Source organism: Hipposideros armiger, unplaced genomic scaffold (assembly GCF_001890085.2).
Source record: "Hipposideros armiger isolate ML-2016 unplaced genomic scaffold, ASM189008v1 scaffold_103, whole genome shotgun sequence".
In the NCBI taxonomy this organism is placed as follows: domain Eukaryota; kingdom Metazoa; phylum Chordata; class Mammalia; order Chiroptera; family Hipposideridae; genus Hipposideros; species Hipposideros armiger.
The window spans coordinates 1,997,841-2,069,929 of record NW_017731453.1 but is presented as its reverse complement, the minus strand read 5'-3'; positions in this window follow the sequence as shown (position 1 = coordinate 2,069,929).

The following is a 72,089-nucleotide window of genomic DNA, read 5'->3' as shown; positions in this document are numbered from 1 at the left end:
GGTTAAGAGTTAGCTTAAGAGTGCAAGCTCTGAGCAACAGGGCTGCTGGTTCAATTCCCACATGGACCAGTGATGCTGTGCCTGGGCTGAGCTGCCGCTGAGCTTCCAACAGGTGGCAGGATGGCTTAGGTGGTGAGAGCATGTGCTCCTAACAACAAGATTGCCTGTTCGATGGTGGGCTACGCCTGCCCGCAACTAAGATTGAACTTTGCACCTTGAGCTGAGCTGCCGCCTGGATAGCTCAGGGGATAGAGCACGCGCTCTTAACAACAAGGCTGCTGGTTTGACTCCCACATGGGATGGTGACTACGCCCACCCACAACTAAGATTGTAACACAGCACCTTGAGCTTAGAGGCCATGAGCTGCCAACAGGCGGCCAGATGACAAATGGCGCCCTCCACAACTAAGACTGAAGAACAACAACTTGGCTAGTCCCCCTCTCCAATTCCCCAACACTGTTCCCTTCCCCCAATTCCCCAATTAAAATAAATAAATAGAAAAAAATAACAGTAAAACAGAAAATAATAAATTAAAGAGGAAGAATTTAATGAGATTTTAAAATGAGATATTTTATATTGAAGTATACTCATAGCCCACAATGAATAGCTTGCCTGTTCTGAAACTTCACACACAAATAACACAGCATCAAATTTTATAGATCAAACTCTGAGGAATAATGTGTTGAGAAGTGGAAATATAATTATAGACAATTAACTCATGTGTTTTAGTTCATGACAAATCAAGTAGGCAGAAAATAAATAAGAAAGCAGAGAATTATGTTAAATAGCTAATAAGGTTAAATATTTAGATATAACCACTAATGTACTGTATAACTGGAGAATAAACTTTTGTTTTTTTCTTAAAGATTTTTATTGGGGAATTGAGGGAGGGAACAGCGTTGGGGAATCGGGGAAGGGGAACAGACAAGTTGCTGCCCTTTTGTTCTTCAGTCTAGTTGTGGAGGACGTGGATTCACTGGCCCATGTTGGTATTATCATTGTGCTCATCCTGGCTGAGGCAGATTGGTCGCCAGCCACTGGACGGCTGTTTACGGTAGCTTATGGCAGCCCCCTGCAGCCCCACTGCAGCCTACGCTGTTGCCAGTGATTCACGGCAGCCCAGCTCCAGCTCAAGCTGTTGTTCACCATCTTAGCTGTAGAGGGCGCAGTGTCACTGGCCCATGTGGGATCCAAACCGGCGGCCCTGCTGCTCAGAGCTTGTGCTCCCAAGCCAACTCTTAACCAATGAGCCACTCGGCCGGCCCTAAACTCTCTTTTTAGTACCACGTACTCCATATTAAAATTGCAGAACATCTGGAAAATGGAGATAATAAAAAGAATAGGTATCACAGGATTTGACCAAATCACTAGCTAACATAACTGGCAAAGAATTGAGAAATCCCAAATATAGAAAATTATACGGGCAAAATAATTTTAGACAGAAATAATGCTTTAAGTATAACAGAATAATTTGCACAAATTTTAGGCAAATAAACTTACAAATCTGGTTTAAATGACTTCCTAGAAAATTTTTAATTACCAAAATCGATTCATGACGATAAATAAAACCTATGCAATCCTTAATCGGTATCCATGGGAGAAACTGAAAATCTTTTATAAAGAGCAAATCTTCCCCATCATTTCCCACACCTATAATTTCACAGATGAGTTTGGGAAAATGGAGAACAAACAGATAATTCCATTGCTATTTAATCAGCTTCAGAATACAGAAAAAGCACTTAAGCTTCCATGTTTTTAATAAAGCCAGCATTACACATGTAGCAAAATTTGACAAACAACACAATGAAAACTACAGAATGATTTCATTGTGTATTATTGATGCCAAAAGATTAAGTAAAATATTGGTCAGACCTTTCTGTAGCATGTTAAGAGGATAATATCAACTACTTTATTCCTGTATCCTCACCTAAACAATGGGAAAGTTAAACAACTTCACAGGGATTTTGTGATAGTCAAATGAGGCAATTCATGTAAAGGGCCTGGGGAGTTGCTCCTGGTTCACAGTAAATGGATGGATGGATGGATGGATGGATGGATGGATGGATGAACGGATGGATAGATAAATAAATAGATAAATAGATACAAAGATAGGAAGATAGAGATACACATTTAGATTTAGATTTAAAGTTTACATACACATGTCATACCATGTTAAGTGTCCCCTATATTCCTATGTTTCCATCCAAAGAGATGTTACTATTAAAAGAACACAGATTTCAATAAAAAAATGATTTAATGCAAACAAGTGTTTTATTTGTATGTCTGAAAAATTTTGCTAAAGACAGAGTCCCCAGAAATGCTTTTTTTTTAAATTGTATTGGGGAACAACCATGGTCATTGGTTACACATTGCTTTTATGGCATAGCTGATTCTTTTAAGGAGGGCACAGCTCACAGTGGCCCATGTGGGAATCGAACTGACAACCTTAGTGTTATCAGCACCATGCTCTAACCAACTGAGCTAACTGGTCACCTCCTAGAAATACTTCTTCAAATCCTTTTTCTTTCCTTTGCTTATCCATTTCCCTCATATTTGAAAGCTATTTTCATGACTATGACCTCAGAAAACCCTACAACGTGAACAGAGTTCATCAGTTTTTTTAATGTTGCCTCCTTATCACCACCCCAACTCACTGCTTTCATGTTGGCTTAATCAATTGCATTTAAAGCCCTTCCCTCCTCCTCTAGCCTCTCCAACTATGTTTCTCTTCACATTCTTAAATTTAAACCTCAAAAGCCTAAAACATCCCCTTGCTAAATAGATCCTTTCTCATAGGTCCAGGGAAGGTAAGAAAGTCTAGGGTTAGAACCTGAATTTTCTTAACTCAGCAGAAAGAGAGCAAACACTGAGAACACTCAAGCAATAATAGCTTTTATCCTATTGTATCCACTTGAATGCACTTATATGCATTTGAATGCACTTGTATGCATGCACATGCGCATACATGGTCCATACATGCTGTAATAGAGCTAGGGAGCATTCCATATTAGTGTAAGCAGAATCACCTCCTTCTTTTTAAAAGGATATACCAGGGGTGTCAAAGAATGTATACGCATTTTAAGAGATGGTAACACTTTGGTCAATGTTGCTCAAGCAGTAGTTCGCCGTAATCAGAAGTGTCTGGACACTGATGGGAACAACTTTGAGCACTTCTTGTAATTGCAGAAGTCAAATGAGACTTGTATTCATCTTTTGTTATCGGTATATATTAAAACAGTTTTTCCTTTCTTAAAATGTGTATACACAGGGCTGGCCGAGTGGCGCGTTGGTTAAGAGTTGGCTTGGGATGCCAGAGGGCCCCAGTTCGGATCCCACATATGAGGGCCAGTGACACTGCCCTCTATAGCTAAGATGCTGAACAACAGCTCAACCTGGAGCTGGGCTGCGGTGAGTCACTGGCGACAGCTAGGCTGCAGCCCCTGCTACAGTGGGTTGCCATGGGCAACCGTGTGTGGACAGCAGCCGCTGTGAGCATCTGTCCAGAAGCTGGCGACTGATCTGCCTCGCCAGTGACGAGCACAATGATGGTGCCAACTTGGGCCAGTGAAGCAACATCCTCCACAAGTAGACTGAAGAACAAAAGGACAGGAACTTGTCTGTTCCCCATCTCCCAACTCCCCAATAAAAATCTTTAAAAAAAAATGTGTATACACATTTTGGAAGCTTCTGTATAATATTTTGTTGTTTGGATGGAGCATTATTTAATTGCTCTCATACTAATGAATATTTAAGTTGTTTATAGTATATATATATATATATATATATATATATATATATATATATATTTTTTTTTTTTTTTTTTGAGCCATCCTGCCACCTGTTGGCAGCTTAGCGGCAGCTCAGCTCGGGCCGGGCATTGAACCGCTGTTGCTCAGAGCTTGCACTATTGAGCAAGCTCTTAACCAACTGAGCCACTCGGCCGGCCCTTTTTTGAATATTCTTAAACAAATACCTTAAAATAATTTTATCTTTAAAGGTCATATTTTTGTCTAGATATTTCTGTTTTTCTTCTCCTTTATAATTTTTTAGGCAATGTTTTCCTAGTTAGCCCATTGTCCCAACACCATTCTTTTTTTTTTAAAAAAAGAAAAGCTCTCTGCAGATTTGAAATGCCAAATTTATGATATGTCCCACATATGTTTGGGTCTATGTCTTTTTTTTCTAAAAATTGTATTGGGGAACAGCCATGGTCATTGGTTACACACGGATGCTACGATGGCATAGTTGACTCTTCGAAGGAGGGTGCAGCTCACAGTGGCCCGTGTGGACATGGAACTGGCAATCTTGATGTTATCAGCACCACACTCTAACCAACTGAGCTAACTGGTCACCCTTGGGTCTATTTCTTGATCTCCAATTCTGTTGTTACTTCCTGCACTACTATAAAGCTCTATCAATTACTAAAAATGTATAAGATGTAGACATATACACTTCTCATTAATCTGTTCCATAGTTTTCTAGTCCCACCCCCTCCAGCTCCTGCCACTTTTTTCCTCTACTTCCTCACATTTCCTCTCTTCCAGTGCATTCTTGAACCCAATGGCTTCTGATGACTCTAAAATTCATTTCACAAACTGAAATCTCTTCTCCAAGTTCCTGCATAATGTATATAGCAAGATCCCATTTGGGTGCCTGCATGAACAGGATAGGATAAATGTGATTCGTGTGTGAATGCAGGGCCAACCATTGGTTCCTCGAGTGTCTAGCACTGATGTGTATTTACTTCTTTATATATTCACTGTCTGTGTTACTTTCTATAATGCAAGATCCATAAACCAAGGACCTCATCTTGCCCCATGTTGCATCTTCATTCCTAAAGGATATTTTCACTGGGTACGGGATGGAGTTACTTCTTCTGCTTATAAAATCATTGGCTTCCTGTGAACAGGAATTCCATAAACCAGCTGGTAAAGAAACAAACTTTCGTCTTGGTATTAGCTCCAGCAGATCTGAACATGACAGCTGCCCACTTCTCTTTGAAACTCGGGATCGCTTTAGTTTAAGAAGAATCTCATACACGAGAACCACATCCTCTGGGGCGGAGTGGGGGGTTTAGCTTATTTGGCAAGTATGACACCATTTCCCTAGATTGCTGCTAGGGCTACTTGAGGGTGGAAAAATTAGTATATTCTGCAAGCCATTCTTAACCCAGGCCCTTTAATCGAGTACTACAGGGTACTCAAGTACTATTTTCTTACCTGACAGGACCTAACCCACTTTCTCAGAGCCAAATTTGCTGGGTTAATAAATGTCCTCCTGAGAGTGTATGTGCTTCATTGAAATCCATTGGAGCCACTCATCAGAGGACTTAATTGCTTGTCCCTATGAGGCTGTCAGCCATAAGAACCGTGTCACTGATTTTAAAGGCAGAAAGTGAGTGTCTGAAGTTGTTTCATTCTTAATGGATGGGGTGGATATGTCATCAGTGACATTACTAAAAGTCATGCCTGTGTAGGGAGCAGCGTGCCCTACTTACAAATATAGAACTTCATTAGGACATGCAATCACTGCTATCTCACTTTTCTTTTCAAAAAGCTTTCTGCTGTTTGTCATAATCAGTTCTATAGGGTCTGACTTTGGCAAGTCTAAGCTATCTGCAGGGTAGATTAAGCTTCAGAAGCAAAAAGTCAATCAAGACAACATCATAGTGAACAGACACCTTTAAGATCACCTACTCCACTTGCCACATTTTGCAGATAAAGAAGGCGAGCCTGGAATGGAGATGCCGCCATTTTCCCAGCATGCCACCACATGTTCATGCCAATCTGAAGTGAATTTATGTGGATAATAACATAAAATGAAGATGTATCCAATAATGGGGTGCAGCTGAATGATACCCAAGGAGCCCCCTTTATGAAGGATGTGTCACATGTAAAATATCAGGAGAACTCCCGATTGGAAATGGCATCTAAAATACAATCAATTTGGGCCGGCCGGGTGGTGCGATGGTTAAGAACTGGCTTGGGACACAAGAGGCCCCAGTTCGGATCCCACATATGAGGGCCAGCGACACTGCCCTCTACAGCTAGGATGCTGAACAGCGGCTCAACCTGGAGCTGGGCTGCCATGAGTCGCCGGCAAGGCGTAGGCTGCAGCACCTGTGGCAGTGGGTTGCCATGGGCTACCATGTGTAGCCAGCAGCCAGCGTGAGCGGGTAGCAGCCGCAGTGAGCAGCGGTCCAGAGGCCAGCGACTGATCTGCCTCGCCCGGAAAGAACACAATGATGGTGCCAACTTGGGCCAGTGAAGCAATGTCCTCCACAACTAGACTGAAGAACAAAAAGGACAGCAACTTGACTGTCCCCCTTCCCCCAATTCCCCAGCACTGTTCCCATCCCCCCAATTCCCCAATTAAAGAAAGAAAGAAAGAAAGAAAGAATCAATTCTAGAATGGCAGAGTAAAAAATTCCAAAAATCTATTCTTCCAGTTAAGCAAGGAAAATACTAGAAAATTTGTCTAAATCACCTCTTTCAGAATTACAGAAATTAACAAAATACTGGCAACAATCCAAAGAGTTTATTGGGGGAAAAAAATGGCTGAATCTCAGTAAGAACAGAAAGCTTGATGGTGTTTTAGTTGTCCTAGTTGCATTCCTCTCCCTGCCCAAAGTTCCACAGTAGACTTGAAGACTAGCAGCCTTACAAGCATAACAGTTCCTAAGATCATCAACCCAGCAGTTAGCGCAAGGCACAGAATGTGTTTGTAACTCCCCATATCACCAAATTCCAAAAGAATTGTTACTATCTAACCTGTTTGGCAGGTCCCTGGAAAAGCCCCGTGAGCAGTGCTTGCATTTATTTGACCTGATTCAGAGTACTTTCAGGTTGGAAAATCCTATCTTCAGGGTGTTTGTCAAAAACCACCAGTAGCAATTGTTTAATACTGCAGCTCTATGAAGCAGTGATATCGTTTGGGACAAATTAGAGAGAAGTAAAAAACTATAACAAATAGTTAGGGGATGATATATCCATAGAGGGCTCTAAATGTTTTCTGAGCATCTAGAAGTTAATACACATGTGCAGGGTTATGTGAGTGACCCGAGAATACCTGAAAGGACTCAAAGCATTCACCTCAGACTGATCTTAGGGTTCTACACAAGTAGAAAGTGAAAGCTAAGACAGAATTATCAACTGCCTACCTGAGAGTTAAAGACATGCCTACACACACATACAGACATGCTTGAAAAAAATCAGGGAGAAATATTGGCTCAGGCATTTCAGGAAACCTCTATTCAATCATTATCTGTCTACTCCATTCACTTGGATTGTCAGAGAACCAAACTGTGAAGGAAAGGGAAACATATTATGATCAGTCAGCATAGTAGACATGCCCTTAATGAAAGTTGCCGAGACCAGGAATCAGATTGAGATCCGTGTGCATAGATCATGTTTTGACATATGGCATTTCATTTTTTATTGAGGTAACATTGGTTAATAAGTCACTGAAGGTGGCTTATATTGCTATTGGATGTCGTTCTCCTCAGTCACCAGGATGTCATGGGTCAGTAGAAAACAGGAATGTGAATACCTCCAGAGAGGGCAAACTACACAATGGCCAACACCAAGGGAGTGCTAAGCTGCCCCTTTCAGCGGTCTCAGATTTTTCTAGAGTTCCATTTGCCATAGGAATCACCATGGAAGCCAAAACACTACCACAAAACTGAAAGCAGCAGTTGAGCCTTATGCTTGGCTCAATTTGCTGCAACTGCCATTTTTTGTTGAATCTCCCTTCCATCAAAATGGACCTAACCCTATCCTAACAGTTTTCAAGCCCATAGGTAAAGAGGAGGATCACAGAGGGCCGGCCGAGTGGCTCAGTTGGTTAAGAGTTTGCTCAAGAGTTTGAGCTCTGAGCAACAGCGGTTCGATTCCCAGCCCGAGCTGAGTAGCCGCTGAGCTGCCAACAAGTGGCAGGATGGCTCAGCTTAAAAAAAAAAAGAGGAGGATCACATGGCTTCATCAGCATGCCAAATGCAAGCATCTGCTCAATTAAATTGATCTTTTATACCTCCTCCGAGAACAGTAACAGGTACACAATGAAGGGCCTGGAGCTTTAATTTCTCAGAACAAAGGGGGGTTTTCTTTAATAGTAACTCTTTTATCCATGAAGGAAAAGAAAATCACTAGAAACTTTTACAAGACAGCTCACCACATTAAAACTTAAGAAAAAAATTTTAAATGAAGAAAAGAAATACCACCTATATGCGTTTCATTATGTTAATGTACTCACAACATTCTCATCTCTCTCTCTCTCTCTCTCTCTCTCACACACACACATGCTTGACTAACCTTCAAGAACTATAAGATTAGTAGAAAGCTACTTTGTATTCCAGGACTCTTACCTTTACCTATGGAAAATACTCCCCCAAATCCCATCCACCTCCATTTATACCACAAGGTCCTAGTGAAACCTTCTCTTTTCATATCCCTCTCTCCTTGGTCATGGTTGATTGGTTTTGCACCAGTTGACCAAAGGAGGGCAAATCTTAGTACCCCAACTCCACAACTACATGTCGTTGATCCAAAGTGGGAATGTAAGCGTGAAACTCAGTAGATCAATGATATAATTAAACTTAGCTATTATAGTTTGCAGTTTGATCCATCCTGATATTCAGCTGTTTCCTCTTTGTTTCTCCTCCCAATGATTAACTGGAGAACTCTGTTCCCTTTGTCTAGGCTACCCATAGCTTGTTAATTAACAAACATCTTAACCTGAAAAGAGCAGCTTCTTGGGACTGGCAGAGTGGCATGTTGGTTAAGAGTTGGCTTGGGACGCCAGCTCTGAGCATCAGGGCCCTGGTTCAGATACCACATGAGGGCCAGTGATGCTGCGCCCTCTACAGCTAAGATGGTGAACAACAGCTCAACCTGGAGCTGGGCTGCCGTGAGTTGCCAGTGACGGCATAGGCTGCAGTGGGGCTGCCGTGAGCTAACATGAGTGGCTGCCAGACAGCGTGAGTGGCCGTGAACCGCCATGAGCGGCCATCCAATGGCCGGCGACCAACCTGCCTCACCCGGGAAGAGCGAAATGATAATACCAACATGGGCCAGTGAAGCTACATCCTCCACAATTAGACTGAAGAACAAAAAGACAGCAACTTGCCTGTTCCCCTCCCCCAATTCCCCAATAAAATCTTTAAAACAAAAAAAAGAGCAGCTTCTTTAATCCTGACACCCAGACGTCCGGGACCCAAGATCATGACTCCCTAGCAGTTTTTAAGCAGATGGCTCTGGACAATAAGATTTAAGATAACACTGAGGCAGACCTGAGGCCACAGAAGACCCCAGGAGATGACTTCTCAACTATTAGCCCTGAGACCTGCTTTCTTTTGTTCTTTCCCATCTACCTGCCTAAAACCGATTACTCATTTTGGCTCTGGGAAGGGGGTTTTTTAGACACGAGTCTGCCATCTTCCCTAGCTGCTGGCATCTAGAATAAAGGATGCTTTTCTCCTCACCAACCCTTATCACTCGAGTTTTGTTGGACTCTTCGGGCAGCAAGCGTCACCGAACCTGAATTTGGTAACAGGAACATAATTGAAGATTTGACAGACAGAATCCTAACTTGATTTTTTTTTTAATGCAGCCAAGGAAAAGTGATACAGTCCCCTTCTGGGCATGGTACAGCAATTTGATGCATAAGAACTGCGGGTAGGTGTGTTTTCTACATTGTGGAGAAAATCAGGTTGAGTGAATAAAACCAATACAGAAAGAGATGAGAGACATACAGAGAATCCAGGTGATATTGGAGTTCATTGTTCCAGTTGTCCTTGAGGCCATTTGAACCACTGCCATTTCCATGGTTACATGAGCTTTAGAATAAATCTTTCTGTTTATTTCAGCTAGTTAGGAATAAGGTTCTGTCATTAGAGACCAAAAAATTCCTAATACGGAAAGAAATTTAACCATAGCCAAACTAGACACAGAACAGGAAAATATTAGGTAAAGAGGAGTTTAGAAGACAATATGCTACGTGGATTTTAAAGGTAAGTAGACCAGGAGAAAGGAAAATAGTACTATAGTCAGAATGACATCAATAGCCAAGCGAGATGGAAACAGGACCAGGTTTGCTCAGTTTTGTGGGACATACAGGCAGAGAAGTCCAGAATAAAATTCAAGTACTTTTCAGGAGGGAAAACTGGCCTGTGGATAGGATTCTGATAGTTAAAATGTCTAGTTGTTATTTGAAGCCATGAGAGAGCAGGGTACATCTGAGGAGAGAGTGAACGATGATAAAGAGAGGCTTCAGACAGAACCCTGAGGAACACTGCATCTAATGGATGAGGAGACTGAAGGGAGCTGACAAAGGAGCTAAGAAATAAAAATAAAAAAACGGTAGGCTAGGGCCTGCCAAGTGGCTCATTGGTTAAGAGTTGGCTTGAGAGCACAAACTCTGAGCAGCAGGGCCCCAGTTTGGATTCCACATGGGCCAGTGACGCTGCACCCTCTACAGCTAAGGTAGTGAACAACAGCTCAACTTGGAGTTGGGCTGCCGTGAGTCGCCGGCGATGGCGTAGGCTGCAGTGGGGCTGCAGTGGGCTGCTGTGAGCTACCGTGAGCTACCGTGAGTGGCTGGCAGCCAGAGTGAGCGGCCAAGACGGCTGGCGAGTGACTGCCTCACCCGGGAAGAGCGCAATGATAATACCAACATGGGCCAGTGAAGTGACGTCCTCCACAACTAGACTGAAGAACAAAACAGCAATGTGTCTACCTGTCTGTTCCCCTTCCCCAATTCCTCAACGTTGTTCCCTTCCCTAATTTCCCAACAACAACAAAAATCTAAAAAAAAAAAAATGGTAGACTAACCAAAGGAGAATGGTATCTCAGAAGCCAAGGGAGAAAAAAGCACTATAGGTGCTATAAGACATAGAACAAATTAACATAGAAAATCAATGATGAAGGCAGGGAGATGTTAGAAGACTACTGTGCTGGTCTAGGCAACATAAATTAAGGACAGTGGTTGTATGTACATATATAGTAGGCAGGCAATATTATGTCAGTATTTACAAGTTATTATTGTCAGGACGTAGCGATTACTTGGACGTAAGGGGTCAAAAAGGTAAAGTCATGGATGTTGCCCAGATTTCTGACTAGTGATATTGGCTATATACCTAGTACCATTCACTGAGCCGAGAAATATAGATGAAGTAGCTGTTTGGTAGAGACTTGTAATAAGAAGTTCAATTTTGGATATGTTAATTTTAAGTGCCTGTTCGATATTCAAGTATACATGTCAAGCAGACAGTTGAATATACGGTTTTGGAGCCCACAGTAAAGACCTGTGCTAGAGAGATACAATATTGTGAATCATCTGCTCATAATTGAACTCAGGAAGCATATGAGATGGCCAAAGGCAATAGTGAGAAGCAAAGAGGGACAAGGAGCGCCCTGAGGAACTCCAACATTGAAGGGCCAGCTAAAAGATAATGAGTCTGCAAAGGAGAATTGAAAAAGAGCAGCCATAGAGATAGGAGGAGAACCAGAAAATAGGCGCTTTTTCCGAATCCAAAAAAAGTGTTCATGACAGAGCAGTCCATTCTATCATACATAATAGAGCTGTCTAATGAAAGGAAGACTAAAACTATTAACTGGACAACGATGGAAGTAATTGCGAACCACAGAGTAAGACATTTGGTGGAAACATTAATGGAGAAATTGGAGCAGACTGGAGTGCTTTAATAAGTGAATAGATCATGAGGTAATGAAGAGAGCAAACACAGGCGAGTCTTCAGAAGATTGTCTTAAACAGGAAGGAGAAACATACAGAATTAGTTGAAGAGGGAAGCCTCAATGTAATTGTGAAAGTGTATATGTATTTTTTTAAAGGAGGGCGCAGCTCACAGTGGCCCACGTGGGGATTGAACCGGCAACCTTGGTATTATCAGCACCACTCTCTAACCAACTGAGGTAACCGGCTGCCCCGTATATGTATTTTTTAATACACCTTCTTTTTAATACCAGCGTGAGGCGGGGGCCAGATCCTGAAGTGCCTTAAATGCCATCCTAAGGAGTTTGGATTTTTTTTCGTGTGGGCAATGTGGGACCATTGAAGTGGCATGAACAGACCTAGATTTTGTGAGAATAAGAGGGTTTTTAAGGGTAAGATTAACAAAGAGACAAACTTGGTGACTATGATAACAGTTCAGGTGAGATATAATAACTGTCTAAAATAAGGCAGTAATAGTGTATTTAGGGATATTAGTAAGATGTAATTAACAGGGTATGGATGTAAAACCAAGGAAAATACTAAGGATGACTCATATATATTAATCTTAAGTGAATGGCTCAATGGTGGTGTCACATACAGAACTGGAAACACAGGAGGGATGAGGTTATGGGTAAGGAAACGGTTGGATTTAACTATATTGTCCTTGTGAAATATCCACCCAAGTGGAAATGTGTAGTAAATGTATGGGAGATGGGGAGAGAGGATTCAGTGAAAAACAAACAAACAAACAAACAAACATATTTAAGGTGTTTCACTGCATAGAAGTCTGGTATAAACTCTCAAATAAGGGAATGGTGTTTTTGCTTTGTTTGTTTGAAGCTGTATTTATGTTTTCATTTTCCTAGATTGAATATATATCATCATAAAATGTACAGTTTCATCACTTGAAAAGGTTTTTTATCTCTAGGAAACTGTGTATGTTGAGTTCTATAAACTAGTTGTATGCTTCAATAAAATCCCAGAGGATACTTCAAGGGAGAAATAACTACTAACGAAACCAATACATTTGGACTGACAACTGTAATTGATATAATTTTGTTTTCACTGAAAACTAAACAACTATTTGGCTTGGTTTATTATTAATGTCTCTCTCATATATGCTTGAAAATTACTCACCAAGATACATAATCATGTTGAATATGCAGTGCCCTGTGTTTATCTGGATGGGGTGAGGTTGGTCACCTTTATGGAGCACTGGAACGTGCAAGCCTTTCACATCAACTTCAGCTCATTTTTATTTATAAGGGGGAGCTTGTTAACACTTTAAATGAAAGTTGGAGAAAATAAAATATTGCATTTGTTTACTAAGTCAAAGTGGCATATAAGTGTATATATACATTTTATTCTAACTTGCGTCTCCAAAGTCCAGGGACTGCAACTTGGGAACTTTATTCTTTGTATGCACCCTGCAAGATTTTGACACTTGGCACAGACACAGTTTAATGTGTATCCATTTTCCCATTGATATGGTAGGTGTGGAACTTACCTCAGCTTACAAATAAGGTAGTTTTCAAGTTTGTGAGTTATTGTACTCTAAAGATATTTGCTCTTAAATATATTTCACTATAGAAAGATTCTGCTGTAGTTGTGGTTGATTAACTCCAGGTGTGAGAAGACCAATAACATTCAATAGGGTCAATTGAGACTGACTGGAAATGCAAGTCTGACAATGAAGTCTGTGAACTTTGTTGCAACGATGTTGCTAACCTTTTTATGATATCAGAGGGATCATTCATTATGAATTTGTACCAACTGGACAAACAGTTGACCAAGTTTACTATTTGAAAGTGCTGAAGAGGCTGCGTGAAAAAGTTAGACGACCTGAATTTTTCGCCAACAATTCATGGCTCTTGCGTCAAAACAATGCACCAGCTCACATGGCACTGTGAGGGAGTTTTTAGCCAGTCAACAAATAACTGCATGGGAACACCCTCCATACTCACCTTTTCTGACCCTCCAATGACTTCTTTCTTTACCCAAAGATAAAGGAAATATTAAAAGGAAGACATTTTGATGACATTCAGGACATGAAGGGTAATACGACAACAGATCTGATGGCCATTCCAGAAAAAGAGTTCCAAAATTGCTTTGAAGGGTGGATTAGGCACTGGCATCGGTGCATAGTTTCCCAAGGGGAGTACTTCAGAGTGACTGTAGTGATATTCAGCAATGAGGTATGTAGCATTTTTTTCTAGGATGAGTTCGCGAACTTAATTGTCCAACCTCGTATGGATACCAAACTGTCTCCATGTGTGACCTTGAGCAAGTTATTGAACCTCCAAGCCACAAACTGTCTTTACACAATGCAAACTTGGAGTTACTTGGAAACATCCAGATAACTAACTACTTTCAGAAACTTATTTTATGTGCCTACTCTGGGTTAAGTTCCCCTTCTCCATCTTCCTGGAGTACTCTAAGGAACTCTACTACTAGCCTTATGACGTTATTTTGAAAGGTTCCATGCATAGGCCTATACCATGTACATTTTTACTATGTCCTATTCACCTGCTTATCATCCATACATAGCGAAGGGCATGAAGCCACAGTAAGTGTTCAGTAAAGCTTTATTACATGGAACTGAATATTTCCCCATTTTCATCCCAATTATCTCACTTGTGTAGGATTAACTACTGGTCTTTGCAGCTTCCCTATGTTTAAACATACCCATTTTAAACATTGATTGTTCTTAAAGGTCAGCAGAGTTCTCATGCCAGTCAGATTTTGTTGCTGAATTATAAAATGTCGAATTTAATTTGCAATATAAAGACCCTATGATGGTTGTTATTCATTCTGGCTGATTATATAGCTAAAGCCATACCACACATAATGAGTTGGGTTTCTGACACAAAATCTATCAAGGATATAAGTGATGGGATTGGAAGGTCAAAGCCTTCCAGCTTCAAGACAATCAGAAACTCACTCAAACCCAATCTTAGTGGAGACGAGTTAGCAATTGATGGACGATTTTATATAAAAATAAGTATAAACATCTTTTGTGAAGTCAGAGAAAAAGTGGGAAAATTTCAAAAATAAGTGCCTGCCCTAGAGCAGTTTTGCAGGACTCAACACAGGCCATTGACGGATCATGTTGAAATGGGAAAAAAGATCAATTATTCAAATTCATTTCAAGTCAATAATTCAGCAAGAATATATTGTGGGTATGGCAGAGTCCTTGGTACTCCCTGCACAACGTAAAGCTGTAACAGATTCAGCACCTAACCTCACAATGCTGGTTACGCAGGGAGATAAGACACAAATTCAGGTCATTATAATACTAAACACACTATAATGGATGCCAGAGCAGAAGAACAAAGTACTGTAGGAACAAAGATAGTGGGAGAAATTCATTTGACCAAGTATTGAGGAAAAGATTGAAAAAAAAAAGAACACTGAAACTGGGTATTGCCCTGAAGCACAGATAGTATTTTGACAAGAAGACATGATGAGGGATGGTAGAAACAATGGCTCAATAGTGGAACCAAGCACATGGGAAAATTGCAAGCCGTCAACTCAAGTGGGCCTGAAGCACAGTGTACTGGATACTGTTTATGTTTCTTGTTTCAGCTTGACAGCATCTCTTACCTCTTTCTTCTAGTAATGGCAGTCCACAAAGTCTTTTGGAGTCGCAAGTCTATTTTCTGTTCCTTTAGTTCAGTTGGAACTAAACTGACTTCAGTTGTGGCACACAGACCAAGGTCTGGCCAATGGATGGACCGAATACCCTTAGCTACAGTGATGAGTTCATAAGTAGACATGTGACCTGAGCTAGTCCAATTAGAATGAATCCCTAGACCTGTACAGAATTTACTGGGAAGAGAAATACTCTCTTCCACTGTACTTGAATTTGGGAAGTCATGAGCCTAGAGATCCTGCAGGTCACCATGAAAAGCCTGATACTGAAGATAGCAGAGATGAGGGCCGAGCTAAGAGAAGAGATAAATCAAGCTAGGATAACATTGTTTTGGCTCCTAATTCAGGTCTCACTCAGGACTTTTTTTTTTTTACATAAGCTAAAAAATTCTATTTTTCCAAGGCCTGTTTGTGTTAGGTTTTCTGTCACTGGTATCCAACGGATCCTATCTAATAATCACAGGACAAGAGGATGAAGAAAATAAGAAATGTCTAGAAAATTAGGTATAACTTGAACAGAGACTTGCCATGTCTGTCTCTTTTTTATCCCCCTGCGTTCCCACACAGGCTGCTTTTTTGAAGATTCAAACACTGTGAATGGGCCAGTAAGGTGTGAAAGGCATGGACACACAGCCTCAGCATCTTATTGGCCTTCTGGTGGGGCTCCTCGTTTCCCCCATCTTTTTAGCAACCACTTATTAAGCTGCTGTTCTTCTGCGTCCCAAGTGCCGCACTGATTTATTTGAAACAGTAGCAGAGCCGATGCCACAACCATCGAGAATCTCTGCAGGATGTGATTTGCAAGAACAGCTTTGAATGTACTTTTCTATCTTAGAAAACTGTACCATTTTATAGACATACATTCAGAAGTATACTACCTTGCTAAAAATAGGTTGCCTTCAGTTATGTTCAAAAAAATATAAAATCTTAAAAAGAGAAGTGAGGTTGATAGAAATGATGAAAAGTTCTATTTAGCAGAGGATTGCAAGAGCCTTTAAAACATTAATACCAATAATTTTCCCTAATTTTATAACGTTTCATTTATTACTTCATAAGACATTCACTGAATGCCTACTGTGCTAGGCGTTTTGCCAATATAGATGAATCTGTTGTTTCAGCACTCAAGGAACTCAGAATTCCAGTAGGATAGATAAGACCTTCTTTCCTTCCTTTATTAATTCAACCAAAATGCCTGCTACATGTGAGACACTGCTAGATATTGTGGGTTGACAAGAGAAAATATTAAAGGCAGAAATCTTGCCTTCGTTGGGAAAGCTATGAGGTTGGACAAGTTGTGAACTCACTGCAATGATGTTGCTAACCTTTTTTGATATCAGAGGGATTATTCATTATGAGTTTGTACCAACTGGATGAACAGTTTACCAAGTTTACTATTTGGAAGTGCTGAAAAGGCTGCATGAAAAAGACAACCTGAACTTTTCACCAACAATTCATGGCTCTTGCATCACAACAATGCACCAGCTCACATGGCACTATCTGTGAGGGAGTTTTTAGCCAGTAAACGGATAACTGTATTGGAACACCCTCCCTACTCACCTGATCTGACCCTCCAATGACTTCTTTCTTTACCCAAAGATCAAGGAACTATTGAAAAAAAAGACATTTTGGCGACATTCCGGACATGAAGGGGAATAAGACAGCAGCTCTGATGGCCATTCCAGAAAAAGAGTTCCAAAATTGCTTTGAAGGGTGGACTAGGCACTGGCATTGGTGCATAGCTTCCCAAGGGGAATACTTCGAAGGTGACTGTAGTGCTATTCAGCAATGAGGTATGTAGCACTTTTTCTAGGATGAGTTCGCGAACTTAATCGTCAGTCCTCGTATGCCTTGACAAAATGCCAAGCTAAGGGAGCTGAGTGGAGTGATACATTCATTGGAATGTGCCAACCAAAATGCATGTCAATCTGACAATGCCAGTCCTAGAAGAAACATACTCCATACAGCTCAGGGTTGTTGCTCTCTAATGAAGAATGACTCTGACAATGAGTTTTTTTGAACTTCTTATTTTGAAATAATTATACATTCACAGGAAGGTACAAAGATAGTACAGACAGGTCCCCTGCATCTTTCATCCAGTTGCCCTCAATAGCTACATTGTATACATAATATAATATCAAAACCAGGACATTCATCAATACAATGTGAGAGTGCGGGTCTATGTCATTTAGTCACATATATAGACTGGTGAAACCACCACCTCAGTCAAGATACAGAATTATTCCATCACCACAAGGATCTCTCTCATGTTGCTTCTTGAGAGTGACAATCACTCTCCTGCCCCTGCCCACCATCTCTAACCACTGGCAACCACTAATATGTTTTCTGTCGCTATGGTTTTTGACAAGGAGATTTAAAACTCTTCTTTTGGGAGGCCGGCCGAGTGGCTCAGTTGATTAAGAGCTTGCTTAAGAGTTTGAGCTCTGAGCAACAGCAGTTTGAGTCCAGGACCCAGCTGAGCTGCCAACAGGTGGCAGGATGGCTCAACTAAAAACTAAACAAAACAAAAACAAACCCCTCTAAACCTCTTCTTTTGGAAACAATGCCCTTCACATCCAGTGGTGAATCCATTTGTCAACCAAACTGTTAGAAATCTGTAGGTCTCCAGAAGAGTACAGTGTCTCTGATTTCTGACTGTGAAGGAAGGTAGCAGAACACGTGCTTTCAGGGTGTAGTTACAATGCAACTTAATAGAGAAAACAGAGGACTCTAGTGGAGTCTGAATGTTTTGTGTTGGTGGTGTTAGTTTAATATGTGTATTTTTGATCATCATTCAATATAGCTTAAAATTATTGGTAATGTTTTAATATTGCTTATTTTCTTTAAAAAAATGAGGTGGCGTGATTATCTCTCTATTCATCATTAGTGTCTGGAGGGAGGTTACTTCATCCTCAGAGTTGGTACCAAGTGAGAAAACAATTAGTGACAAAACCAGTGAACAGTAGACAAAAGTAAGCACATATCTTCTAAAAAGTCTGGGCAAAGCAGATTTGTCTGTTCAACTTAACTAAAGGGATATGTTTTATATGGTGAAGCACCACTTTTGGGAACACCATCAATGGATCAGTGTATGTTTTTTTTTATACAATATTGTCCATGATTGGTGATTTGGGTCACACTGTGTGCATTACACATGCAGGTTCCTCACAGGGATTTTACTAAGTGAAAATAAAATTCTAGACATTTCTCAAAGCAAGATGGGTTAATCCTCAGGATACAGTTCTCCTGAACCATTGTGCCGGAAAACTGCCGAGTAACTAATATAATCACTTGAGTACGTGGAAAGTTGGGCTATACAGAGGACATCTTTCTGTGCCAGAAAAAGCACATGCTAAACATAAAAGAAATCATTATGAACTGGATTAATAGATGTATAGAAAAAGGTTCAGAATCTGCCATTGGTAAGATTTGGCAACAGGTGCAGGATATTCAAACCCTAATTTCTCATGAATGAGGAGTGAACATCTGCTCAGAACAGTGATGGAAGGCAATATTCAGATCTCTACTAAATATACTTGCAGGAACAGGAGCCATGGGACCATAACCAAGATGTTTTTTCTCTGTATCCATTTTTTTCTATTAGTAAACCACTAACTCTATATTGAGCAGTATTCCAACAGCAAAAGTTCCAATTCTCGTTGTGCATTCTGATGATCATTGGAGCTTATTTAAAATGCTGATACCTGGGGGGCCGGCCGGGTGGCTCAGTTGGTTAGAGCACGATCTCTGAGCAACAGGGTCACTGGCTCGATTCCCACATGGGCCAGTGGGCTGCGCCCAGCTGAGATGCCACTGAGCTGCCAACGGGTGGCCAGATGGCTCAGTTGGTTAGAGGGCATGCTCTTAACAACAAGGTTGCCGGTTCAATTTTCATGAGGGATGATGGGCTGCACCGTGCCGCCCAACCCCCCTGCAACTAGACTGAAAGTGGTGACTGGACTTGGAGCTGAGCTGCACCCTCCACAACTAATATTGAAGGACAACAACTTGACTTGGAAGTGATGGGTCCTGGGAAAACACAATGTTCCCCTCCCCAATTCCCCAACACTGTTCCCTTTCCCATTCCCCAATAAAATCTTTTGTACAAATCAATCAATAAATAAAATGCTGATACCTGTTTTGCACCCTGGGAGTACTGAATCAGAAAATCCAGGAATGATGTTCTACAATATGTACTGTTGAAAAGCCCCTCCTCGGATTGTAATGTGCAGCCAAGATTGGAAACCTCCACTTTAAACGCTATTCAGGAGACTATGTCCAAAACTACATTTACCATTTTCCTCCTTGATTTTCCGTCAACTAATGATCCAATCCATCCTACCTTCTCCACATGTCTTTCTTAAATCCATTTCCTTCTCTCGGGCCTTTTTGCTAATCCCTTAGCTCCAGGCATATGAACTTCTCTTACTTGGACTATTGCAAAGCTTCCTAACTGGTCTCCTTGCTTCCGATTTTGCCCCTTCCTATAAACAATTCTCCAAAAAAAAAGCCAGGGTATTTTTTAAAACAACTCAGATAATATCACTCCTCTGCTTAAAACCCTCAGGGGATATCTCATGACACATAACTACAACCTACTTCTTGCCCTGTCTTATAAACCTATATAATCTAGCCATGCTATAATAACTTTCCAGCTAGCTCTTAACCAACTGAGCCACTTAGCTAACCCTAAACTTTCCTTCTCACTGGAGTCCTCTTCTCTCTTCACATGATTGACTTGTTTTTCAGATCCCCAGTTAAATACCATCTCTTCAGAGGCCTTTGCTAACCACCCAATGTTAAGAAGTCAGCCAGTTATGGAGATATCCTACTTTCATTCTTAAGCAGAGCACTTAATCTATGCCTAATACTTCTTTTGTTTTTTTGTTTTTGTTAGTCTAAATCTTCCTCACTGAAAGAAAAATCCATGACTCCATGCCTCGCTCAATAAGGCATTCTCAAAATGTCAAAATTTACCTGACCCATAGTTCTTTGTTAAATATTTTTTATTAAATGTGTTTTTAGTAACTGCACCCAACTGGATGAAAGCTATCTCATTGGTTTAATTTGCATTACTTTGTTTTCTAACAGTATTGAACACTTTTCAAATACATAGCAGCCATTTATATTTCTGTCACTATTCTATCTCTATAGTGAAATAAATGCTTCATGTCCTTTGCTTTTTTTTTCTTGTGGGTTACCAGTGCTTTTATTAACATGACTTCTTAAATATTAAATAGATTTGCCATTTGTCAAATATGTTGCACATATTTTACTAGTTTGTTGTTTACTTTTAATATTATTGATTTGGGGCACATGAAATATTTGATCCTTATGTAGTCAAATATACTAGTCTTTTCCTTTGCCACTTATTCTACATTATATTCAAAATTTACTTCATATTACATTTAAAAATTTCACAGAGCTGAACAGTAGTCACTAATATGTTCTTTTAGTTTTAAATGGTTTGATTTCTACATTAAATTATTTGAGCTGCCTGATTTTGTTATAAAATACAAGAAAATGATCTATACTTATGGTTTTCAAATAGCACATTTAATTAATTACTGAATATGCATTAATTCTTTGATCTTTAACATCACATTTCTCATAATCTTAATTCATGCACACGTGTGTGTGTGTGTGTGTGTGTGTGTGTGTGTGTGTGTGTGTAGCAGTAGTACCAGTAATAGTGTTAGTGGTTATAATAGTGGTTGTATTTAGTAACAGTAATAGTGATATGTATGGACTCTGGAATTAGTAAATTGGATTGGATTACTAGGCCAACCATTTAATAGTTATGTGACTGTGGATATGGTCCCTAAATTCTTTGTGCCTTAGTTTCTTGTATATAAAATGGAAATAATATTGGGTTGTTGGAAAAGTAATGATGCATGTTTGCAATAGATGGCACTAGTTCATTTTTGGAAGTCCTAGAGTCAATTGCATCTATGTTATTGCTATGTCATTTGACAGATGACAGTTCTAGCTTCATTCTAAAGAAAATTGAGTGATTTGGTTGAGTTTTGGAGGTTTTACAAGTTGAAGATGGAAGACCAAACTCTGCATTTTTGCCATATTTTATTGTTTTACTTCCATAAAGGGAAGAATGTGTGTCAAGCTTGTGAAAAGTTGCATAAAGTTTACGGTGACAATGCTCTACAAGAACGTCAGTGCCCATGATGGTTCATGAAATTCCGTGTTGGTGATTTTGATCTCAAAAATGCTCCTCAGTCAGGGAGGCCCACCGAGGTTGATGATGACAAAATAAAGGCATTGATTGAGTCAAACTCACGTTACATGACATGAGAAATTGCAGAAACATTGAACATCCATCATTCAAGCGTTCATGACCTCCCGAAGAAGCTGGGATACGTAAGTAAGCTCGATATTTGGGTTCTGCATGAATTCACAAAAGTTCATTTGACAGTGCATATAAACATCTGCAACATGCTCATTAAACGTGAGGAAAACAATCCTTCTTTGAAGCAACTGATAACTGGTGATGAGAAGTGGATTGTTGACAACAATGTGGAGTGCAAATGGTCTTGGTCCCGACATGATGATTCTCCTCAAACAACATCGAAAGCAGACATTTACCAGAGGAAGGTTATGCTCTCAGTGTGGTGGAATTTTAAAGGTGTTCGGTTTTTCAAGGTCCTACCAAGGAACCAAACAATCAATTCAAATGTGTACTGTTGGCAGTTGGACAGTTTGAATGAATCCATCATCCAGAAATGTCCAGAGCATGTTAATTGTAAATGAGTTGTGTTGCATCGCGACAATGCGAGACCACACACAAGTCTGATCAGCCATCAAAAATGATTAGAGCTTGGATGGGATGTATTGCCACACCCACCATACTCGCCTGACCTTGTACCATCAGACTTCCACTTGTTTTGCTCTCTTAAAAATTCCTTGCATGGTATAATGTTCAATTCAGATGAGGCTATAAATCAGCACCTTGTTCAGTTTTTTGCAAATAAAAACATGTTCTTTTATGAACAAGGAATTATGAAGCTCACTGAAAGATGGCAAAAGGTTATTGAACAAAATGAGCAATATATCATGGATTGATCTTTGTTCTTTACATAAAATGACCTTTGAAAAACAGACAAAATACGTCACGACTTTTCCGACAACCCAATAATAATATTACTGGATCATAACGCTGCTTGCAGATTAAAAGAGAGATAACACTTGTAGCAAAATCTGCTAGCTGTCCATTAAAATCCACCTTCTCCTTCTTCACTCTGACAGTTAGATTACTTTTTCCCAGCTGCCCTTCCAGTTAGGCATGACCATGGGAATAAGTTATCTCCAGAAGAGCAAATAAGGAAGTGATATATGAAACTTCTATATCTGGCCTAAAGCTCCTCCATGCTCTTTCTGCCTCTGGCTGATTGTGTTGGTGGTAACCATGGGAACGTTGGAAGTCAGTTAGGTCTTTTTTGAAAAAGGCAGAACTTCTGGCAGCCTGAGTCCCTAAATGACTTATACAGACTAGAGCAACCACTTAACTGGAATCCCTACTCAAGACTATTTCATAAACAAGAAACAAACTATTAATTTGAGCTACTATATACCTGAGTCTATTTGTTACCACAGCCTAACCAACTGTAATATCACATAAAAATTGATGAATAGAGTAATAAGTTACCACATAAGAGCCTAACCAGTATAGATACACAGCCAGATAAAGAATAAGCAAATGCAGATAGATATGAGGTTTTAAATATTAGTTGCTTATCTGTATGTCCTGTTTCATGACCCTGTCAATTCTTGTACCACTCTCACATTTTAAATAACATAAATTATACTGTATTCCTTAATATTGTACACTGAGTGACACTTTATTACTCTTCTATAAATATTTTGAATTTTATTTCCAAATGGATTTTAGAATCATTTTGTCAAATTAAAAAAGTTACAAAGGATTTCAATTGGATTGTTATTAAACAAATGAATTAAAATGGGGACAATTACTACATTTGCTTTATTCATTTTACTAGTATAATAAGCTGTTTATATTCACTTATATGCTTCTTGATTGAGCTTTCATTATTTCCATTAATTTTTATAATATTATTGTTTTTAATTTGTTATTTTAGCTTCACTAAACAATTATATGATCTGTCAATAATAATTCATCTTGTGAAGGGGTAAAGATGGCGGAGTAGGTAAACACTGTGCTGGCCTCCTCCCATGACCATATTAAATTTACAACAAAATTCTAGAACAATCATCCTGGAGAACTATCTGAAGTCTAGCTGAACAGAAGTCCTACAACTAAGGACATAAAGAAGAAGCCATGTCAAAACTGGTAGGAGGGGCAGAGATGCAAAATGGGCTGGCCACACACCCACATATGGCAGTTGAGAATCAGAAAGGATATCTTAGCTCTAGAGGTTCCCCCTGAGGATAAGGGGCCCCAGCCCCACACAGGGATCCCCAGCCCAGAGCACCTGGGACAGGAAGAGGAGCCCCTACAACATCTGGCTGTGAAACTCAGTGGGGATTCCTTCCATCGAGGTGAGATGGAATGATGTTGGAAACCCAGGTATCCTCTTAAAGGGCCCAGGAAAAGGCTCTCTTGTTTTCAGGCACTCACCCTGGGCTCTGGCAGAGGGATGGCAAGTTGGGAGAGATTGAGTTGTGTGGTCTCAGGGTGAAGGTTGGAAGGACAGTGCTACTGTCCCTGTGTTGAGCCCTTTCCATGCAGCTGGCAGGCAGGGACCACTATTCCTGTGTTAAACCCTGCCCCCCACACAAACAAATGTGAATCAGCATTGACCTGGTGCACTTTGTTCACTCCACCCTTTTGACTCCCTGGGAACATGCCTCCCCCAACTCGTGCACTACCTGAGGTTCTTTTGCCAGCAGGCAGTCAGCACTGGCCTGCGTAACAGTCTTTCATGGACAACTCTCAGGGGTCCGTGAGCCCCAGGCAGGTAACCGCTGGCCTCAGTGTGCTCTACACCTTTTGTTGAGAGGCTCCACACTCAGCATTAGCACCACATCTGAATCTGCATTAACCTAGTGAACACCGCTTGCCCCACCCTGGTGACTCCCTGAGACTCTATTTCATCCAAGAAGTCTAAGTTCACTGTAGCGTTATATACAATAGTCAAGAAATGGAAACAATCCAAGTGCCCATCAATAGATGATTGGATAAAGAAGAGGTGGTACATTTATACAATGGAATATTACTCGACTATAAAAAGGAATGAAATATAACCACTTGCAACAGCATAGGTGGACCTGGAGGATATTATGCTAAGTGAAATAAGTCTGATGGAGAGAGACAAATACTATATGATCTCACTCATATACATGGAATCTAAAAAACCAAATAAACAAAACAGAAACAGACTCATAGATACAGAGAAAAAAACTGATGATTGCAGAGGGGAGGGCATTAGGAGGATGGGTGAAAAAGTGAAGGAATCAAGAAGTACAAATTGGTAATTCCAAAGCTGTCAAGGGGATGTAAAATACAGCATAGGAAATATAGTAAATAATATTGTAATAACTATGTACAGTGCCCAGTGGGTACTAGACTAATTGGGCAATCATTTAATAAATTACATAAATGTTTAATCACTATAGTGTACATGTGAAACTAATATTACATGTGAACTTTAATTGAAAATTAAAAAATAATTAATCTATACTTCTGTATTCTATCTTTCTTGAATGACTAAAATCTATCGAATAAGATACCCAGGGGAGGGATTGCTGGGTCAAATCTGAAAACATTTATCCATTAAGATATACATGCTTCGATGTTCATTGCAGATTTATTTACAGTGTCCAAAACATGGGAACAACCAAAGTGTCCTTCGATAGATGATTGGATAAAGAAGATGTGGTATATATACACAATGAAATACTACTCTGTCATAAGAAAAGATGAAATACTTCTGTTTGCAACATGGATGGATCTTGAAATCATTATGCTAAGTGAAATAAGTCAGACAGAAAAAGTCGAGAACCATATGACTTCAACTCATATGCAATATGAAACTGAAGGCAACAAAGGAACAAGACAAAACAAAGAAACAAAAACTCATAGAAGACAACAGTTTAGTGGTTTATCAGAAGGTAAGGGGGGGAGTGGGGATGGTAGAAGAGGTTAAAGGGGGATCAAATATATGGTGATGGAAAGAGAACTGACTCTGGGTGGTGAGCACACAATGTGATATATAGATGATGTATGACAGAACTGTACACTTGAAACCTATGTAATTTTACTAACAACTGTCACCCCAATAAATTTAATTATAAAAGTAAAATTAAACAAATCTATAGAATAATAGTAAATATTAGAATTGATAGAAGATATTGTTATATTGATCCTCATGTAAATGTAGACACTTCTAGGGTTTAGTATGATGCTGGCTTTTTTTTAATAGTCACATATTTTTCATCTTATTATTAATGATTTATGTCTCCTAATTTTGTGTTTAGGCTTCTACTCTAAGAGTGGTCTTTAAGGGTTTTGGTTTTCTGTTTGTTTGCTTGTTTTGCTTATCTTGAAAGGATTTGATATCAATCTTGTATTATTATTTTAAAACAAATTAAGGAGTTTTATGTATTTTCTATGACTTCATACATTTTATGGAGCAAAGCACAAATGAACACCCACAAAACTGTCTATTGTAGAACTTTTTGTGTCAGTTCTTTGTTGAATTTAAACTTTCTTCCATAGTTATTGATGTACTAGTATTTTCTAACTTTTGAGAATTTTTAGTCATTTATATGTTTTGAGAAAGTTACCCAGTTAGATTTTATAATTTATAAGTATATAATTGAATACAGTATTGTCTCCCTACTTCCCCCTCCTCTTATCCTCCCCTCCCTTTCCCTATTTTCATTTCTGTGGCTATATACTGTAAAAACTAATTTCTACATATTTTATGTCTTTTTTCACCATTTTATGTGGCAGAATTTTTTTAACGTTATTGCCCTTCATCCCAAATCATCTTGATTATTCATTCACTAAATTTTTAAGTATTTTTTTGTCTGTTTCTGTATATTTTATTTACTTCCTTAAACTTTTTGAGAAAATGGTTTAGAAAAACTGGTTTTTCCCTCTACCTCTCTAGCTTGTAAGTAGTTGAGAAATATTCCAAGAATACAAATTTGGATGGAGTCATAGTACAGTAGCTTGAATGCAATTAAAGGCATATTGGACAATGCCTCAAACTCTCCTATCCTTTTCCTGATACAAACTTACAGAGCTAGTCATATGCATGCACAAAAGGCAGACAGTGGCTATAGGGTGTGAATCAAGTTCTGTAGTAGGCTGTGTTATCACATGGTAGAGAGAAAGCAAAGTATATACTTTTTGAGGACATCCATGCCTATGGTGAGAGAAGGAGGTACCGACATACTTATGACTCTTGACTTTTCTCCAATGACTTCATCACTGAGTAACATGGCCCACTGGATATTAGGACCTGCCTGTTTTCACCAGTCAGACACATACCTCTTCCTCTGCTGGGGACACCTGAGCTATGAGTTTTAGATGGAGGCCAGAAAGGTTACCTTCAAATCTGCATCCTTCTGGGAAATGCTATGGGCGTTTAAATCTGACTACACGTGTAGTGTTGGCTGCTGACAGCTTAGATAGAGCTAAGGGCCTCCTGGAAATTCCATTCAGTGAAAAAGAGCTTCCATTCTCAAGGTCACACTCACTCCCAGAGGGTAGCCACCATGCAAAGTTGGGTGGATATAAGGGTATAAAGGTGTCCGCTTACTTTGCCTCAATTTGAGACAAATACGGAGGGTTGTCCCAGCTCCAGACCTCCCTGCACAATTGACTGTGGCTGAAACCTCTGGTAAAACTGCTGACTTCCAACTTCATCCGCCTAATCCTTCCTTGCTCACTGTCTTATAGACGTTGTTGCTGAGAGTATTTCCCAGCAAACTTCCTATATGCGAATCTCTGTCACAGAGCCTGTTTTCTGGGGCGCTTAACCCAAGACAAATGAACAATGGAAATGCCCAGGAGCTTTTTAATAATGCTAGGCCCTGACCTCAGAAATTCTGGTTTAATTGGTCTAGGGCAAAGCTTAAGTATTCTAAACACTCCCCAGATAATTCTAATGTGCAGCTAGGGATGAAAACCACTGTCTTAACCCATTGAGCTTAGTAATGAAGCATATGGTACGGCCATTCCCCTTGGGAAAGTAAACTAGAAATATGTCAGGGAACTAGTGCTCCGACCCTGATGAGGTAGCTCACCCCTGCATGCCTAGTATCACCTGCTATTTTATGGCTCTTCCCTGGACCAGCTTGAAGACGGTTCAATTTTTTGTCCTCAGAAGACTATAAAGTGGGTCAGAATAAGACATTAATAAAATTAACTTCAAGGCTGCTTTGTACCCTAGGCAGAGTATTTCATCTTTATTCTATTTTCCATTTCAAATTATGCCCATCTGCATTGTTTAACACAGCTCACCAGAGATTATGCAATTAGCCCAAATAATTACAACATGAAGGATGATCCAAATTTGAACATTCTGGACCCCCTCAATTATTTCTTTCCCAGGGAGAAATTAAGGAATAAAACTGAAATCTCCCTGAATTAAAAGTCCAAAGAAATCAGAGTTAAAATGTTTGCCCTTCCAAATGTCTTATTCCTCTAGGTCTTAGTCAGAGGGCTGTTGTGTAAGGGCACATGTAGAGATGGATTTCCTCCTTTAGCGTCTGTAACTAATATCCACTGAAAACATGTAAGTCCTTTAGTACTACCTCAAAAGCTAGAATAATCCAACTTTGGATCTCTCATCTGCCTTCCTTTTCCAAAGCATAATAGCACAGGCTAACATGCAGAAAATTTAGGAATAAAGAATATAAGTCCTGGGTCGGCCGAGTGGCGCATTGGTTAGGAGTTGGTTTGGGATGCCAGCTTTGAGCAGTAGGACCCCAGTTCGGATCCCACATGAGGGCCAGTGATGCTGCGCCCTCTACAATTAAGATGGTGAACAACATCTCAACCTGGAGCTGGGCTACGGTAGTTGCTGGCATCGGCGTAGGCGGTAGTGAAGCTGCAGTGGGCTGCCATAAGCTACTGTGAGTGGCAGGCAGCCAGCATGAGCTGCCAAGAGCCGCTGTGAGCATCTGTCCAGTGGCCTGCGAGTGATCTGCCTCACCCGGGAAGAACGCTATGATATTACCAACATGGGCCAGTGAAGTAATGTCCTCCACAACTAGGCTGAAGAACAAAAAGGACAGCAACTTGTCTGTTCTCCTCCCCCAATTCCCCAATAAAATCTTAAAAAAAAAAAAAGAATATAAGTCTAGGGCGGCTGATTAGCTCAGTTGGTTAGAGTGCAGGCTCATAACCCCAAGGTTGTCAGTTGAATCCCCATGGGCTGCTGAACTGCACCCTCCATAACTATTGGGTTGTTGGAAAATTCATGACGCATTTTTTCTGTTTTTTGTTGCAAAAATGCGACATGACTTTTCCGACAACCCAATAGATTGAAACAGCTACTTGACTTGGAGCTGATGGGTTCTAGAAAAACATATTGTTCTTCAATTAAAAAAAATATATTGGGTCATCGGGAAAGTCATGACATATTTTTTATGTTTTCCAATGCAAAAATGTGTCACGACTTTCCCGATGGCCCAATAAGTCTAGCACATAAGGTTCCCTGAGCAATATTACATTCCTAGAACTTGGTATTTTTGTTTAAGTGCCCACTTTTGTTAGCAGCCAGACAATAGCAGATACAATTGGGGTGAAGCAAATAGACACAAAAAGCATGAGACATGAGACAGCAATTTTTGTTGAATTTTTGTGTTTGCTATTGGATTACTGGTGAAGTTGAATATTTTCTCATATGTTAATTATCTGAAATACTTATCATGTGACTGTCTGTCCAAGACCTGAAGTACATAATTTACACATACTTAGTTCTTTATAAATATGGGGCAATGAGAAACCCATAATAACCTTGTGAATTGGCTGGTTTTTGACTTAGAAAATATATTAGTTTTCAACATGAAATTAGCCTGCTCTGAAAATATTCTGCCCCAAAGCAGGATGGTGATATCGATTAGCCCAGAAGCCTTGTTAACCATATACGATACAGGAACTTGAATACAAATACAGTAAAGCCTTGGATTGCGAGTACCGTATTTCCCCATGTATAAGACACATCCTTTTTGGAAAAATCTGGGGTCTAAAAACTGGATGCGTCTTATACAGTGGTTGTAGATTTTTTTACTTGCATTTCCCGCTTTTTTCGCACTTGTTTTTGCGCTCATCCAACCACTGTATAAGTCACACCCAGTTTTTAGACCCCAAATCTTTTGAAAAAGGGTGCGTCTTATACATGGGGAAATACGGTAACTTGATTTGCGAGTGTTCTGCAAGAAGAACAAACATTTCTAATACATTTTAACTTGGTAAACGAGCGATGTCTTGCAATACGAGTAGTTTGTTTCTGGAACAAATTATGCTCACAAACCAAGGTATTACTGTATGCTAAAATGAAAACAGATGCAATTTTCCTAAAGAACTAAAAAGTCCCAAATATAAAATACACTGTAAACGCCAACAGTCAAGGTCCACTGCTGGAAGCCATCCACAAGTCACTAAAGAAGTAGGTCTGGAGGTAGGCATAAATTCATCCCACACCTTGGTATCTAGTTAATCCTCTCCTCTGGCTTGCTCAACCTCCCCCTTCCCTCTGGTTGTCTTAGGTGCCTTCACCCAGTCATTTGCAAATGAGGCTCTCCTGAAATCAGTCTGCCCAGAGGGGAAAAATTAGAAACCTACACCTAACTAACAGGCAGAATTTGAAATGTGTCTCATCGTTATAGGCCGTCATCTAATATACCCAGAGGAACCCTCGACAATTCTGGATACCTGAGAAGTAATTTGTACTTATCTTTACCAAGTTAATCTGGTCTTTATTCCTACCTTATTTTCTGACAGTCAGTCCAGTTCCCCATGGGTCCCAGAAACACTTATCCTTGTGAGATAGCTAGCTGTTAACAATGTCTGTTGGGATTCCATGGCTATACCTATTATAATAATTCCAAATTCAATGAATACAACCACCTCCAAGGAACCACACTCGAATCTCTTTGGGCCGGTCCAACAGGTGAAATTCTAAATCTTCAGTCCAGATTCAAGGTTTAGTTACTGCTACAGAACATATCTGCCTGCCTCCCAACACACACATACAAACACACACACACACACACACACAGACACACACACAGTGTTTATCTTCATTTATACGCTGAAATGATTTTGCTTTGTAAATGGCAGAAGAGGGGAAAGTTTTGATGAGAAACATTTATGTGAGAAGGTACAACCCGTATAGCTTTATATCAGTATTTTTAATGACTGAAAACTATCCCATCATATGGATATAATTTATTTAATCATTCTTCTATTAACGGGCATTTTCTTTGTTTTCAGTTTTTTCATGAACAATACTGAAATGAACATCCCATTACTTATGCCCTTATATGCTGGTGGGTATTGCCAAGTGAAAAGAGACATATAGATAATATAAATATAAATAAATGTAAATAATATAAATCACCAGATTTGCTTTCTAAAATATCTGTAATGCTTCACATCTCCATTATTAATGGGTAATCTCTTTTTTAATATTATTTATCTAATGGATATAAAATGGTATTTATTTGTTACTTTAATTTAGATTTTGTAACTCTAAGTAAAATTTGATCATCTCTTCATGTATATGTTGGCCATCTGGATTTGCTCTCTTGTGAAGTGTCTATTAATTTTTTTTTTGCCCATTTTCCTTTTGGATTAACGTTTCCATATCAATTTGTAAGAGCTCTCTGTATATTATAGACTTGCAAATATTTGTTTCCATTTAGATCACTTGTCTGTGAATTTTGTTTGTGGTGTTGTTGCAATCAAAATTTCTAATTGTATTGTCAAGTATATTTATCTTTTGTTCTTGAGTTTCCAGTCTTAGTTTAGAAGTTTCCATGAATCCCAAATTATACATTTAATTTCATTTATTTTCTTACAAAATTTTATGGATTAATTACATATGTATATAATACATTGGAGTTAATTTTGGGGCTATACTATAAGATGGCACTTGATTCCCAGTCTCTTCCATATGGATTGTCAATTGTGCCAGTTAATCACGCTCTGACAAATTGACCTACCTACAACTGTAATATCTGAGAATCTTATGTATACCAGGGGTGCCACAAAAAAGGTACACATTTTAAGAGATCTTATCTATGTATTGGTTTTTGAAGTTGAATTGAATTACAGTAGCAATCTGTAGCATGACTTTCACTCAAAAGATGGCATTAGTCAAATGAATGCTAGCATCATTCATCATATTACAATTTTAATACAGTTTTTTCCTTTCTTAAAATGTGTATACATGTTTTTGGCACCCTCTGTATATTACTATACATCTCTGTGTTCCTAGTATAGTCTACTAATGTTTTTGGGTTTTTTTCACTTTACCAAAACCATATTTATTTCATTATAGAGGCTCTATATTAGGTTCTTGTATCTACTAAAGCAATTTTTTTAATTTCTCTTTTCTATTGGCTATTTTAGAGCATATATAATCACATAAGTTTAAGACTATTTTATAAATTTCCCAAAATAAATCTGTTGGGATCCTAGTTATAATTACATTAAATTTATATATTAATTTCAGAAATTAACACTTAATGGTTTTAAATATTCTACAATAAGACCTCGTCATAAGGGGTATCCACAGTAGATTACAGTTAAAAAGAATGAATTAGATTTATATCTACCTATCTATCTATCTGTCCACCTATCTATCATCTATCTATACTTTAACCTGGATAAATCCTTTAAAACATGTTAACATAAAAAATAAAAAACAATAGGAGATGACAACCCTTGACACGTATGTAGATGTGACCATGGAAGGTAGTGCCATCAGTGAATTTCCCTTGGAGGCTCTTTTAGCAGTGGATGTGAACAAGTAGGAAACAGAACAACAAAGCAAAATCAAGGTGAATGCTACATAGCGACTACAGCTGCCAGATAGTCAGACTTGTTTGTGATCGCATGTGAGACATTCATATTTAAGAACTTCAAGAAATAAATGAGGTACATTTTGGGTGAGAAGACTGAGATTGTTGTTCATGTATAGATAGGTAGACTATTAAGCTAATAGATATTTCAGTAGCATGGCAATAATAATAGCCAATGCTTATCAAACGATTTCTGTGTGCCGAGAAATGTGCCACGTGATTTTTTAAAACTTGTATTAACTTATTTAATCCTCTTACTTATCTTGTGAGTTTGTTACTATTTCTATACCCTTCCTATTTTACAAGTGAGGAAACTGAGACTTAAGGAAGTTAAATGACTAGTCTAATGTCACAAATCTTCAAAACCTGTGCACTCTTATTCTCCACATTCTATATTATATACATCAGAACTGGGAACTTCACAGTGCGTAAATATTGGGTTGTCGGAAAAGTCATGATGCATTTTTGCAACAAAAAACAGAAAAAAATACGTCATGATTTTTCCGACAATCCAATATTAAGGCCTATAACAATACCTGTTTTTAAATTAATAGGCACTGAAAAGACTTTCAAAGATACAGAAACATTTCCTAAAGGGCATGAGCCATTGAAGTAAAGGGCAAGATATCAAGTTGATCAAAGGCCACCACAACCGGAAGCCAATTACAGACCACCTACAGGATCAGATTTGAGTGGTATCTGTTAAACATAGTACAAAAATTATTGGAGACATACCATGCAAAGATTTCCAGAGGCTCTTTTGGCTCAAGATGGTGGACTGACCCCATGAATTAAGCCCAACTTTCATCGGGCAAGCAATTAATATATGCCTCACATTTCACTGAAAATAACTGAGGAATTCTCACAGGAAGTGAAGGATGATTGAATTGAACAGATACATTAGACAAACTATGTGAAACAACGTTTTCAAAATCTTTCATTGTGGGGATAAAAGGACAAATTTCACAGGAAATGAAGCTATCCCCTTGATAAATAACTTCGTAGGAAGGTTCCTAAGGAAAATTCAGAAATGCTACTTTGAATGAACTAAGCTAGCCAAGTTCTAGAATTCAGAACCTTGAATTGGTCTAAATTCTCTGAGCTGTCAGAGCCAAATAACGAATCATTCTTTGTGCTGACATGAGGTTCTTTATATAAAAAAATAAATCTTAGGGATCTCAGTACAACCACCAACCTTATTAACTATAATGTCTGTCAAACACAATGAATGAGAATCGATTCATAAACGCTTTTCGAATTCACAGGAAAAATGGGTTATAGAATGTAGACCCAGACATTATTATTCATGATCAGAGATATAAAAAGTATGTTTCAAAAAAGTCACTTTTCATCACAAACAAGGAAAATGGATACCTAATCTCAACTGTTCTTCATTATATAAGCAAGTAAGTATTTAATAAGTGATATCTCAAAGAGTTGTGTATAAAATATTAATATATGTTTGGCTGCTTAGTTTGTCATCAACTGTGTAGTCTTCCCATAATAGTCATACAAGCACTACAGTTAGAGAAATAGGAATCTAATGTAGGTTTTTTGTGTTTGGTTAATCACTAAAGACATTAAACTATAATCAACCCATGTATTCATTCATCCAACAAATATTTCTTGATCTCCTACTACTAGATGGGGATAGAACAATAAATAAAACAGAAAAAAAATCTCTTTACTTCCTAACCAATACTGCAAGAATTATATTTAAGGAAAATAATTTCTCTTTTCCTTATTAGTGAGTGATACTTCCACAGCAGCTTTCTAAGAAAAGTGTCTTTATGAATACATACAGAGCAAATTTCATTATTCTTGACTAGGGCTTCGAAAACTTTTTATGCAAATGTCCAGATAGCAAATTATTTTCAGCTTTGCAGGCCATACACTCCCTGTCACAAATTATCTACTCTGCCCTTGTAGATTCAAAACAGCCATAGATAATATGTAAATGGATGAACATGACAGTGTTCCAATAGAACTTTATTTACAAAATCAGGTGGTGGGCTGGATTTTACCCACAGGCCCTATGTTTTTAACTCCTGGTGTTGACCATTTTCATGTTAAAGAAAAAAAGAAAACTTAATGTATTAGAAATGGGTTCAGATGAAGTGAGTTTATTTCATAGCTAAATTGTATGTATGTAGATGGCCTAAATGAAAATACGAGGTTGTGTGAACTTGCAATCTACACTTTTATGGATCATAAATGGATTAAAATAATGACAAATAATTGATGGTGGGAAGTTGTTGCATTGTGCTTCAAAGAAAACCCATGGAAAATCTCTTTAGATCAAGCTCATATTAGAAGTGACTTTTCCCACCAAAAGGATACAAAAATTGTCTGCAAATACAAAAACCCGAAGAACCCTGGTCACACAGAGAGCAGTGGAGCCACCGAAAAGTGCAAATATGGTTACATAATATCCTGGTTTGAAATACAGAACTGCAGCAGCATAGTTTCACAGATGATATTAAGTCTTTTGTACAACTGAGAAAAACTCAAACTGTAAGAACTCTGTTCTGAGCCAGTACACAACAAAAAATTCAGACTTAGCAATAAGGCCTCCTAAACTAGGGCCCATAGGGAAGCAGAATCCTTCCCTTGGCCATACTGATTAAGGATTATCAGCAATTCCTTACTGAGGAAGAACCAGGTAATGAGAATGAGAACCCTCTCTACCTCCCAGTCTTCTCATTTCAAAATTTGACATTAGCCATTCTTAACTGATACTTCTGTCATCTTCATAATGTACTGAGTCAAAAAGCCCCCTCAAGTGCAATGAAATATTGATACCTAAATTTTTCAGACCCTACTTGATTATTACAGTTAAGACTCAGTTGTTCACAGAAGCCAACTCTAATGGGTTTCCACTGATTCACACTAGGACAACTTAATCATCAGGAAAGGTAATAAGTGCATTGGATTGATATACATGAAATACATAAACATCTTTGACTTCACAATAATACTAAACAGTAACTTATCGGATACCATTGGAGGTTGTAGACACCATCTCATTCCTCTGAAGATTGATAAAGGGAAAGAAATAAACATTTACCGTGCCTTTCTTATACAACTTTACCTCAGGGTATCAAAAGAGTTGAAGAGGGACATTTAATTTTTATAGAAGAATTGTAATTAATAAAGGTAGATTGAAGGATGGCATTGGGAAAAACACTTCTGCAACCCTAAGTATCATAATGGAGCAAAGCCATTATCATCATGGTTGTTAAAACCATCAGATGAAATATTAATGGTGGCGTCATGTTGGAGGCTGATATACTTGAAGGCATGGATCAATGTTGACATCACTAAAAATGAGACAACCAGATATTATATGTCTTTTCTTGCAAGATAAAGTACACAAAACTGCATATGAAGTACTCTCATATAAAATACAATTTAACCTGAATGTAATCATGCCTCCAGACCTAACTTATAGTTTGCAGGAAATATAAGCTAAACATACCACAAAATATCAGCTAAATTCAGAATGTGAGCCATTCTACAGGACTAATGATCTATTTTCCTGTTTTCTCTAATAAATCAATTGTATGATAAGAGGGAGTTGGGGACTATTTCAGAATAAATGAGGAGATTTAAGACACAAATCAAATCAAATGCATACCAACTGTAAAGAGACATTTTGAGACAATCATGGGAATGTAAACATAGACTGAGTATTAGGTGATTTTAAGTAATTATTAATTTTGTTAAGTGTGATAATGATATAATGGGTATGCCAAAAAATGTCCTCATAAGTCAGAGATACATATGAATCTAGTTATAAGTTAAATGATACGATGTGAAGGATTTATGATAATCTAAAATACTCCAACAAAAAAAGGGAGGCTAGGTGACTCAACAAAGTAAAATATTGGTAATTGTTCAAACTGGTTACTGGATACATGAGGGTTCATTATATTATTTACTTTAATTTTGTGTATGTTTCACAATTTGGGGGATTAGGACTTAAAAGATGCTGGTACCAAGACTGGTAAAACCAAGTAAGCTACACTCAATATAGAAAGTAAACAAAATGAGACTGGTTTTGAATCAGATGAGCTTATATACCCTACTCACATACTATCAAGTATGCAATTTTTTATTTGAAATTACCCAGTCTTTTGACTCAATTTACTAGTCATTAATTACTAAATGGTCAATAAGCTAGACTTACATTTCATAAAGTCATTTCCTGCTTTCCCATTATAAAGAAAAGGATCTGTGTTTCATTCTGTGTGTGGATATTCATGTTAATCAAATTACCAGTATCTGTTCAAATTTCAAATACTAAACATCAGATAAAAACAAAGAGCTGTTGATTATGAAGAAGTCAGAGACAGGTCAATGCAGTGAGAATGTGTTTGTGCAGACATAGAGTCAGTCACGCTTTCATTACCGAAACCTAAATATGTAAGAAATGTTAATGGCATTTAAAAAGTGGCAGAGTAGAGAGTGGGCCATGATAATATGGAGCCCAATATAGATGCAATTCAAAAGATGATGAGAAAATACACCAAATGCCAGGACTTGTATCTCTTTATAGAGTACTGTGTGTTCATAGTGAGACAATAGATACATTTTACTTTCTTCTTTAATTTGCTTTGCATTTTAAAATTTCTTCAACAAAGATGTATCATTTATGAAATCAAAGTTAATTGTAAGAAAATAAATGAGAATTATACAGGAAGATGTATGACATCTACATGACATCTCATGAATGTGAATTTGGTCTATATACATGAAATATAAAGAAAAGGTGATTAAGATCCAAAACTGGACAAGAAACCCATGTTTGTGAAGGCTCTATTCTTTAAAATCATAAGAAATAAGGTTATGTCGCTACAGACAACCTTTTGAGAGGGGAATAAGAAAGCTTTGTTTGTTGAGATTGTATTATGGACCAAGTTATGAGCAAAGAACATGAAGTCATGGACTTTGGCCAATTTTTGTTTATTGCATCATCTCCGGGACTTAGAGTACCTGGTGCATAGTTGGCACTTAAATATTTGTTGAATGAAGGGATAAATGAATGTATTTTTTTCAGTCTCTCAAAATAATCCTTTGAACTAGGTGATGACAGAGGGCCAGCAGAGAGGACAACTGACTTGCACAAGATCACACAGGCAATATAGACCAGAACCAGAAGATCTTACTCCAAAAATGTTTGTACTGTCCACACAAATTCACTGCAACTATGTGGCTTGAAATATTATTTACATGTTACTAGTAAAATTAAGGTACAACAGTAGGTATCATTTGGACTCAGTCTGCCTACAATGCAACCAATAAACACTATAAAAATCAGTCTTGGGTCGGCTGAGTGGCACGTTGGTTAAGAGTTGGCTTGGGATGCCGGCTCTGAGCAGCATGGCCCTGGTTCGGATCCCACATTAGGACCAGTGATGCTGCACCCTCTACAGCTAAGATGGTGAACAACAGCTCGACCTGGAGTTGGGCTGCTGTGATCTGCCATGAGCGGCTGTCCAATGGCCTGCGAGCGACTGCCTCACCCAGGAAGAGCACAATGATAATACCAACGTGAACCAGTGAAGTGACATCCTCCACAACTAGACTAAAGAACAAAAAGAACAGCAACTTGTCTGTTCCTCTCCTCCAGTTCCCCAATAAAATCTTAAAAAAAAATTAGTCTTACAGGAAAACGGACTCTGGGTGGTCAGTTTTGCGACATATAAATGATGTATTATAGAACTGTACACCTGAAACCTATACCATTTTACTAACCATTGTCATCCCAGTAAATTTAATTTAAAAAATAAAATAAATTTAAAAAAATCAGTCTTGCTCTTGCAGATTGTAGCATGTTACAAGATTATATGGAAGCGGAGGAGGTTAAAGTTGCGATAGTAAGTGTGACCAAAGAGAACAGTCAACAAAAGATCCAGCAAATAAATCTATGTAACCTGACTCTAGGTGTCCTAAATTGTGTGATACAAATTTTAAGGCTTGTAAAACTTCAGAGAAGGCAAAGAAGATCCCATCATGTTCAAAAGACTGACTCTTGAAGTCACAGCAAAGAATATAAAAGGAATTGCAGGTGAGGGGAACAAAAGGAGCAAACGCAGGCAGGAGGACTGAGAAGAGACCACTGGGCTTCACTCTATCATCTTAGTGAATGCCTGTCCTTCTCTAGAACCCGAATCCCTAACATCTAAAAACGCGGCTATCTTAGTATAGTAGACACATATTTATCTGACAGACAAGCCAATCTCCAAGTCCCTGTTTTCTGAAAATTCCTCCTTCTCTCTGCCCCTCACTCCCTTCTCTAGTATATGAGGTCTGACACTTAAGTTCACGTACTCATCCTAGAAAAAGTGCTACATACCTCATTGCTGAATATCACTATGGTCACCTTCGAAGTACTCCCCTTGGGAAGCTGTGCACCGATGCCAGCGCGTAGTCCACCCTTCAAAGCAATTTTGGAACTCTTTTTCTGGAATGGCCATCAGAGCTCTCGTCATATTACCCTTGATGTCACCAAAATGTCTTTCTTTCCATATTTCCTTTGTCTTCGGGTAAAGAAAGAAGTCATTGGGGGCCAGATCAGGTGAGTAGGGAGGGTGTTCCAATACAGTTATTTGTTTACTGGCTAAAAACTCCCTCACAGATAGTGCCGTGTGAGCTGGTACCTTGTCGTGATGCAAGAGCCATAAATTGTTGGTGAAAAGTTCAGGTCGTCTAACTTTTTCACACAGCCTTTCAGCACTTCCAAATAGTAAACTTGGTTCACTGTTTGTCCAGTTGGTACAAATTCATAATGAATAATCCCTCTGATATCAAAAAAGGTTAGCAACATCGTTGCAACAAGTTCGCAAACTTAATTGTTGGACCTTGTACAAGGTTACAGAGGGAGAAGCCATGTTTCCACATTATCACCCCATGTTCTTTTACCATAAATGTGTCCAAGATTTGGGTGCCAGAACCAAAAATGAGAACCTCTCTCCCACGAATTTGTACTAGAATTATGAAATTCCAGACTCAGCATGACTGGACTCTGGAAAAAAGCAGATGTAAAACCCAAGGGCTGTGCAAAAAAGAAAGAGCTATTCTATATCAAGATTGAGGAATCAAGTAGGCAAGCAACGCAGCAAAGAGGAAAAGACAGAGAGTCTCTGGTTCTATAAGATATCCTACTGTCCTTACAATAAATCCTTCTCCTTTTCCTTAAACCAGGTAAGCAGAACTTAGTTATATACAACAAACTCCCTGTCTACTACAACTAGAAAATTTTACAGTCATTTTGGGTTTTCACATTCGCAAATCGCTCAGGTTATTCTCATAGACTTACGGAGAAGTATGCATCTAAAACTTCAGGTGTGATTCAGGTGTGGTTAGCATGCGAGCCCCATCAGGGCAAAGATCTTTCTTTTGCTCAGTGGTGTGTCCTAAGTGCCTCCGACAGTTCCTTGTCACACACTGGTGCTCAATATGTGTTGAATGAAGATAAAGGCATATAGGAGCCCAGTGATCCATCTATTTCCATATGTCAGTGGAGCCAGATTATAGATAATTAGAAAGGGAGCCACAAGTATAAACGTTATCTAGAAAGATTTAGGGAGCCTATGCTGAACCACCGCTACAATGAAATTCAGGTTTAAGAAGAACATTTCAAAGGATTTCCACTGATTTTGAGATAGATAGAAAAATCCTTGGAATTGACTATAATATAAAAGCCTACGTGAACTGTCTCCTCACCCTATCACCCACAAAACTCTCAGCAAGCTCTTTGTCAGGTCAATGCTTAACCCACACAGCTTTCCTTAAAAAAAAAAAAAGTGTGCCAGGTACACTTACTTACACCACAGAGGATTGTAAATGTTATTCCCCTACCTGAAAAAAATATTCCCTCCCCGACTTTCCTAAGTAACCCCTACTCATCTTTCAGGTTTTCGCTCCATTATTACTCCCTCTGAAACGTTTCCCTTATCATCAAGGTTAAAATTGTATGGTTGGTCATGTGGTTTGAAAAAATTAACATCCATCTTTCCAACAGTGGTATGAGGACGTTAATTTCTAGACTAGGATCATGGCAGTGCAAACGGAGAGAAAGGTAAGTATGGATGTGCCTTTTATTAGTTTTTACTGTAAAAGCAATAAGTATTTATTATAGAACCCTCAAACAGCCCAGAAGGGTAAGGTATGAAAAGTTCCCAATCTTAGTCCCCTGAATCCCATGTCTCCTCTATAATCACTGTTAACAATTTAGTTTCTTTCTAGAACAAAAATATAAATATGTTTGTATGCAAATGTGTACGTTTTCTTTTCACTGCACACATCATGGTATCTACAAGAGATCTTCCATCCATTTTCCATCCAACTTTCCCCCGCTCTTTTCCTAAGCAGACTGAAATGTACAGATTACATCACTAAGGTCTTGTCCCCTCTGGCTTCCAATTGTGTACATCCAATGGAAGGCTCTGGCAGAGAATCAGATGGAGGGAGGCAAGTTATACAGGAAGATATATCTCTCTGCTCCTTCCTCACAAGGGCACTTTGAACTTGCTATGTCCCTCCACTGAAAAAAACGTCCCTTGGTACTGCTCCGTAGGATCCACTCTCCTTCCTAATTTTGCTAACGGTCCCTTTCTCATCACTGTGATCCTAGGAGTGACAGCAGCCCTGTTGGTCCTCGATGTGGGTTCCTACACTATTTCTTGTGGTTACCCTGTGACCCACCTGCATCTTGCAATTTACTGCTTTATAAATAAACCCTCTTCACATTACCCTAATTTGGGTGGATCATCAATTTCCTGCTGAGATCTGATTGATATAGATATCATGCTTTATATAGTGCTGTGTCCTTGATTTTTCCACTTGCATCACTTTACTGATTCTCTGATGCAAATTTTTCACATTTTCACATCTCTGTAATTGGGATGCATTTTACAATTAATGTTGCAGCATAGCTGAATGCCCAGTGCCTTTACTTCCTTAGCAGTACAGAAAATAGTAGTGTCTCACAGAATTGATGAAACACAACAATATGTCTTGGACCTCTGTACGTATCAGTACAAAAAGACAGAATATAGAACATTTGAGGGGGAAAATTAGTTGTGGGACTTCTGAGAGATGAGGCAAACATAACTACATATTCAAACTCAGATATTTTGGACAAAGGGGGCATCACTGACAAAATTAGGGCCCTGGGTAGGGGGAGCTGGTTTGCATTGGCGGTATAATAATACTGAGCTTACAAAAGTCTATAGGCACTTGGAGGTAAAGCATTAAGGTTTTAGATTAGAGGACATTGCCAGGGACCATGACAAACTTTTGAGAAAAAGCCAGCGTCCTTGGTGTGGACTTGTCTTAGTCAGCTCGGGCTGCCCAAACAACATACCATACACTTGAAAAACAGACACTTATTTTCTCACCGTTCTGAAGACTGGAGGTCCAAGATCAAGTTCCAGCAGGCTCAGGTTGTGGTGATAGCTGCCTTTCTGATTTGCAGATGTCTGCCTTCTCACGGTGCGCTCACATGGCCTTTCTTTGGTGCATTCACATGAAGAGAGGGAGAGGGAGGGAGGGAGGGAGGGAGGGAGAGAGAGGGAAAGAGAGAGGGAGAGAGGGAGAGAGGGAGAGAGAGAGAGAGAGAGAGAGAGAGAGAGATATCATTCTTCTTGTAGAGCCACCAAGGACCCCATTGTTATGATCTCATCTAAACCTAATCACTTCCCAAAAGCTCCATCTCCAAATATCATATTTGGAGTAGCGATTCAACATATGAATTTGGGGGACACGATCCAGTCCATGGCATCCTCTTCCTCATCCCCCCAAATCCATGTCTTTCTAACACGCAAAATACATTCATCCCATCCCAACAGCCCAGAGTCTTAATTCGTTCCAGCATCAACTATAAAGTCTAAAGCTCAAAGTCTCGTCCAAATCTAGTTAAATCAGATACTGATGAAAGTCAAGGTGCAATTCATCCTGAGACAAAATTATTCTCCAGCTGTGACCATGTGAAACCAGACAAGTTATGTGTTTCCAAAATACAGTGGTGGGACAGCCATCGGATGGACACTCCCATTACAAAAGGAAGAAAGCAGAAGGAAGAAGAGTGACAGGTCCCAAGCAAGTCCAAAACCTAACAAGGCAAATTCCATTAGATCTTAAGTCTTGAGAATAATCCTCTTTGGCTCCACATCCCACCCTCTGGGTCTGCTGGGGCAGCAGCATTACCCCCATAGATCTAGAGGGAAGTGCTTCCCCCAACACTCCAACAGGCTGGCCCTAGCTCTTTTATGTGAAAATATTTTGGCAATGCTGCCAAGAAAAAAAAAAGCTTTCTAAAATACCAAATAATCTATAAACCACGCAACATCAACAAATTTCTCATTCTTTTACTATTTCCTATCTTCACCCTGTCATGAGAAACAAGGATGCATGGAAGTCAGAAACTGAGGAAAAAGGTCAATGGGACAATAGTTTGCTCTCAAGGAGGGTCAGGGATGTCCACTTTGCCTAGTACTTCAGGGGTGACTTTCCATGTTGGCATTTGGTGTCTTATCAGAATGGTTGTGACAAATGAGTATAATTATTTGTTGTCATTCAATCCTGGCTGACCACTTTATTCCCTCTTGGCCTACCTAAAAATTCTTTCATTCATTCAGTTCACTCAATCATCAACTCCACAAGTATATTTTGATCAACTTTCTGTGTCCTCAGTAAAAGTCTGAACTTTTTGGATACAATGAGGAAAAAGACAGGTGTTATCCTTATGGAGTTTGGACCCTAGTAGGGGGTACAGACAAGTAAACAGGAAAATTATCATAAGGTGTGATTTGGATCAGATGGGAAATGGCTTGGGTGCTATGTAAACAGGGAGTGACACCCACCTCGGAGTGAGAAGTTGGAACGGGAGATGTTAGGGTGATTCATTCAAGGAGGGAGTGGAGTGTTCTAGGCTGAGGGAACAGTGTGTGCACAGGTTTTGAGTTCACAAAAACAAAACACAGCATGCTTGAGGAAATTAAAGATATGTGACTGCCAAACCAATCAAATAACGAATGGTAACCTTGATCTAGAATGGTGATTGTCAATGGGAATGATTTTTGCTCCCAGGGGACATTTGGAAACATCTGGAAACATTTTTGTTTATCACAACTGTGTGGGAGGTGCTACAGGCATCTAATGAGTAGTGGCTAGGGATGATGTTAAACATCCTACATGCGGGCAGGCCGAGTGGCGTGATGGTTGGGAACTGGCTTGGGATGCCAGAGGGCCACGGTTCGTATCCCACAGATGAGGGCCAGTGACACTGTCCTCCACAGCTAAGATGCTGAACAACAGCTCAACTTGAGCTGGGCTGCCATGGGTCGCTGGCAACGGTGTAGGCTGCAGCCCCTGCTGCAGTGGGTTGCCATGGGCTACCGTGTGTAGCCGGCAGCCAGCGTGAGTGGCCAGCAGCCGCAGTGAGCGGCCGTCCAGAAGCCGGCGACTGGTCTGCCTCACCCGGGAAGAGCGCAATGATGGTGCCAACTTGGGCCGGTGGGGCGATGTCCTCCACAGCTAGACTGAGGAACAAGGGGACAGCAACTTGTCTGTTCCCCTTCCCACAATTCCCCAGCACTGTTCCCATCCTCCAATTCCCCAATTAAAACAAACAAACAAACAAAAAACATCCTACATGCACAGGACTGCCCCCCACAACAAAGAATTGTCTGACTCAAAATGCCAATAGTGCGGAGGCGGATGTACCCCAAACTAGATCCCACCATGCCCCAATAGATCCTTATCACAAATGTAAGTAATTATGGTATTAATACTAAAATAATTTCTTTAATGTCTATCTTCTCTGGTACACTGAAACTCCATGAAATCCAAGACTAAGTCCAATTCATTCCCATTTCCGTAATGTCTAGCATCATTTTAGCACACAGTGGGTAATTCAATAAGCTTCCTTTGACTGGCTTAAAGGGTGATTAATAATTGATCAGGAATGGGGTAGCCAAAAATGAAATTAATTATAAGGAGGTGCCATGTCATGTGGTGTCATGTCTCATGGGACAGATCCAAAGGGTGGCTTGAAAGAGGGGGGGGCTTTTCCTCAATATATCATCAGCCATCTTCCCGGTCTTTGATATAGAAAGTTGACATTTTCGCGAAGTGTTGCAAAGTTCCATGCAAAGGCAATTTTAAGGTGAGTTCCCTAACCCCTGATCCTGAGCACATTATCACCATCACCCCCTCCTATAACTCTGAAAGTACTTGTTATCTGTACAGAATTTCTGGAGGTGCCGCTGCTGTTTTATCAAGGGCTTAGACTTTTTTGTGAAGAGAATGGGCAGTGACATGCATTTTATTGTAGAATATTAATTATTGCTGTGGTGTTCAAAAATGTGGTTTGAAGACGGAAGAACCAGATTCAAGACAAAAGTTAGCAGACTGTGCCCTAATCCAACAAGAGATTGTAAAAGCAGAGACTAAAACAGAGGCGGAAGAGTTGAAAAGAAGTGGGTATAATTTGAGATCTATGTAAACAAGGAGGAGGTAAAAGAAGTAAAAAATGACCCCAGATTTCTCCTCTGGGAAATTAGGTATATGTGAAAGGAGAGAAAATGGAAGAGGAGCAGATTTGAAGGTAAAAATGATTTCTATTTTAAATATGTTGAGATTAGGGTGTATGAAAAACATCTGAACAGAGGTATCTGGTATTGTTACATATGTTACTCTGAAGTTTAGAGGCTGATCTGGGCTGGAAGTATGAGGTGTGATCACGAAGTATGGTGAATGCTGCTGCTGAGTGCCATCTAAAGGAAAGGCAGGGATCTTCAATATGGGAAGCGGTGTACTGATCCTTAGTAACAGCGTGTGACAAGTTTCAACTTGTTTGGTGCAGTCAGTCGGGTGTGAACTACGGTTGAGAGAAGGTGTGTTTTTACAGTGTGCCATAAATCATCCTTCATCATGAGTACACTCTGTGTCACACATTGCTTCTGGATGGCAATTTCTGTCAAATAAAAACATTACAGTGTGTCTTCATCCACCGTATTCACTGGATCTGGCACTGTGCGACTTCTGGCTCTTCCCCAAAGTCCAAATGATTCAGGACATCGAGGCAGCCATGACAGCACAACTAAAGACACTCACGAAAGAGGACTTCCAGAACTGCTTCAGAAAGTGGCAAGAACGATGCGATTGTTAGAAGCGAGGGGGGGTATTTTGAGAGGGATTCATGGCAATGTCTTTTAGTGTAAAAACTTTTTTTTTACTTAAACATTCACCATATTGTTTGATCACACCTCATACAACTTTGTAATTCATGAGAACATTGCTGATTTGAGCACTGGGGGTGTCTAAGACCACCCAGGCAGTAGGCTGTACATATTGACAAGAGAGCATGCAAGAGAATCCTGAAACATACTGATATGTAAGTGTTAAAGGAGAGGCAGGAGAGATCAAAGAAGAGTTTGGAACAGTGTGCAATGTACGTACAAAGAAAACCAGGAGAGTGTGTAGTCACAGAATCAAAGGAAAGAGCGATTTTCAAAAATATGAGAGTGGTCAGCTGTGTAAGCTAAGGGCCGAGCAAGGGTTTTTGAACCTGGTGGTCACTGGAGAAACAACATTTTGAACACTGGTTGAAACAACAGTCGAGAACATTTTCAGACAAGTGACAAGCCAGAGGTGAGTGGGTTGAGATGTGAATAGAAGAGACGACGTTCTAATAAGTGCTCAAACATTAGGTTTCATTCTAAAGATGAGGAACAAGATAGGGCTAAGGTTGGAAGGAACATGACATTGAAAAAGGTTTTTTTGTTTTGTTTTTTAAAGATGAGAGATACCTGAATTTGTCTAAATGCTAATAAAGTCAGGATTCAATGGAGATACAGCATTCATTGGCAGCAAATGTAAAATAGGTCTCTTCAGACCAGGACTGACAGCAGCCATTTCAAATATCCTCCATTTTATTACCTGCCTTTTCACTCTAAACAGATGGTGTTCTTTCCTACTACACTGCAAAGAAAGGTTTCCCTAAGCATAACACCTGAGCCAGAAAGCAGAAAGGAAAAGATCTGGCAACAAAATAATTCCAAATGTTTGTGGAGAGGAGGTTCGTGTCGCAGTGAAGAGCTGGGCACCAAAGGCAAAGAAATATGATTTAGCATCATGTGTCTGCCACTTCCCAACCACCTGAACTTGGACAAATTGCATCACTTCATGTCTGTCATCTATAAAACTGTTTATAATAGCAGTGCCTACTTATCCCTGGTGTTTTTGTAAGTTTTTCTTTGTTTGTTTGTTTGTTTTTAAGCTGAGCCATCCTGCTACCTGTTGGCAGCTCAGTGGCTGCTCAGCTCGGGCCGGGACTTGAACTGCTGTTGCTCAGAGTTCAAACTCTTGAGCGAGCTCTTAACCAACTGAGCCACTCGGCCGGCCCTTGTAAGTTTTAAAAATAGGGTAATAAAGGTTTTGCACATCTCTAGTATGTAGTAAGCCTGCAATGTTAGACACGAGAAAGATACACGCGATGTAGAAAAATGGGCAAAGGCCATAAGAGGAACTGCAATGACCAACGCATTTAGGAAAATCTGTTTTATCTAACTGGTGATCAAAGAAATGCTTATGAAAATAACCATGAGAGTTTTTTTTTCCTAGGACATTGAGTTTTAAAAAATAATGCTTAGAGTTGGCAAATGTATGGGGAAATCAATACAGTCATGCATTCATTTTTCATTGGAGCGAAAAAAATGATATAATATATCTGAATTGATATCACATATCAGCAGAGCAATCTAATATGATTCCAAAGCCTTTGATTAAGGCCCTTTGACCCACAAATTCCACTTCTAGGAATTAATCTTAAGGAAAAAGTAATCTCCTAACCAGGTAATTGTACACAGATCTATGAAAAATGCTATTTATCATAACATTGTTTACGATAGAGGAAAAAAAATAGAACCAATCTAACATCCTTCAATGAAGTATTGTTTAAATAAACCCTGGTATGTCCCTTCTATGGAGTACTGTAGAGGCATTATAAGTGATGATGTAATGTATATATGGAAATGTGTTTATGATATATTGAAATGTAAAAAAGCAAGTTACTAAGGTATATGCATATATCATATGAGATGATTTTCTCTAAAAGCATACTTGAGAGTGTATATATTTTCTAAAAAGTCTGTAAAGACACAAACATCAATAGAGAATGGCTCTAGGTGATGAGACAATAAATTATCTTTATTTTTATGACTTTTTGGAGTCTCCACTGAGAATATATTAATTTTAAAATAAGATATTCTAAAACGTGAACTATATTCTTAATTATCTGGTTATTTCATATACACAGTGACAAAAACAAATTGACTTTGTTTTTAGTGGAAGTGATGTCTTTTTTTGTTCTACCTATGGACTCAATTGATTGGAACAGTTTAGAATGCCAAAGATACCTTGTTTTTAGAATTTAACTGTCTCTAGAATTTAATACCTATTAAAACTAGTTTTATAGTATTCTCTCTCTCTCTCTCACTCACACACACACACACACACACACACACCACACTATAGTAGAGATTCAGGGATGTTTTTAGTATATAAATAATTGATTTTGAAGGATGGTGTGCAAGTGAGCAGGAAAACTTAAGAACACCTTGAGGATGTCTAGTTGGAAAGAACTAGGCCAGCTCCATGTGGAAACCTATTCTATGCATACCTATTTACACTTGAGACCTGATTCTAATTCGTTGTGTGACCCGGGATAAGTTCCATCTTTTCCTGGGGCTTGAGTTGCCTTATCTGCTAAATGAGAGTGGTGAATTGGCTGATCTCTGAGGTTTCTTACATCCCTAATATACTTGAGTCTTTGATAAATTAATTGGTACCCAAACATAAATGTGTAATAGTCTACAATGTCAAGTTTGAAGAAACAGGGATTTGCAAAGTTTCAGAGCAGCTAGAATTTCTCCAGTAATCCTGAATGAAAGGCTTGGAGAAGCCAGGACCATCTTTTCACGTAACAAATATCTATGGTTCCTGGTGCGCCAGTGGCTTCGTTATGATTTACACTCTTTGACTTGCACTGTCTCCTCATGATTAAAGCTAATTGTTTCTTGAAGGTCAAACGTGAAAGCTTTCAGACATAGATATTTAAATATTTGCACTAGCTCTCAAGAGTTCAATCCCCATGTGTGGATGCATGTTTGTGTGGGTGGGTGTGATGGACATGGAGCATATGCTGCCTAAAGCATGTGCTTGGGAATTCAGATGCAAACAGACTTGGCTCAGTAATCTGTCCATTTTGGTGGGTTTCTTTCCTTTGAAAGAGTGTAAGAGTGCCTTACTTGACAAAAAGCTGCGATATGAAAATCTAAGCATACGGAGCATGCAAACTCACAAATGATTATAGCTATGGTAGATTTATTGCCAGTTTCTACAAACGTAATCAAGCTGCTTGGTCACTTCAAGACTGCTCCATGTTCACTGCTCTACAGACACTCACAGGTGAAGATTTCCTCTCACACATATGATATATGCCTTCCATTTTCCCAACATATTTGAAGAAGCTTGTGTGAGTGTGCATGTGTGTGCATGCCTGTTTTTTGTTATTTGTTTGCAGAGGTGATTTTGCCTGGCCAGAAACCAGAAGAAGAAACGTTTTCTTTTTTTTTTTTTAGCTGAGCCATCCTGCCACTTGTTGACAGCTCAGCAGCAGCTCAGCTTAGGCAGGGAATCGAACTGCTGTTGCTCAGAGCTCGCACTCTTGAGCGAGCTCTTAACCAACTGAATCACTCAGCCAGCCCGGGAACAAGAAGAAACTTAAAAACACTTTGTCACCTATAAATCAGTTACAACTGATATTCCAAAAAGAAACCTAGCATCCTTTTGGCCTGCTACTTCTCTCACTCATTATAAATGCCTAGTGACTTCCCCTATTGACAGTATCCACCCCAATCAGAAAAGCATTATAACCAATATCACAGAAATGGGTCGCACTTTAGTATTCTTCCTCACTTGTAGTGGAGAGAAGACTTTGCACCACTACAAACCATAAAGCACTAGGATAGGCTCTTTCGGATGATGTACAAAGACAATGGGAGTGAGTTGAGGAAAGCCACTATTTTTCTATCTCAAATCCAGAAAAGTAAACATGTTAGATTGTCCTTCAACTATGGACTAAAATTCTCCTGATGCCCCATAGATATGGAGAGAAATTAATCAATGAGCTACTATCCCATTACAAAATCTGAATCACCAGACATAATTTTTGACTAATCAGGCCCAACAACTGCCCGAAGCTCAATTTTCTTTTCCTTTCTTTTTAGAAAGTGTTAGTTGAAACATAATAATTATTCAACATATAAATCTCATTCCAATCTAATCAAGTCAAATATGGAAAAATCACATATGAATGATTAAACAAGCTTAATTCATTATTATTTTAAGAAACATTTAATTATGTCATTGATATTATCAAGATATTAAGTTGAATTTCAACTGAAAAACTAAAATATCATTTGGTAAGCAATTAAAAATATATTTAATTAACCTAGTAAAATATTTTGTGTGGAATTTTTAAAATTAATTTTTGTTAAATTTATTGGGGTGACATTGTTTAGTAAAATTATATAGGTTTCAAGTGTACAATTCTGTAATACATCATCTATATGTTACATTGTATGTTCACTACCCAGAGTCAGTTCTCCTTTCATCACCATATATTTGATCCCCTTTTCTCTCTTCTACCATCCCCCCTACTTCCTTACCTTCTGTTAACCACTAAACCGTTGTTTGTGTCTACGGGTTTTTGTTTCTTTGTCTTGTTCCTTTGTTGCTTTCAGTTTTATATCCCACATATGAATGAAGTCATATGTTTCTTGGCTTTTTCTGTCCGACTTATTTCGCTCAGCATGATAATCTCAAGATCCATCCATGTTGTCACAAATGGCAGTATTTCATCTCTGCTTATGGCCAAGTAGTATTCCATTGTGTATATGTACCACATCTTCTTTATCCAATCATCAATCAAAGGACACTTCAGTTGTTTCAATGTCTTGGCCACCACAAATAATGTTGCAATGAACATTGGAGTACCTCTATCTTTCCGAATAACTGTTTTCAGAGTTTTGGGTGGATACCCAGAAGAGGAATTGCTGGGTCAGATAGTAATTCTATTCTTTATTTTTTGAGGAACCTCCACACTGCCTTCCATAGCGGCTGCACCAATCTGTATTCCCACCAACAGGGTATAAGGATTCCTTATTCTCCACAGCCTCTCCAACACTATTATTTATCTTGTTGATGATAGCCATTCTAACTGGTGTGAGGTGGTATCTCATTGTGGTTTTGATTTGCATTTCCCTAACAGCAATTGAAGTTGAGCATTTTTTCCTGTATCTGTTGGTCATTTGCCTTCTTGAGAGAAGTGTCTGTTCAGGTCCTTTGCCCATTGTTTAATTGGATTGTTTAGAGGCTTTTTTTATGGAGTTGTATGAGTTTGTTATATACTGCTGGGTTGTCAGAAAAGTCATGATGTATTTTTTCTATGTTTTTCATTGCAAAAATGCGTCATGACTTTTCTGACAACCCAATATTTTGTGTATCAGCCCCTGATCTGAGGCATTGTTTGCAAATATCTTCTCCCATTTGGCTTGGTGCCTCTTTGTTTTGTTGATGGTTTCTTTTGCTGTGAAGAAGCTTTTTAGTTTTATATAGTCCCAATTGTTTATTTTTGCTTTTACTTCCCTTGCCTTTGAGGTCAAATTTATAAAATTCTTTGAGCCCAAGGTCTATAAGTTTAGTACCTATGCTTTCTTCTATGCAATTTATTGTTTCAGGTCTTATGTTTAGGTCTTTAATCCATTTTGAGTTAATTTTGGTACATGGTGACAGAGAGCAGTCTCGTTTCATTCTTTTTCACGTGACTTTCCAATTTTCCCAGAACAATTTATTGAAGACGCTTTCTTTTCTCCATTGCATGTTTTTGGCTCCTTTGTAAAAAATTATCTGCCCACATATATGTGGGTTAATTTCTGGCTTCACAACTCTATTCCATTGGTCTATTCCATTGATCTATGTGTCTGTTTTTCTGACAATACCATTGTTTTGATTATTGTCGCTTTGTAGTATAAATTGAAGTCAGGGAGTGTGATACTTTCAGCCTTGTTCTTTTTTCTTAGGATTGCTTTGGCTATTCAGGAGTTTTGTGATTCCATGCAAATGTAATGATTGTTTGCTCTATTTCTTGAAAAAATGCCATTGGGATTTTGATGGGGATTGCATTAAATCTATATTATTTTGGTTAATATGGCCATTTAAACTATGTTGATTCTTCCAATCCATGAACACGGAATATCTTTCCATTTCTTTGTCTTTTCTTCAGTTTCTTTTAAAAATGTCTTATAGTTTTCGGTGTATAGGTCCTTCACATCCTTTGTTAAGTTTATTCCTGGGTATTTGATTCTTTTTGTTGAAATTACAAAAGGAATTGCTTTTTATATTTCTTTTTCTGAAATTTCATTGTTAGTATATAGGAATGCAATGGATTTTTGTACATTGATCTTTGATTTTGTATCCAGCAACTTTACTGTGTGCATTTATTATATCTAATAATTTTTTGTGGACTCTGTATGGTTCTCAGGTAGGCCTGTAATTATATAAATTTTACCCCTAATACTGCTTTTGTCACATCCCAATATTTTTTTTTTTAGCTGAGCCATCCTGCCACCTGTTGGCAGCTTAGCAGCAGCTCAGCTTAGGCCAGGAATCGAACTGCTGTTGCTCAGAGCTCGCATTCTTGAGCGAGCTCTTAACCAACTGAGCCACTCGGCTGGCCCCCAATATTTTTGATGTGATATATTTTCATTCTCATTTGTTTCTATGTATCTTTTGATCTTTTTTATTGCTTCTTTGACCCAGTCAATTTTTAGTAACATGTTGTTTAATCTCCACATATTTGAGGTTTTTCTTGCTTTTTTTAATGTAACTGCTATCCAATTTCAAAGCACTGTGGTTAAAAACTATGCTTTGTATAATGTCAATCTTCTTAAATTTGCTAAGGCTAGTTTTGTGTCCCAACATATGATCTATCCTTGAGAATGTTCCATGTGCACTCAGAAAGAATACTCTGGTATTCTAGGATGAAATTCTCTGTAAATGTCAATTATGTCCATTTGGTCTCACGTGTCATTTAAGGTTGATATTTCCTCACTGATTTTCTGTTTGGATGATCTATCCATACCTGTTAATTGCATATTTACGTCTCCAATAATTGTGTTTTGTCAGTTTCTCCCTTTAGTTCTGTTAGTAGTTGCTTTGCATATTTTGGTGCTCCCTGATTGGGGGCATATATGGGGTTGTCAGAAAAGTCATGATGCATTTTTGCAATGAAAAACATAGAAAAAATACATCATGACTTTTCTGACAACCAATATATTGATGACTGTATGTCTTCTTGTTGTATAGTCCCCTTTATCATTATGAAATGTTCGTCTTTGTCTCTTATTACCTTTTTTTATTCTGAAGTCTGTTTTGTCAGATATCAGTATGGCTACATCCACTTTTCTCTGGATGGCATTTACTTGGAGTATTGTTTTTCACTCTTTCACATTGAGTCTATCTTTGTCCTTGTAGCTGAGATGTACGTCTTGGAGGCAGCTTACGGTTGTGTTTTGCTTTTTGATCCAATCTGCTATTCTGTGCCTTTTTATTGGTGAATTCAGTCCATTTACATTGAGGATGATTATTGATATATGAAGATATCCTACAGCCATTTTATCTTTTGTTTTCTGGTAGCTCAGTGTCTCCATTTTTTCTTTGACTTTGTGTTTTTGTCTGTTATTTTAGTTAGGTGGTATCCTGTTATCCTTTTCCCCTCTGTTTTCTCTTTTTTTGTGCTATGTGTCTCATTTCTGTTGCCCCCCCCCACTCCCGGTTGTTACCATTAAGTTTATGTAAAAGAAAGTTTATATATAGTAGTTATTTTTCTTCACCATGCATCATATCTCCATTCCCTTTTGCAAATTCAGACCTTTACTCCTTCCTCTTTTATGTTTTTGTTGTCACAAATTATTCCTATTTATGCTGTGAGTTCATTTCTGAGTTGCAGTGGCAAATTGTCTTCTTTTTCTTTTTAAAATGTTTTTATCTTCTTTACCCTTTCTGTTATGTTTAATTGTATAGTGCCCTATTCTGTATAGAGGTTGCCATTCCCTGCTTCTGTCTGTTAGTTTTTAATCATAATTTTGTATCCTTTTGTCTTTTTATTTCAGGCAGAATAACCTCTTTTAGTATTTTCCATAATGCAGGACTTGTGGTGGAAATTTACCTCAGCTTCTGTATATCTGGAAAGATACTTATTCCTCCTTCATTACCTAAAGGATAACTTTGCTGGATATATTATTATTGGCTGGTAATTTTTCTCTTTCAATGGTTTGAATACTTGATTCCACTCCTTTCTGGCTTGTAGAATTTCTCCTGAAAATTCTGATGATAACCTAATGGCCTTTTCTTTGTAGGATGCTGTCTTCTTTTCCCTGGCTGCCTTGAAAATTCTTTGTCAATTTTTAAAAAAAGATTTTATTGAGGAATTGGGGAAGGAGAACAATGTTGGGGAATTGGGGAAGGGGAACAGCCAAGTTGTTTCTCTTCAGTCTTAGTTGTGGAGGGTGCAGCTAGCTCAGCTCCAAGTCCAGTTGCCATCCGGCCCCCCATCAGCAGCTTGCGGCCACTCAGCTCAATGTGCCGTGTTCAATCTTAGTTGCAGGTGGGCACAGCCCACCATCCCATGTGGGAGTGGATCCGGAAACCTTGTTGCTAAGAGCACAAGCTCTAACCACTGAACCATCTGGCCACCCACCCATCAGCAGCTCAGGGCTGCTCAGCTCAAGGTGCCTGTTCAATCTTAGTTGCGGGGAGGTGTAGCCCACCATCCCATGTGGGAGTCAAACTGGAAATCTTGTTGTTAGGAGCACATGCTTTCACAAGCTGAGCCATCCTGCCACTTGTTGGCAGCTCAGCCGCAGCTCAGCTCGAGCGCAGCTCACTGGCCCATGCGGGAATCGAACTGGCGACCCTGTTGCTCAGAGCTCGAGCTCTTAACCAACTGAGCCACTCAGCTGGCCCCTGCCACTAATTTTTGAAAGCCTCAATATAATGTGCCTTGGAGAAGGCCTGTTAGGATTGAGATGATTAGCTGTTCTGTTTACTTCTTGAATTCAAGGATCCAGTTCTTTACACGAGCTTGGTAAGTTCTCATCGACAATTTGTTTGAACATACTCTCTGTTCCCTTCTCCCTCTCTTCTCCTTCTGGTATACCCATTATTCTTATGTTGCTCTTTCTGACGGAGTCAGAAAGTTCTTGTAGAGTTCTTTCATTTCTTTTAACTCTCAACTCTCTCTCTTCCATCTGCATCATTTGCAGATCTTTATTTTTCATATCACTATTTGTTTCTCCCAACTGGTCACCTCTATTTTTTAAGCTGGCTATTTCATTCCTCCTCTCTTTTATTGAGTTCTTCACCTCCAGAAGTTCTGTTTGGTTCTTTTCTAAAATTTCAATTTCTTTCGTAAAATATTCATTTTGTTCAATGATTTTATTTCTGAGTTCATTAAACTGCCTATCTGAGTTTTCTTGCATCTCGTCGAGTTTTTTTCAGAACAGCAATCTTGAATTCTCTGTCATTGAAGTCATATATTTCCATGTCTTTAAGTTTATTTTCTGGACATTTTTTCATTTTCTTTCTGAGCTGCTGTGTTACTTTGGTTTTTCATGACAATTCCAGGATTATTTCTCTTCCTGGGCATCTACAGGAGTGAATTCTGCAGCAGGTTGATATGAAGAGGTCTCTCTTTGTTTTCCAGTAGATAGCATTAGAGAGTGTTATTTTCCCTTGACCTATTCTGGCTTTTCACATGGTAGATTTCCTGGGGAGGTGGGCATCTCCTCTGTGACCAGGTCGACTCAATCCCAGGGCACCATCCCCGTGGCAGGATGAGATGGGCAATGGGGTTCTGAGCCCCTGAAATCTCAGTGCTACCCCTGCAGCCAGATACAGAGCTGTGTGCCTCAGCAGCCCTTGGTCTCCTTGCTGGGATCAGCCATGAAAGCTGGATGTGGAGTGGGTTGCAAGAGGCAGCTGGTGTGTTTGTGGCTTTGTTCTCCTCCAAGTAATGGGAACTGCCAGACCACACCTGCCTCGCCCCTTTATTTCTTCTCTTGTCACTGGAATTAGCCTCAGTGTGCATCTGTCACTCAGGAACTATCTCTCCAGGTCTCAGGGATATAGATATTCTGCTCTTTAACATAAGGCTGCTACTGTTTTTTCTGGTGCCTGCTGCTAATACTGGGAGGGTATGGGAGATGCGAGCTCTGGGGGGCCAGGGAAGGCAGGCAGACTCCTTGGCTTTGTTTTCTACCTGGCGGTGAGGGCTGTTACACAGCAATCGTCATACTTTTGTACTTGGTCTTTTCTCTGAGGTCTCTGCCCTGATCACTGGGTTCAGCCGCATTATAGGTTGCTCCCTCAGGCAGAATTGCTGGGGCTACAGAGAGTGAACCTGCAGTCTTTTTTTTTTAAGATTTTATTGGGGAATTGGGGGAGGGGAACAGCATTAGGGAGTTGGGGAAGGGGAACAGACAAGTTGCTGTCACTTTGGTCTTCAGTCTAGTTGTAGAGGATGTTGCTTCACTGGCCCAAGTTGGCACCATCATTGCGCTTTTCCCGGGCGAGGCAGATCAGTCGCCGGCTTCTGGACAGCTGCTCACTGCGGCTGCTGGCCGTTCACGCTGGCTGCTGGCTACACAAAGTAGTCCATGGCAACCCACTGCCACAGGGGCTGCAGCCTACGCCATTTCAGGCGACTCACGGCAGCCCAGCTCCGGGTTGAGCTGCTGTTCAGCATCTTAGCTGTGGAGGGCAGTGTCACTGGCCCTCATATATGGGATCCGAACCGGGGCCCTCTGTCGTCCCAAGCCCACTCTTAACCATCGCGCCACTCGACCGGCCCTGTACCTGCAGTCTTAATTCTCCCCTCCCCACTCCTGGGACTATAGTGAGCTCCAGGCTGCTTACCCCAGCACCTCCATCTCTGCACTTCTCCCACTCCTCCTCCTCCGTTTGCTCGGATTTGCTCATCTTCAGTTGTTTTGAAGCTCGGATCTCTCAAACGCATTTATGTGTTGCACAGAGAATCGTTTGTTGCACTATCGTGTTCAATGTGTAACCTCAATGGGAGATATCAAGAAGCACCCCTCATGCCGCCATGTTTGTGACGTCACTCTATTTTTCATAAAATTTAAAATCCACATATCTTTCTAAAGTTTATGCAGTAAAAAAATGGTTTTGGAAATATTCAATTACCAGGGGAAGAAACAACAAACTATACATACACATAGCAACATGGATAGATCCTAAAAATGCTGCTGAGTGAAATAGTAAGAAACAATGATATATAACAACACATACGTAAATTGAAACTGCATGCTCATAAATTGCAATATACATTTTATTCACACTCAAGCAAAGCAAAGAATGTGCATAAAATTCATTAAAATGACTGACTGTGAGCAGAAGGGGAAGGGGAATGGGAGTGGAAATAAAGAAAAATAAATGAGCAAATAAACAGCAGAGAGTCCTGAACAATTAACTCAAGGAATATGATTAATTCAACCCTCTACACTTGATGTTACAAGCCTTCCACTACCACCCCAAGAAAGAAAGAATTTTGGAAGCAGTAATGACCAGTATTATTTAGAAATGCTGAAGTGTGAATGTGATCATAAAAACAGGACTGGCTTTTACTTGGTTTACTCTTGTATTAAAAATTCTCAGTTGACAATGCTTCTTATTATGCCTGCTCTCTCCCGCTGCTCCAACTTTGAGAGGTCACTGTTCTACCCCAAGTTTCTTAGCAAGAAATTATCCTAATTTATTGTTAGCAGTGTGGCCTAGAAATACCATTATTGTAGTGTTTAGGGAAACTGAGTTTCAGTTGGTGAGTTTCTGTAGAATAACAGCTTTGGTCTTTCTGAGGGTCTTTAGTTTCTTATAGCATAAGGTGACATGCAACAAATACTACTATGAAGTATATGACCTGGAGGGGATTTCTCTGTGACCTTTTTGAGGGGTATGCCATTGTCACTGCACACATATTTCAGCCCACCTGAAGGCTCCCCACCACACACACACATGCAGAAACTCCACGTCCTCTTCCTGCTGCCTGTGGGATAAAGTGTGAAGGAGAAAATTGGTCTTCAGTTCTCAGTCCTCACCTCATCCATATCTCCTAGTCTGACTAACTGTGGACCTGTAGGTCTGGCCCCAACCTTGTAGGACACCCCTGTCCCTCACACACTTGCTTCTTCCCTTCCTTCCCTCCTTCCACACACTCAGAGAACTCACAGAGACACACACATCTCTTTTTCACATCTTGTTGATTTTAACTGTCACCATCTGTGTATCCCGTTGGTGTCAACATTAGGTCTCTACGTGGTTGGCCATTTCTCCACAGGCTCTGCTGGAGACTCTGCAGATGGTTGTAGGTTTCTGGGTCCCTTTATACACAGTGTATTCCTTGGGTTGGTGGAGTTCTCCAGGATCTCTTGGTTCTGCTCTGCCTGAAGCTGTGGTCTTTTATTTTGATTCCCTGTCTTCATCAGCTGCTGGTAACAGACAAATATTGTTGGTCTTGTTTTCTCTCTTGTGCTGTTTTGAACAGGTGGTAGATGTTTCAGAGGATTTTCAGGCTGCACACGTTTGCAGGGGCATCTCCACCTGTTTGTCTGCCTTCCTCACCTGGAAGGGCAACTGGCTGAGCATTAAATCATTCATTGGGAGAAGAGGCTGGAGACGGGATGGGAAGGGGGCTTCCTAAGAACGGGCGCAGGCTGAGGAAGGGGTTTGTGCCAGGCAAGGGCAGGGTAGGGGTCTTGGGTGGGGATCGTTGAGGAAGAGGAGGAGGAGCATGGGTAGGGTCATCTGACCTAGACCTTGTCTCTGCACTTGTATTCACCTGGCTTCATCCTCTCCTTCCTTCCTTGAGTGCTTGTGGTATGTTGCTCTGTGCTAGAGGATGGTTGTTTTGTGCTAGTGGTCAGTTGTTCCATGCTTGTGGTTGGTTGATCTGTGTTTCTGGTTGGTTGTTCCATGTTCGTGGTCGGCTGTTCCCTGCTTATGGTTGGTTCCACACTGGTGCATAGTTGTTCCACGCGTGTGGTTGGTTGTTCCACAGCTTACTCACAAAGCTCATTAAATTATTAACTGAAATATTATAATATATGTAAATCACATAGCAAATGCTCAATAAATGGCAAATAATGTTAGCGTCTACATCCTCTTCTTCAATGCTATACACAATCATATTGGAGATGTGAATTGTAGTGTCTTTAACTCACCCTGATTATTAACTGCAAATTTTTAATATTAAATCAAATACTACAATAATCGCCCTTGCACATTATTTTTACACACATGCTCACTTATCCCCTTAAGATAAATACCTGCAAGTGAAATGTTTAATTCAGAGTATGCATATTTTTAAAGTTTTTAAATACATGTTGCCAAGTTTAGTTCTGGAAAGTTTTGCATTAATTTGCATTCCAGCAGCTCTGCATGAGAGTATTACCATTCCCCCCCCCCCATATCCTAGCTGGCACTGAGTATTCCTTTTCTTCTTTGCTTTAATCTTTCTTACATGACAGGTGAAAAAAGAATGTATCTTTCTTTATTCAATCATTCACAAAGTCCTTAAATTTTTAAGGTTAAGACTGAATGAAGATGTGGTTACAGAAACGCAGATGCTATTGGGAAGTTAGAAGATCAATTTATAAGAGTAGTGACCTGTTAGCTTTAGATATTGGTAGGCACTATTGGTCATCTACCCCAAATATGTTCATCATTTCTTTGTCCTTATTGGTATAAACTTACTTTGATTCAGCTAGTCCCATCTACCATGTGGCCATATGACTAAAGAGTAACTGAACATAGGAAAGGGATTAGGACAAGTCAAAAGAAAATACAAAGGTTTTTAAGCCTCTGCTTCACTGAGCTTAGTGAAGGTCCACAGAGCTCAATTTCACCCTCCACGGAAACATTCAAGAGAGAGAGTTGAATAAATATAATTCTGAGAAATTTCATGACCTACCCCCAATTCAAAGTGGTTGAAGGGGAGAAGTCATAAGGAAACACGGTCAAAGATGCAGACAGTTCCGTTACTTAAAGAGCCCAACCCTGGGGGCGACCACTTACCTCTGTTGGTTAGAGCATGGTACTGATAACACCAAGGTTGCCGGTTCAATCCCCGCATTGGCCACTGTGAGCTGCACCCTCCTTAAAAGAGTCAACTATGCCATTGTAGCAAGAAAGCAATGTGTAACCAATGGAAAAAAAAAGCCCAACCCTGAACCCCTCCTCCTCTAATCTCTAACCGTTCAGAAAAACGGCTAGAATTTTTTTGTAATTCTCAATTCCCCATTGGGAAGAGAGGTGAAGAGGAAAAGCAGGAGGAATATACAAACTCAGAACTAATTATCACCAGCAATAAACAGAAATTTTGTCAAACAGAAGGACAAGAAAAAAATACATAAGACCCGAGAGAGTGAGAGATGGGAGAAATGATACCTGAAAATACTTAATATCTCCTCCCAATGCAGAGTTCTTGACCCAAGGCTGCCTTCTTCTCGGGCTGGTGGAAATATTCCTTAAGAGAAAAATGGAAAAGGGGAAAATCAACCTGGCTGACTCTTTCTGACACAAGCTAAGGTTTCATGCTCCACAATGAACAGGGTAAGCTACTTGACATGTTATGTTCTCTCTCACTGGATAGGTGCATGAAATTTTATAGGACAATTAACAAGATCTTAGAAGATGAGACAAAGCCCAAGTTCGGCAACCAGTTCTGCCTATAGACACAGATTGGTGCCTGCCTTTCACCACACTCACTCCTGTAGTCTGTAGAAAACCCAGCTCTCAAATCGTGCCTCTCTAGGAAGGAAAACAGTTACCCAGCAAGGGGGAATGGGAGTCAAGAAAAATTACTCCAAAATATATGAACAGAAATGAATGGGCTGGTTAGAGCTGTCCATTTTTAGTATAATTAAGATAAAAAAGTGCTTTCTAATCACCTCAAGATTGCCACAAGGATATGAAAGACAGTATAGGAACCATAATAAAAAATGTTGTAAAGATTTTGTAGGGTGTCAGATGGGCACTTGTCTTATTAGGGAGACAACTTCTGGACGGTGTACATGCCTGACCACTGCGGTGCACATCTGAAGCTGAACCTGAATAATGAATATCAAGTATAATTATATATATATATATATGGTCACATATATATACACATATGGTCACGGGATGTGGAATATAGCATAGGGAATAGAGTCAGTGGAACTGTAACAGTTATATATGATGTCAGAGGGGTAGTAGATTGGTGGAGGGGGTTATCACTTTGTGAGGGGTGTAAATATCTAACTATTACATTGTTTTGCACACCTGAAATTAAAAACAAACAAACACACACACACACACACACATACACACACACAAACAAAAAAAACCCAAAACATACAACCATTAAAAAAATTTTTTTTAAAGATAAAAACGTATTAAGGTATATATGTAAAGATTCAATGAAAGAAGAATGAAAAAATAGCAAGCAAAATAAGTAAAGGTTTTGTTCAAAAAGAAATAAAATGAACAATCTATCCAGAAAATTTTTATCACTATATTGATTAAATAGGATGCAATTTAATAAAATAAGAGCTCTAAATGAGATAATAAAACACAAGATTGAAACTTAAAATGAAAAGGAATCGCATAAAGCCAAGGGAACAACTGAGGATTAAAATATCATTATTGAATTATTAGTATTATGTAATGTAGAAATAGCAAGAAGTTAAGCAGTCACAGGTGAAAAACCAAACATAACTGTTATACTTTAAGTAGAATTCTCAACAATGAGTGGAAATATCATCAAAGACATTATCAAAAAAATCAGAATCTCCAGATTAAAATGTCACACTGCACTTAAAAAATGAATACAAGTGCGAGCGAGCAACAGCGGTTCGATTCCCAGCCTGAGCTGAGCTGCCGCTGAGCTGCCAATAGGAGGCAGAATGGCTCAGCTAAAAAAAAATGGATACAAAGGATCCACATTTAGTTATTCTGGTTGTGTTATTTAATTTTAAGCACCAAAAGATAATTCTTTACTCACTGAGGCAGAAAAAGGAAGGGAGGGAAGATCAGACAGGCCTCAAAGTTCTCCTCAGTAACATTCAACTGACAAAAGAACAAGGTCTACAAAATGTTAAGACTGAAAAAGTATAATCCCAAAATATTTATTTAACTGTGGCAAAGATTGCTTGATTTCCACAAATATCTATTCTCTTGTTCTTACATAGTAATGTAATTTTTAGCTGAGCATATTGGCATAAAGCTATTCTATATCTTCTTGACCTTGTCTCTTAGACTTGAGTGTGAAGATAAAACTAAGAATAAGTACTGGCCAACAGTATGAGAGCAAAGTGTTATGTGTTATTCTAGATTACACACTTTAAAGCATGAAACACGCCCTGTCTTTTTACTTTCTCCTCTTCTCACTGTTTAAAATGTGATCATGATATTGGTATTTATTTTGGGTTGATCTGTGCCTCTCCACAAAGATACATTCTTATAAGGAAACATAAGGGTAAATGATCATGACCTTAGATTTTGGAAAGGATTTTTAGAAATAACAAAAATCATGAGCAATACAATAAAAAGAAAATAGATAAATTGGATGTCATTGAACTAAAAAAAGTTTGTGCAGAGAACGTTACCAAAAAAGTGAAAATACAGCCTACAGAATGAGAGAAAATATTTGTAAATCATATATCTGATAAGCTTCTAGTATCCATAATATACACAGAACTCTCAGAGCTCAACAACAAAAAGACAAACAACCAAGTTTTATAAATGGGCAAAGGCTCTAAACAGACATTTATTTATAGAAGACATACAAAATTTCCAAGAAAGATCTATGAAAAGATCCTCCAGCATAATTAGTCATTAGGAAAATGTAAATCAAAACAATAATAAGGTACTACTTCATATCCACTAGGGAGGCTATTAAAAAAGAAAACAGAAAATAACATGTGTTGACAAGGATGTGGAAAAATGGGTACCCTAGTGCACTGCTGGTTGGAATATAAAATGGTTCAGCAGCTGTGGAAAAAGAGTTTGACAGTTCCTAAAAAAATTAAACATAGCCTACGAAAGGTCTGACAATTAACTTCGCGAACTCATCCTATACAAACTGCTACATACCTCATTGCTGAATATCACTATGGTCACCTTCAAAGTACTCCCCTTGGGAAGGTATGCACTGATGCCAGCACCTAGTCCACCCTTCAGAGCAATTTTGGAACTCTTTTTCTGGAATGGCCATCAGAGCTGTCATTGTACTACCCTTTACGTCCTGAATGTCATCAAAATGTCTTCCTTTCAATATTTCCTTTATCTTCTGATGAAGAAAGAAGTCACTGGGGGCCAGATCAGGTGAGTAGTGAGGGTGTTCCAATACAGTTATTTGTTTACTGACTAAAAACTCCCTCACAGACAGTGCCGTGTGAGCTGGTGCATTGTCATGATGCAAGAGCCGTGAATTGCTGGCGAAAAGTTCAGGTCGTCTAACTTTTTCACACAGCTTTTCAGCACTTCCAAATAGTAAACTTGGTTAATTGTTTGTCCAGTTGGCACAAATTCATAATGAATAATCCCTCTGATATCAAAAAAGGTTAGCAATATCATTGCAACAAGATCGTGAACTTAATTGTCACACCTCATATACCATATGACCCTGAAACCCACTCGAAAGAATTGAAAACAGGAGCTCAAACAAGTATATGCACATTCATGTTCATAGCAGCACTATTCCTAACAGCCAAGAGGTAGAAAGAGCCCAAATGTCCATCAACAGGTAAATGGATAACAAATTGTGGTATACTCATACAATGGGTATTATTCAGCCAGAAAAAGGAAGTATTGATACATGCTATAATGTAGACGAACCTTGAAAACATGTTAAGTCAAAGAATCCTGATGCAGAAAATCACACGTTACATGATTCCATTTATATGAAATATCCAGAACAGATAAATCCATAGAGATAGAATGCAGATTCGCCCTTGCCAGGGGTTCAGGGAGGGGGATTCAGAGAAACTGCTTAATGGCTAAAGGGTTTTACCTTAGAGTGATAGAACTGTTTTTGGACTAAATACAGGTTGTGGTTAGTTGCACATCGTGAATGCACTAAACACAATAAAACCTTGGATTGCGAGTAACTTGGTTTGCGAGTCTCCTGCAAGATGAGCAAACATTTTTAATACAGTAATACCTTGGTTTGCGAGTATAATTTATACCAGAAAAAAAAATACTCATAATGCAAGATATCGCTCGTTTACCACATTAAAATGTACAGGACAACCTTGGATTGCAAGTAACTTGATTTGCAAGTGAAGTTTTGCAATACGAGTTGTTTGTTTCTGGAATAAATTATGCTCACAAACCAAGGTATTACTATATCACCAAATTGTTCCCTTAAAATGGTTAATTTCATGTTATCTGAAATTCACCTTAATAAAAATTTTTTTAAAAATTTTAAAAATAAAATATTTAAGTTCTAACCCCCTGTACCTGTGAATGTGACCTTATTAAGAAACAGGATCTTGGGGCCAGCCAAGTGGCTCAGTTGGTTAAGAGTTAGCTTAAGAGCGTGAGCTCTGAGCAACAGGGCCGCTGGTTCGATTCCCACATGGGCCAGTGATGCTGCGCCCGAGCTGAGCTGTCAACAGGTGGCAGGCTCGCTCAGCTGGTGAGAGCACGTGCTCCTAACAACAAGACTGCCTGTTCCATGGTGGGCTATGCCTGCCTGCAACTAAGACTGAACTTGGCACCTTGAACTGAGCTGCCAGCAGGATGGCTCAGTGGATAGAGCATGCCCTTTTAACAACAAGGCTGCTGGTTCGACTCCCGCACGGCATGGTAGCTACGCCCACTTGCAACTAAGATTGTAACACAGCACCTTGAGTTTAGAGGCCATGAGCTGCCAATGGGCAGCCAGATGGCGACTGGCACCCTCCACAACTAAGATTTAAGAACAACAACTTGTCTGGTCCCCTTCCCCAATTCCTCAACACTGGTTCTCTGCCCCAAACCCCCAATTTAAAAAAAAGAAAGAAAGAAAAAGAAAGAGGGTCTTTACTCATGTAATCAACTTAAAATAAGGTCATGCTGGATTGGACGAGCCCTAATGCAATGACTGGTGTCCTTAAAAAAAGAGAGAAATTTGGATACAGACACAAGAGAAAGGCCATATTATAACCGAGGCAGAGATTAGAATGTACACAGCTGCAAACCAAAGAATGCTAAGGATTGGTGATAACCATGAGAAGTTAGAAGAGTGGCAAGAATTCTTCCCTAGAGTCTTCAGAGGGAGCATGGCACTGCAGACACCTTGATTTCAGACTTCTGGCCTCTGGGACTGTGAGAGGGTCTATTTCTCTGGGTTAAGCCATCCAGTTTGTGGTAATTTATTATGGAAGCCCTAGGAGATGAATATGGATCTGAAGCAGCCATCATAGACCATAAGATATAAGCCTCAACAGGCCGGCCGAGTGGTGCGTTGGTTAAGAGCTGGCCTGGGACGCCAGACGGCCCTGGTTCGGATCCCACATATGAGGGCCAGTGACACTGCCCTCTACAGCTAAGATGCTGAACAACAGCTCAACCTGGAGCTGGGCTGCTGTGAGTCAGCGGTGACGACGTAGGCTGCAGCCCCTGTGGCAGTGGGTTGCCATGGGCTACCATGTGTAGCCAGCAGCCAGCATGATCGGCAGTCCAGAAGCCGGCGACTGATCTGCCTCGCCCGGGAAGAGCGCAACGATAATACCAACATGGGCCAGTGAAGCAACATCTTCCACAACTAGACTGAAGAACCAAAGGACAGCAACTTGTCTATTCCCCTTCCCCCAATTCCCCAGCGCTTTTCCCATCCCCAATTCGTCATTAAAAAAAAAATCTTAAAAAAAAAAAGATATAAGCCTCAGGTTGAGAATGGCAGGATAATAAGCTATAATTGGCTGCGCATAAGCATTCACTATGTAAACAAAGCATATCCGTGTTGAAAGAATATGGCTGAAGCCATCATCAGAAACAAACCATTGTATGAAATACAGATAAGATGTGCGATGGAAAACTTAGTGAACTGAAAAAAAAGAGACTGCAATTGAAACTTTTTTTAATGCAACTAAAATAAATAATGCCACTATGAAATGCTGTTAAGTGAAAAAATAAAATCACAGGCATCAAAATGTACAGATGGCAAGTTTACAAAGAGTGCCGATCAAGCATAGCGGAAATTATGTGTCTTGAACAAAAATAAGCTGTTGCAAATTTCGGTTTCACCAGTAACGCTGGTGCTCAGCATGTTAAATACACGGCTGAGAACTAACAAGAAAGGTGTGTGAAATGTTAAATTATTTGTGATGACTTCTATTTCTAGATCTAAATGTAGATGTGAAGGCTAAAATTTTTTTAGAAAATTGCTTTAATTTCAAACTTTATGAAAATGAATTTACACTGTTTTGTTTAATATTTTCAATTCTTATTGATAGTACGAATCAATAGATACATATAAAAGTTGTTGAAGTGCATTATAATATTATCCTGGAAATAAAAAAGACAGACTACAAGAATTCTACAAATAACTCAGGACTAGTAACCCTAAGTATAAAAAATAGGCAGATTCTGGGGCAGCCGGTTAGCTCAACTGGTTAGAGTGCAGTGCTCATAACACCAAGGTTGCCAGTGCGATCCCCACATGGGCCACTGAGCTGTGCCCTCCACAACTAGATTGAAACAACTACTTGACTTGGTGCTGATGGGTCCTGGAAAAACACACTGTTCCCCATTAATAATATAAAAAAATAGGCAGAGTCTATCCACATTTGGAAGAACCTGTATTTGTAAATGGATGAGTTCAGTGTCATCAAGCTGCCAGGTGTCTGTGTCTCCCCCTGAGGCAGTTTAACCAGGTCTCTAGACAACCCCCATGTTGCCTTCTTCCCCAGCTCTTGGCTTTATATAACGTTAATGCGATGACTTCTGTTAGAGCAAGGGTTCTTTACTGGTGCCTATGAACTTAGCAACAATTTCATGTTTATTTTAACGAAGCTCTACCTGAAATTCAGCCTTTCCATTTATCATACAGTAGGTGGAGGCCAACGATACTAGGTGTAGCTGTGACTTTGTCACCAACAGAAATCACAGACATTTAAGATCACATTACAGTTGTTGAAGGTGGCTTTAAATGTTGTTCAGGTTTAGACCTGTTGTTAGATCTTAGGTAACTCACTGAAAAAAAAAATCCTCTATCAAACATTTTTCTCTGCTTAGGTATTTCAGGGCTGGTGACCCCACAGATTCCTCAGTACCTATTTCAACTGGCCATGAAAGTAAATAAAAATCTGTTTATATTCAAAAAGCATTTTTGTGTCTCATAAAAAATTTTCCATTACCTTGAATATAGTAGATCAGTATCACTAATATGATTATCATTATATAAGGGACAGTACAGAATAAGGTAACTTCTCCAGTGAAAAATAACACTGCTTGAACAAATTTCTTTCACAGCTATCCAATCTGTAAAACTGGGATGCCTTGCAGGCTAACTGTGATAATTAAATGGCATAACACGCAGCCAGGATGGTATTTGGCATATAGTACAAATATGGCAGCTATTATTATTGAGTATTATTATAGCATGCATGTGTTGCAAATTAACAGCAATTCATGACTTCTCCTTAGATTTATATAACTACGTTTCTTTAAATTCACCAATCTAAAGTGAATTTCTAACACACAAAAGGCCACATCTCTAATATTTCAGTTGAGTTCATAATTAAACTGCCAACATTTTGGAAGCAAAAATACCAAAAATGTTTTATAAGGACAATATTGGGAGAGAGGCATTTTGGTTTGTAATTAAGTAACATTCTGGCCTTCTAAAATTCGGATTTTGAATTCCTCTCCAGTTGAAGAAAAGTCCATAGACTTGTTTTGGAAAGGAAAAATGTTCTGAAACTTTCAAGTACATTTTCAGGATTTCCATGGTTATATATAATTTGGTTAAGTAAGGAACTTTTAAGTGAAGCTGGGAAACTAAGCTTTTGGTAATGTCCAATTGTGAAAAATAATTTCTGGCTTCCAAAAGCAATATTGGAAAGGAATTTATTTAAATTTCACAAGACCCAGGTCCCCATTGGCAGGAATCCAGCATATTCATCTTTGTATTTTCAGCATCTAGAGTGATATAGGGCACACAGTAGTTGCTTAATAAATGTGCTTTGAGCAAATACTGTTGATTGCTAGAGAAGAGGAAAACTTGTTGTGAATTCCCTTAAGAAAATCATCTCTAAAACACACAGATACCGGAATATGGGGAGTTCGAGAAAAATCTAGATACGCAGAGAGTTGGTAAAAGAAAATTGTACTTCAGTTCAGATATGTCACTTTGTTGCAGTCCCTCTCCACATCAGCCCTGGAATGAATGGACAGGAAACAAGAGAAGGCACCTCGGCACTTCTAGAAGGGAAGCGAAGAGAAGTGAAAAGAAAGAAAACTAGTAAGTTTGAGTTCCTTCTATGGTGAAAGGAGACTCAAGTAGGCACCAGAAACTCTGTGGTCACCCATTTTCTACCATCTCATAATGCTTGATGCCCCTACACTACCTATGGCCAAAAAGTAAAAGTCCTCATTCTGGTTATAAACGGATGCAAATATTTACCTTCAAGTTGACACCCCCGCACCCATTTCAACAGTCATACGACTGTCTCAATTATTTTTCAAAATGTTTTAATAGGCTTAAGTTTTAGAGCTTACTGCAATATTGAGAAGGTACAAAGATTTCCCATATGCCCCCTGGCCCCACACGTGGATAGCGTCCCCATTTTCAACATTCCCAGCAGAGGGGTACATTTGTTACAACTGGTGACCCTACACTGACACATCATAATCATCCAAAGTCCATTGTTTACATTAGGGTTCAGTCTTGGCGGTGCACATTCTACAGATTTGGGCAAATATATAAGGGCACGTATTCACAATTATGTCAATAGTATCATACAGAGTAGTTTCACTGCCCTAAAAATTCTCAGTGCTCTGCCTATCCGTCCCTCCTTCCCTCCCTCCCTGCTAACCCCAGGCAACCACTAAATATTTTACTGTGTACATAGTTGTTTTTTTGTCTTTTCCAGAAAGTCATATGCTTGGAATCATATAGTATGAAGCCTTTTTAGATTGGTTTCTTTCACTTAGTAATATGCATTTAAAGTTTGTCCATGTCTTGATAGTTCATTTCATTTTAGCACTGAATACTATTCCATTGTGTGGATGTACCACAGTTTATTTATGCATTCACCTACTGAGAGATATCTTGGTTGCTTCCAAGCTTTGGCAATTTTGAGTAAAGCTGCTATAAACATCCATGTGCAGGTTTGTCTGTAGACAGCCAGAAGGGGTTTCCGTAGAAGTTACTGCTATTCTTTTTTTTTTAAGAAATTTTATTGGTGCAGTGTGTTTTTCCAGGACCCATCAACTCCCAAGTCAAGTAGTTGCTGCAATCTAGTTGTGAAGGGTGCAGCTCAGTGGCCTATGTGGGAATCGAACTGGCAATCTTAGTGTTTTGAGCCTGCGCTGTAACCACCTAAGCTAACCAGACGCCCTGAAGTTACTGCTATTCTGCTTTTACCTGTTGTGATAGATAATTTTGTGTCAACGGGAGTAGGCCATACAATGCCCAGATATTTGGTCAAACATTATTTCTGAGGGTGTCTGTGAGGGTGTTTTTTGGATGAGATTAATATTTAAATTGGTAGACTGAATAAAACAGATTGTCCTCTCTAATGTGGGCGGGTCTCATCTAATCAGTTAAAAGCCTGAATAGAACAAAAAGACTGACACTCCCTTAAGTAAGAGAGAATTCCTCCTGTGCAACTGCCTTTGAACTGGGACATCTACTTTTTCCCCGCCCTTTTTTTTTTAACTTTATTGAGGAACAATGTGTTTTTTTGGGAAACAATGTGTTTTTTCCAGGACCCATCAGCTCCAAGTCAAGTTGTTGTCATTCAATCTTAGTTGTGGAGGGCGCAGCTCAGCTCCAAGTCCAGTCGCCATTTTCAATATAGTTGCGGGGGAGTGTGCAGCCTATCATCCCATGTGGGAGTCGAACCAGCAACCTTGTTGTTAAGAGCATGCGCTCACACCAGCTGAGCCATGAGGCCACCACCCACTGGTAGCTCAGCTCAGGTCATTCATTGTCTTCAATCTAGCTGTGAAGGATCCAGCTCACTGGCCCATGTGGCAATCGAACCAGCCACCCTGTTGCTCAGAACACGCGCTGTAACCAACTGAGCCACCCGGCCTTCCTTTTCCCTGTCTTTCGACTCGAACTGAAACATGGGTTGTTCCTGGTTCTCAAGGCTGCCAGCCCACTGATTGGAACTACACTATCGGCTCTCCTAGTTCTCGGGTATTTGGACTTGAATTGAGTCTACATCATCGACTCTCTTGGGTCTCCAGCTTGCTGACACACTGTTTATTTTGGGACTTGTAGGCCTCCAAAAACATGTGAACCATAATAAATAAAATATCTCCTCTTGGTTCTGTTTCTCTGGAAAACTCCGACTCATATGCCTGTCTTCTCCATACTTTGACAGAAAAGTGGTTATGCTGGCCTACAAATACCCTAACCTTTTCCTCATGTTCCCTCACCCCTGGGGGTCTTCAATGCCAGGGACCTGCCATAAATTGAGTATAAGTGGCAGCATTTCAATGTAAACAAATCCTGCATGCCTTACTTATTTCAATAAAGCTGGGTTTTGAGTTTCTGTGTCACCACCTCTTTCTGCACTGGCTCTCAAACAGTAGAGGTCACATTATGATAAGAAAAATTAGAATTCAATGTCAAAGCACCAAATGAGCAGAGGTATTAATGAAAAGATAAAAGTCATGAATCTTTATGGAGTTGAATATGATTATACTGAGAACTATAAGATAAAATTAGGTCAAATAAATATAAGAAGAAATTGACAAAAACTTAACTATGGCATAAGATTTTAACATATCTATCTCTGTTAGTTTCTGACCACTTAGGCAAAAAAATAAAATTACAGAAGATATGAGTAATAAAGTTAATAAGGTTAATTTAATAGCTATGTAGCATACTATGTGCCAAATAAATAGAAAATATAGCTTCTCTCACAAACCCTCATGGATCATTTACAAAACTACATCAATACTGAGTTAAAAATATATACCTCACATAAATATGTGAATTCAGCAGTTGTACAGGCCATATTATCTGACCACAATGTAATAAAAATAGAAATTAATAAGGACTCAAGCAAATAAACAACAAGAAAATAAAACTGACTGGATTTTAAAAATTCTATTTTGAAAATATATTATCTCAAAGAGTTAATGAAAGCTACAATGATATAATATTCAGAAATAATTTATGAAAATAGTCTATATTAAAATTGATAGAATTTAATGCTTTTCTTATTAACTAAGAGAAACAGAATGAAACAAGGTAAGCATTTAACTGAGGTTAGACAAAAGGAAACTACATCTAATACAAGAATGAGTACAAAATTAATAAGATAAGAAGCCGGAATTAGTGGTTATGAAAATTTAAAACATTAAAGAATTAATAAATAAATGCAAAAGCTATTTATTGGAAACCACAACAATGGAACAGAATAATTTCTAGCTAGTGTGATCATTAAAGGAAAGGGGGAGAGTGATAATGCCTGCTCATAAATCTCATCTTCATGAATTCTTTCAGTTGTGTTGCTTCAGTTTTAATGAGTTGTGTCTTCTAAACACACACACACTATATAAACAAACATCCGGTATCTTATGAAAAGGTTACTCCCTTGAAAAAAACACAAGTGAACTAAAAACATACCCAGGAAAATCTGCTAAAAAGACAAAAGCTATATTTGGAAATTACAGGGGTAAATTCTACATCTGGGGTGTCCCAATGGAGATCAAAGACAGCCCAAGGGGTGTGGTGGGATGGTCTTGAAGCAGAGCTACCGGTAACTCAGAAAGAAGGGATACAAAGTCAGAGGGAATCACGCAAAAGGAAGCCACAGAAATCTTGAGGAAACCAGGGGTCTTTTCACTAGGTAAAGAATGTGGCTCACGCCTATCCTGAGATGATTTTAGACCACAGGGAAAACCAACGAATCCTTGGACTATCTTTTTACCATCCATCTATTGATTTCCATCCTATGTCCCAGGCTGTATATCATGAATGGGAGTATACCCAAAGTGCTTCAGGGAAATTAATGTTAGTATTCCACTTACTTACCAAACTTATCTTCTATAGACAATATTCCAGCTATCTATCCTGAAAATTACCAGTATTGGATGAAGAGAATTTCTTAGTCCTACAAATTAAGTCACGGGTGCCCAAATTGCTCTTTTCTACGAGGTGTGATCAAACTTATGGTGAATGTTTAAATAAAAAAAATGTATTACAGTAAAAGACACATTGCCATTAATCCCCCTCGCTTCAAACACACTTATCCCATTGTTCTTGCCACTTTCTGAAGCAGTTCTGGAAGTTCTCTTTAGTGAGTGTCTTCACTTCCTCCTCTATC